Here is a 70,801-nt window from a genome sequence, read left to right as displayed (position 1 = left end):
AAGTTTCTCATGATATGCCCCTCATCTGTCAAAATGCTTTTTTTCTAATAAAAGGGATTTCTTAAGTATTTGTTTTTGTTCAGTGTTCAATTAGACTGTAGCATGCAGCTCAGGTTAAAATCATCATCTAGAAATTTATGGTCATAGCTTAGTTCTTGAAGATTCCAAATAAAGCCTTATTACATATGATGAACCAATTTCAGCAGCATGATTTCTAGTGCATTGTTGATCTCTTATTCTTTAGTCTAACTGGTTGTTTATCAAATAGCGTTTTTATCTCTTAATCCTTTACGTGGTGCGACTACTAAACAAATTACCATTTATCTTGGAGCATTTGTTACATTGATGCTTCGTCTTAATTTTTTTTGTCTTGTAGGAATGGGATGGCCTGATGCTGTCAAATTTTGCATTGGAACAACAATTACATACTGCAAGGCAAGAGCTGAGCCATGCTTTATATCAGGTGAAAGAAGTGGCCTACATACTCTTAAGCATCTGGCAATCTTTATTCTGGGGAGTTTGTCCTAGAAATCATATTTGATAACGTAGATGCAATGATTAGTTTTCTGAAAATTTGAGTGCTTACGTAGACATTATGGACATTAGGGCAGCCTCATATACTACTGATGAAAGAGGAGAGAGGAAGCACAAATTGAAAATTTTGAAACTAGGCGGTGCAAAGTTAGAAGTTCTCTTTTTGTGCTACTTTTCCATTGTAATGTCCTTTATTGTTTCAAGTTTTCTGTTTTGTTTAACGAGAATCTTTTATTTCTATGGTAAAACCCAACATCCTGTAACTCCCTTCCTAGGATCTCAACAGTGTATCTTTGTCACTTTTGCTCCTTTTATGATTTAAAACTCCAACTTTATGTTGGAGATGGGGGATCCTTATTCCTTACTACCAAGCTATCTCTCTTTTGTCATAATGGAAAAAGAATTTTAAGCATAGGAAAGAAATAAGTATTGTCCTATTGCCTGTAACGCGACATGAGTTTTTCTTGTATGACACGAGTTCTCCTTCAAAGAAAAACACAAGCAAGACTGGTGACACATACTGGTGGCTGTTAGTGTCAAAATTGAGTAGGAATAAGCATCCTAATATTTGGTATTGTTGCTTCTTGAGCCAATAATCAGGTTCTAGATTCACTGTACATTTCATTTTTGTCATCTTTTCTGTTTTTTGTCCTGTCTTTCTAATCCAGAGTTCTCTCTTCTCAATATCCAAAATTGACATCTGGACAATTTTCTCCCAGTTCTCTCGTTGTACATTCTTCTAGTGGCTGCTTGTACGTATTACATTGTTCTGCATGCTTCGTCTAGTACATGCCTTGCTAAATTTATGTCTTATCTTGGCAGCATGATGCTGCTTGCAGGGTAATTGCAAGGCTGAAAAAGGAAAGGGATGAGGCAAGGGGGTTGCTTGCCCAGGCTGAAAGACAAATACCCATGGCAGCCACTACAGCAGTTGGTACTACTACTGTAAGCAATGGGAAAAGAGGTAATTGTTTTTTATGCTTTTATGTGTCTTGTACCATCTTCTTTATCCCACACTTATTATTCATGTTATCAACTTGTATCAATAGCTGCTGAGGATGAGGATACGGGCCCTGATGGAAAGAAAATTCGCCCTGGGATATCACACTCTGTCATTGAGACTCTTACTGAATGTAATGCTGGTCTTTCACAACAAAGGAAAAAACGACAGGTAATATCTACTACACATGTTTGGAGGGCTTTATAAGTAGTAATTTTCCCTCATTCTCTTCTGATATTGCATCACTCCTTTCTTTAGACTAATGTAAGTAGGTGTTATATGAGCACTTTCTTGCTGCCGCTTCTCCCAGTTAGATGAAAAATGATTATTTTTCACTTTCTTTTCCCACCTAGATACCGGCAACATTGGCCCCTGTGGATGCTTTGGCGAGATATACCCAACTGAATAGTTTTCCTCTTCACAAAACCAACAAACCGGGCATTTTGTCTTTGGATATTCATTATGCTAAGGTAAGTTCTTTCTTCTGTTTTTCATTATTGTTCACAAGGGAGATACAGCCAAAATCTGTTTCCTGGACTTGACCATGTGTACTTATCCAATGCGGGTGTATGAATTTGGTACCCGTACTTGCACTTTTCCTGCCAAGTATTAGTATAATTTTAAGAAGTCGCGTGAAGTACCGATGCCCACATCACGCTCTTTGACACATATGTTGACTCAAATGAAAGATCCACTTAACAAGACTAAAATATATTCCTATTAGCTAAAATGAGTCATTTGTTTCGAAACTTCTGCTTTTAGGACAGCTGCATAAAGTTAATAGCTATTGCTTAAATAGCCTTGCCTTTGAAAGTTGTCTTTATAGCTACGTATGTATTGAGTGCTTATCGATACACAATACACACGATGAATATTTTTTACTTCTACGTTAAGGCACGAGTGGTTTTACAGGAGTATGTTCCTATGGTATCAACTCGGAATATGAGCTAGCAAGTTAGATCTAGAGCCTGTTCATACATCTGCATTATCACATTAGTGCAAAACAAAGGAATAATTTTGTGTTATTAAAAGATTCTCTTTATGAGATGAAAATTTTTGATTAAGGAGAAAGTTGTTGCGGATATTCAATGATCTGTGCCTCTTGATTCTTATCTTTGCTTGTTTTCTTGATGCATATTTATGGTTTAACTACTTTCAGCATGTCTAGTTCTAATTTATGTTTTGACAGGACATAATTGCTACTGGTGGAGTTGATTCAAATGCTGTGGTCTTTGATCGACCTTCAGGACAGATCATATCAACACTAAGTGGTCATTCAAAGAGGGTCTGTCATCTTATTGATACTTTTCTTACTATCACTTGATAATTCATTAGCTATGTTTTCTTAGCGAGAATTTTTGTTTTAGTATTTAATTTCAAAAAAATCTGTCTCAGTATATTCTGCCTTTATAGGTTACCAGTGTTAAATTTGCGGCTGAGGGTGAACTCGTGGTCTCAGGTTCAGCAGATAAGGTACACCTGATTGTTTCTCTTTAATGCGAGTTGAACATGCACTGCTCATTCAATAATCAAAAGTAGCCTTCATCTTCTTGTCTTGTTAAAGCTTATACTTCCTTTAGTATGTTCTCCCCTTCTATGGCATGTTATGTGCTACTTTTTTGGAATTACTGAAAAGAGTTCACTTGTAAAGAAAACCTAATTATGAACCAGTGATATTGGATGTTTCAGTATGGAGTTTCTTTAAAATTTTGCCACCAAATATACTGCTTGCTATGCTTCCAAGAATAGAACAGATAAAAAAAAGGAAAATCATTATTTTGATTCAACATTTGTGTTTTTAAAAATTACTTTACCTCTTCAGTTCTAGCCTTCTAGGATAAGATCTGGTTAGAAGTAGGATTTGGAAGTTCTTAATATGGCAGCAATTTTAGATTCAAAGGTTATTGTCATTTCAGATGGTTTTGGAACCTCTACTAAGTAGTAGAAGTATAAACAGTAGCATGCTGTTACTTAATACATAGTTGCATTCTTCCTTTGATGTTTTACTAAACTGTGTAGCTGAGTTTTGCAGACAGTTCGTGTGTGGCAAAGTTCTGAAAATGGAAATTATGACTGTAGGCATGTCTTGAAGGATCATACAGCAGAGGTAATTTCATATTTACAACTTGTTGATCAATACTGAAGTACTGATATTGAAATACCTTTTTATTATTGAAAGACACAATGCTGGTAATTGTCCTGCTTGATTGCACAAACTTAATATTGATTCTGGAGCACGAGTTAATGCATTATCTGGTGTTGATCTCTATCTCGGTGCCCCATTTAGCATTCCACTTTTTTGGATATTTCCTTTCTAGTCTTAGATATGGGAATGATAAAATAGATCATTAAGAAGTGAATGGATGGAGATGGAACTAATTCTTATTGATAAGGTAGTTCAAAATAACCTATTTGGGACTAATGCTTCGCTGTACTATAAAAATGTTACCCATGTATTAAAAGAGTAGATCCATATTACAAAAATGTTTTTTGATCCGAAATTGCTAGATCTTTTTATTTTTTGAGAATGGTAAGGTTGACTTGGGAATATATCTACTGCTGTATCAACTATCAAAGAGAAAAAATGTATTTCTTTTGTCGTTGGAGTTGTCTTTACTTCATGTTAGATTTAATTCTTTTGTCCCTGGACTAATTTCTTAGTGAGCTTCCACTTCTTGAATGTATTACCTGCATGCCTCAAAAAGTTTCTCCACATTCTGCTTGAAGGAAAAGAAAACAAAGGGAAAACACTTCGCGGGAAAAAGGGGGCTAGTGGAAATCAATGTTATGTTGTCTCTGCCTTAGAATATTAGTTCTGCAGACTCTAGAAATTGCCTTCACCCTTGACATTTTGACATTACTTCATTTTTAGGTTGTTGCTTTCAACTGAATATAGTTCACTTTCAAACCTTTTAATCAGTGATTTAATAAATACATCTACCAATGATTGCAGGTGCAAGCTGTCACTGTCCATGCAACCAATAATTATTTTGTTACTGCTTCTCTCGATAGCACGTGGTGCTTTTATGATCTTGCTTCTGGTTTATGCCTTACACAGGTTGTTTTTCCCTCTGGGCTCTCATTCTCAAGAAACAATGTGTAGATGGTTGGAGTCATCAATCAACTTTTATAAACTAATTGACTTGTTAAAAAAAAATCATATTGTATTTCAGGTAGCAGATGCTTCAGAATCTGAGGGCTATACTTCTGCAGCTTTCCACCCTGATGGTCTGATCCTTGGAACAGGGACTTCAGGGTCTCTGGTCAAGATATGGGATGTAAAAAGTCAGGTCTGTTTGCTCCAAAGTCCGCATGATTGCTCCTGTCATTCCTCTTCTTCTGTCCTAGTATTCTTACTGTTTGTTTTCTGTGTGTGTTTTTTTTATGGTGCTTCTCTTCAGGCAAATGTTGCAAAATTTGATGGCCATGTTGGGTCTGTAACTGCTATTTCCTTTTCAGAAAATGGTTATTTCTTAGCTGTGAGTATTCCAATACTGAATTAAGCTTTTGATAATCTTTGTTTCACTGGCGTAAAGCTATGTATGATTGAACTTGTGACTGATGTTTCCTTTCTATGTTAATAATCAGACTGCTGCTCATGATGGTGTTAAACTTTGGGATTTACGCAAATTGAAGAACTTTAGAACTTTCGCTCCTTACGATGAAAACACACCAACTCAGTCAGGTATACATTAACTGCATTCTACTGAAGCAAGACACTGAATCCATTCAAAGAAGCTTTGGGAGTTCGTAAATAAAGATATTTTAGTGTCTGCTTGAGTAGTTTCGGAAGGTAAAAAAAATTGTTTCATGGATTACTGTATATTACAGCATTCTAACATATGGCTGTCATTTATGGGAAATTTCCTTTTTAGTCTGGGAAGTGTTCACATTAACGAAGTACTGTATGTTTGAGAATGCTATCTCAAGTTCCACTGTTGTTTATGGGCCATTCCCTTTTGAAAGTCTGGTAGCTTTCTAATTCAGAAGTCTACTTCAGAGCTTCTCATTTTTTACACAGTTTGCATATTGGTTATGACTCAGACTCTTTTCAAGTAGTGTTATAACTACTCTATTGTACCTTCATCTTTCAGGATGTTGATCTAAGCTACTTCTATCATAAATTCATCTTCTTTAGCAATTTTATGTGCATCTAAGATAGTCTAATTCTGCTTCTCCTTTTACTTGCAGTGGAATTTGACCATAGTGGAAGTTATCTTGCCTTAGGAGGCTCAGATATACGGTAAGACATCTACACAAATATATAGACCCTGATACTTCTCATTTTTCTTGAACTTAAAAGTAGTTCCCCTTGATGGGTGTGAAAAGACTTCAGCATAGCTCAATACTCCCTCTGGACCACCTTACTCGTTACATTGTTGGTTTTCACAGCCCTAAAGAAAATCTGTTTTAACCATCATACCCTTATTTATCATCTTTAATGATTTAAAATGTTTAAGAGTAATATAAAGAGAGTGAATCTAGCAATCACAATATTGAAGTATTTGTATGTGCTCTTCACTTGGGTTTTCTATGCTAATTAGTCAATGTTTATTATTTCCAAGAATAATTATTAGTAAGGAAAATGGGAAGGATGCACTCAATCATCTATTTATATTAAGGCCGACTTGGAGGGAGTTAAAAAAGAAAAGAAAAACCAAGAGCCTTGGTGGATTGTTTATCATTGTGATTACGATTATGTATCCCTTAAGTGATCCCTGGAGTTAATCTTTTTGTCAATTAACGTTTATGTCTTATCTTTCTGTGCTGAATCAGAGTTTATCAAGTCGCCAGTGTCAAGGCTGATTGGAATCACATCAAAACCTTCCCCGACTTATCAGGCACAGGTATAGTGTTTCCTCTCATTTTAGACTCTCTGAAAATGTGCTCTTGATGACATATGTTGCATGTCTTTATAAAGGTAATAATAGTTATCGTTATCATCTAATGCAGGCAAAGCAACATGTCTGAAATTTGGTCCAGATGCAACGTACATAGCTGTCGGATCTATGGACCGCAATTTAAGAATATTCGGGCTGCCTGGTGAGGATCAAATGGAGGGTTAGGCTCATTTCCAGCGTTAAAGCAAACAGCTTCTTCCTTTGCATCTGCTGCAAGATCACAGTGCTATCTCGAGGGTAGGAGGTCAATGAGTTCTGTTCTTTAATATGTAGTTCTTCTGGTTTTTGCTAAATTTTGGGGTGGGCAGGCTAATAGACATAACCACAAACTTGGGATAACATCTGAGGTGCAGAGTTTATTCAGTCAATCCCAAAACCAGCCTTGGGTTAGTATTCTGTTGTATCATTCTTGTGTAACCGTATCGTCCTTCCTGGAAGCAAAACTCTGAATGGATAATGATCAAGTTACAGTACATTGAGATGTTATGTTTGTAGCCATAGTAGATATTGCATTAAAGATTTCTATGACATTCATGTTACTATGCGATATTTTTCCATGTTATGTTATTGATCACGACTCTATAAGTTGATTCGAATTCATTGTTGTGTGCAAGCGTAGCAGGTTTTTGAGACGAGAGTCTACTCACAACACGAAAGGCTCAAAGTAAATAGTAAAAATGAACTTGTGGTTTGCTATTACATAAAATCACAAAAATCATACACTATAAAGCCTCCCTTGGCTTGAAGGATTCAGATTATGCTAAATAAATATAAGGCTAAAGAATATATCTACATGCATATCAACTCACAATTGCTAGACTTTTGTCCCTACGCTGCAATCGGCCATGTTCAGCAGGATTATAGAGGAAACTGCTTCATGGACATGAAAGAATAAATAGAAGTATTCAAAAATATAGCTAACAAAAAAATGAACCAAGAAAATCTAGGCTTGGCATGAGGAAAGGTATCGAGACGCATGCGCAAAACCCCATAGCTGCATCAACAACAAGAAGAAATTGTCAAAGATTTGGTGATAGAATGACAAATAAATTTATTCAAATATTTCATCAGTCTGCTACCAAATATACAATGTCCTAGTGACTAGTGAGCCCAAACATTTGAAATAAATTTATAATAATCTGTTCTCCTTACGATATGACCCTTAAAAGTGCAAATAGGAGTAATACATCAGTTAACTCCTTTTTTATTTTTCGCGGTATATGTGCTCTTTTGCATTAGTTGAAAGTTAACCTCCTAGAGTTTTGGTTCTCAAAATTGAAGTAACTAAGAATCTCCAATTAACAATGTCTCAGTCCCGTAACTAAGAAAGCTCATTCACATCAATCCTTTATATCTATACCGTTCTATTTATGATATACCAGGCCTTTTTTAGAGTGCTGATGAATATAACATATTCCCAATTTCAAAATTATTAGGAGTCATGAATGAGGGTCTACTTACATTGACCTTTTTTGGCTAGGTTCCCTCATAAGTATGGTAATCATCGATCTTCAGATAGTTGGAAGTAGAATAATAAATGGGCACAAAGACAAGGGATTAATAAGAAAATTACCTCAACATTCCTCAGTTCAAACTCTTGATCATGTGCCAAAAATGAATTCCCAAATGTTTCACAAGGTCCACTGCTGCCAGATAACCTTCGCAGAAAATTGGAAATAAGAAAAGAAGAAATTTGCAACTTGCAAGCAACAATGTATAGTGCAAGGCAGAGGAACTCACAATTCACCGTCCAAGCTTAAAGCAAAATTTCCACCTCCTCCGAGTGCCAGGATATCATTCAAACACAAGTGAAAATATCTATTGGCACCTATTCCAAAATGGCAACAGTTTAGTTCATGTCTGCATGGGTTACTTCAGATTGGGATTCTTGGGATTTTCTACAACTAATATACACCTTTTGTATTGTTGCATTGCATGTATCATAATGGGTATACAAAGTTCATATTTTATGCTAACTTCCAACACGATGAGACTGAACGATGGACAAGTTTGGATGTGTACTGAGCAAGAAGATTTATCATAAAAAATGCTTAACAAAAACATGACCAACCTCACTAAGACACTGAGATTTATTTTATTTGATTTTGTATTCAGTCCCCACAGAGGTAGGGGAGTACGGTCTTCGTACATCCTAATCCCTACCCGCCCCAGACCCCACTTAGGATGGGATCTCACTGGGTATGTTGTTTATTTTGTATTTGGTGGTCTGCTAGCCGTAACATATGTTAGAACAATTTGGATAGTGGAACAAAGCTAGGTAGCATAATAACTTACTTTGAATAGACTGTAAAGAAACTATTTGAATTAACTCTTGCCACTCCTCTCACCAAACAAAAAGAAGTAAGAAGAGAAAAAAGATCATATGTGGAGATGGAAAGAATCTCATCAAGGGCCACAATAAAGTTGACTTAATTTGCTGATAATTGTCAATTGTCAGAAAGGATTAGACTTTTGAGATATGTTTACCACCTCAAATTGCTGGTGACAGTATTCAGTACCTACTAAGAAGTAAAACCAGCATACGTTTTTCATCAGAGAGACTATGTCGAAAGGTGGAAATAAGGTTTCTTTGTAAGAATGTACTAACACAACATAGTATTAACTTCCAGAAGCCTTTTCTTTTCTTTTGAGAAAAAAAAAACAAACTTCTGAATGTTTTATTGTGAAGCACACTGTTTGAAGCAGGTCATTGGCATACATCTTTGACTCATCTTAACTGTGAGAGCTCATAGTTAATTCATCCATGCAGTTTTTCTCAAATGGAAATTTTCTATTACTGCGTTTACACAAACTGATATTGTAACAAACATCCAGAACAAATTTCTTACCTGTTGGTCTAAATAACCTTGGTTCACCATAAAGAGTTGTGAATACAAATGATTGATTTGTTCCCTGTCACAATAATACAATAATCACACTAGTATTAAAAATAAAACCAATGCTCGGTGAAAATGGAGAAGGAAAACATAGGCTATTGTTTTTTAACTCTTCATTTGAAGTAAAGGGGGTTTGAAACGCTTTACTTGCACCAAGTCGATTACCAAGAGTAAGATTAGACCAGAAACTTGTGGTTTTCTTATTGAACATTACTTCGTCATTAGATTGTTTCAGTTAAAGAAAATTAAATACTGCATGTGTTTGCTTCCTTACTTGGTACTTCCTCTTCGCAGTAGGCTTTAACGGTGCCTCGAGCAACCCACCAAACACAGCACCCTTCTTATCACCAGTAATCTGACACAAACATTATAAAGAAAATTCATCTTCAAAAGAAAGAAGAGATCCTTTAAAAATTGCTATAGAAGTCGGGAATGCATGCACTACAAATATTTGCAGCAATTTAGGTGAACATACCAGCAAGCAAGGACCAGAAATATCAGCACTCTTGCGAATAAGAGTACGGAGTGATATACCGTGTCTGGCCGTACTGCCCTTCATTAGAATGAACAGGATAGATATTAGTATTCAGGATACCGAAGTTATAATAGACATTGCAGCAGAAACTATTTTAAAATCAAGATTACCTATATAACAAGACCCATTGACAACCTTTCACTATATTAGGAAGGGAAGACTGGAAAAAATCATATAAATTTGGAGTAATGAAAACAGAATCAGTGGTGAGATAGGCCAGTGACTGCTCAAAGCTGTGTCTATCAGGAGCATCTTCAAAAGTTTCAGAAGTAGGCTCTCCATTATCATTGTCTGCATTTACTGTCTCCTTCTTCACACAAACTGAACTCCTGATGGAGCCATTTTCACCTTTTTCTGGATGAATATCTGGTATCTCTTTGTAATCGTTGTGAACCTCAAAATCATCCAGAGGTTTATTGCGCAACGAGAAACTTTTACTTCTCCATGTAAAAGAATTTGATTGAAGTGGTTTGACCTCTCTTCGATCTCTTGTATTCACAAAATATGTTGATGGTAGAAGGAAAGATAAAAAAGATGTTACAGATTTTCCCTCCTTAGTATACGGCCTGACCTAAACACAGAGAGAGCTAACAATGTTACAAATAATATGCATTGGATAGTGATAAAGGCAACCCTCTATCAAACAACAAGTCTCCTAATGCAAAATAAGTAAGGGAAAACAATGTAGAGCTTAATTTTTGCTCAAATAAACAAATGTCCTAAATCACAAAAGAATAAAAACAAGAACAATGTAGCATGAGCAGCAGTTCACTCTCCAGCAGGAAATCCAAACTCTATATGAATATAATTCCATCAAATAGTATATCTGAATGTCTGATGAATCCTACTCCATTTAGTGACAAACTTCTATAAACAAACTTGAGCTTAAACAACCGGTGTGGTTTTTTGTAAACTTTTGTTCTCATAAATATATCAACTATTTCATATTTTGCAACCACAAAAGAAACTACCATGAAACAACTAACTAAATCTTTCGACGTTTTTGAAAGTTTTCACCTTTTCTTTTTTCATCTTATTTCCTTTTTTAGTTACTTGATTCACTTCATATACAAATTTCTTAAACATGATATATAGTTTTCATCATTTTGCTTTTTCTTTCACTCACCTATTTCATGCTCATGTTCAAAAGATGAAGGTAGCAGAGATGAGGATGCTCAAATGGATGGGTAGGCATACTACAAGGGATATGAATAGGAACGAAGACCTCCGTAGAGGACAAGGTAAGGAAGCTAGGCTGAGATGGTTCAGGCATGAGCAAAGAAGATGTGTGGATGCACCAATAAAGAGGCGTGGAAGGTTTACCATAAATGGGTGTTAGGACTTAGGAGAGGTTGAAGAATTGGAGGAGTTGATTCGAAAGGGCATGACTCACCTCTACTTGAATGAGGACATGGCCCTAGATAGGAAAGTTTGGTGGTCGAGGATTAGGATAGAAGATTAGTAGGTAGACGAGTGTTGTAGAATCTTTAAGGGGAAGGTCAAAAGGCTAGTCTTCTTTGCTATTTTCCTCTCTATTAGTAGTATTACTATTTAGTACATGAGCAAGTGTTTCCTTACTTTGTTTTATTGTTACCTATCACTTTATTGGTTGTGTCTATCTTGCCTCTTTGGCCTTTGCTACCATTATTTTTTCTAACTACTCTAGTACTGCTATTTTGTCGTCATATCATTCTTGCAATTATGCTTCAATATTTGTTCTTCAGAGCCGAAGGTCTATCAAAAACAACCTCTCTACCTCACAAACGTCTCCTACTCTCCACAAACCCCACTTACGGAATTAGACTAAGTATGTTGTTATCGTAATTACAAACTCATGTATAAAAATTCCTTAAACATCATATAAAGTTTTCATCTTTTTCACTTTTTTTCAGCTACCCAATTCCTTAAACATCATACACAAACTAATCACCCCAACAAACAAATCACCCAAAAGTTAACATTGCTAGCAAAAGCAATTGTAATTACATACACAAAAAAAAAAAACTTTAGCTACACATACAGATCAAAGCCAAAAAACTCAATTCTAACAGAGAAAGAGGAAAAAAAGAACCTGAGATTGTTGATCAACAGATTTAGAAGGAGAAGCTGAAAACAATCGAGAAAGCTTCTCAGAAACTGTATCCTTTACACCATACATATTTATCTACTTGTTTATCTTCGTTTTAACCAATTACCCAATTCAAAATCTTTGAAATTCAGATCAAAAACTGAGATTTCAATGGTTAATTTGAGAAACCAAAATCCAAAAATTTGTTGAAAAAGGCAATGTAAAAGCAAAAGGGGGTATTTTTCTTGAGTTACATTCAGATTTTTGTGATCTGAGAAGCTGAAAAAAAAAAAAAACAGAGGTGAAGATACAGAGCACCGACGAATTATATTAAGAATTTATTAGTAGTAGAATTTATTAGAAAAGGATATTCTGATTTTTGACTTTGCACCAATTCTTTTCTTTTCTTTTTCTTATGACCCGTTGGTTTCGTTTATTTATTTATCGGGTTTTGACTTGATATAAAATATGAGAAGTTGATTGTTTTTATTTATTTGTCTGATTTTAACTTGACGTAAAATTTAAGGAAATAAAGAATAATTATGAATCTTATAATTTTAAGAATATGTGAAAAGGTAGATACATTATTATTGAAACAGATTAGCAAGAAAATAATATGATAAACAAATTGAGACGAAGATAGGAATGACAATGTGATGGGGTGGATGCGGGGTGGGGTGGATTTAAGGCTATGCGAGCGGAGTGCGGGGCATGAGGGAAGGGGGTGGGTTGAAGTGGGTTTTTTAAGTAATGCGGGGCGGGCGGATTGCGGATATATGTGATTTTATGCGAGTTCAAACTTATTTTAACTAGAGCATTATTTATAAAGATAATTTTTTAAAGCTACTAAAAAATAATACAATTTCGTACATGTTTCCCAATTGACCTCTAAAATATAATTTTTTGTGTCATTATCTATTTAATTAATAAAATTTATTGAAAAATGAATTTATTTTTATGATTGTTATTTTTAGTATTAAACTTAATTAGAAAAAGAAAATATTAAAAAAATTATGCGGAGCGGATCTATGCGGGGTTAGTGGAGCATGTTAAAAATGAAAAAAGTTATTAAGCGACACGAAGCGAATTAAAATTTTGCAGGTTAAACTCTACCTGTCCCACCCCATTGCCATCCTTAAACGATTTTTCTGTAACGTGATGACTCTTTATATATATTAATAATCACATACATAAAGGGTGAATATATTGATCACATATTTCTCAGTGTGATAAAATTAGTTCATATCATTTATATATATATAGTGTTTTGATATAAAATTTTAGTTCTTTCGTATTTTAATAACATAGTCTTTCATGAAGTTAAGGTTTAAAATATAAAAGAAATACGTATTTTCACGACTCTACCACCTAGTAAATTTAAACTTTGTTCAACTTAATATTGTTTAACACTTTAATATTCATTACTTTAGATAAAAGATTACGTAAGTTAAAGATAACAAAAATGTCTATAAATATACCATCCAAGACATGCATGACCTTTTAGGTGTAATTTTGTGTGATCCTTGCTATGTTTAGTATTTTGGTGATTATTCATGAGGCATGTATAATTTGGATCAATAAATTAATAATCCCTTTAAATATATTTTTATGTTATTTTGATTTTAAAAATTTATTTAATATGAATATATATTCTTTCACCAAATATTTTAACATACCTTGTCTATTTGTTAGATTTTGAGGAAAATTGTGGAGAAATACAACAAGATATATCAAAAAAATATATTACGGTGCCACATCATCGAATTTATATATTGATTTTAACTCATTCACATAGTTAATTTGATCGTTTTATTTTATTTTGTTTTATCTTGGATTTGTGTTTTGAAGTGTCATTACCACGACAGTGACCATAGTAAAGTACATAAAAATGACAAAACATCTTCTTCTAAACCTTAATTAGTAATCATAGTTTCTGATAATAATATTCTTGTCTTCTACTTCAATTTTTGAACAAAACATTCTTCAAAAAGACAAAATATTATATTTGAAAATTATATTAAGAAGAACCTAAAGACAGTTGCTTAGAGCGTATGGTATAGAATAATTATTGTGATTTAAAACCATCATTATTTAACTTAAATAAGAATAAATAACACTATGAAATCCCTCCATTTTTTATAATTGATTTCGGGTTCAAAATTGAAAATGGAGTAATTTCTAATAAGATATTGAATATATCTCTTATGTTATCCATTTCATGGAATCATTCCGTCTGAATATTAGAACATAAACTAGATGATGAAACATAAAAACTCAAGATGTAAAAAAGCATAAGATGAGTTTGGCCGTAATCATATCATTTAAAAATTTAACATATTAATGAGAACACAACTTTTGTGTTTTTAATCATATCTTCAAAATTCTTTTTGATAATGAATGACGGTAAGATTTAATCTACTCAGTTGCAAAAAAAAAAAGGAACCTAATCAATTTCAATCTCATCTAAAAGTTTAAATAATAAAACCATCATACATTTTATTTTCTTACTTATACTTAATATAAGCTTTACCAATGTTTCGGACGACAAGAAGCGATAAAAGGCGACAAGAGTTTGCCTAGCCACAAGGTGAATCGAGCGGCGAGGCGCTTGCCTTTTTGAAGTACGACCCAATTAATATAAAAAATTAAAATATTTAATTGCATATATAAATAATCAAAATCTCAATAGCAATAACATATAAGAAAATATTTTAATCCAAAAGCTGAAATAGATTATACATACGTAGAACTAGAATGAGAAAAAAACAAAACAAAAGTCAAAATAGTGAGAAAAAAAAAATCATAGGTAGAAGTGACTCTGAAGAAGGAAAAAGAAACAAAGAAAGAAGAAATACATATTGGTTGGACTTTGGAGTTGCCGAAAAAGTCTAACTAGTCGCCTAAGGAGTCTAGTTGAAAATCCTAAAATTACCTTTTAACATTTAAAATCCTAAATTGGTCGCCTTTTTTTAAAAAAGAAAATACAAAAGGTGACATCTTTGTCGCCATGGCACCACCTTTTGACGATCGCCTCACCACAATGTTAAAATTCGATGAATGGTTGACTCGCCTCTCGCCATTGACAATGAGGCGACCGTCTTTCACAACACTGAGCTTTACTAACACGAATTTAAAATAGTCAAATTAATAAATTCTATATACCATATAACTATTTCAGAAAAAAAAAACCAAAAATCTTTATGAGGATACCATTTCTAGTTATATCATTTATTACTAATCTTTCAAATCTTAACAACTTCAAGTAAATATATATATTTTTGCAGTTATCACATGATAAAGATTGGTTGCCATAACTATATCAAGCCAATAAATAGATTCACTATATTTATTCAAACTCCATTAAATAATGTTCAACTAAAGACAATCAGTACAAAACAAATATACCATGAAACTTAGTAAATATTTCAAAATTCAAAATCTTGAAATTTTACAGTATGTTTTTTCTAAAAAAATATTGTACTTTAGTCAAACTTACACAGTTAATCCATGTTTACTCCCACTCTCTTCACCTCTCTGTTACCTAGGGAATATTTTTTACCACTTTATGAGTTGTTTTTTTATAACCATTTTTTTTGTTCTCATTCTCTAAAATACACCCCTCCCCCCCCAACCCCCAACCCCCATTTGGCTTTTGTTAGTAAAAAATTGAGTTGGAGGTTAAAAAATACAGTATCAAATTGTCCTTTGTATACATATATATTATATATATACTGATAAAGATACAGATACCCTATTTTTCTCAGTTCTGCACATCCAAAGATAGACAAATAGTAGGCCATTTATAATAATAAAGTGAATCCAAAAACACCACTACAAAAACCAACACCCCTTTTTTCAGAAAAAAAGTAACAAATTTCAAGAAGAAATAGTACTAGTACTAGTGGTAGAATCTCAACCCTTCAAAATCCCTTACTGATATCTTAAGCAAAAAAAAAAAAAACTTCAAGGTGCAATCTTTTTCCTCTCAAAATCTACAAAACAGCAAAAAAACAACAATGGTATAATATTTCAAGAATCTCCAAAAAATGGTAATGGGGTTGTCCAAGAAACCATTTTTATGCATTTTCTTGGCCATTCTAGCCATTTTCAAGAATCTCCCAAAAATGGGGTTGTCCAAGAAACCATTTTTTTGCATTTTCTCTGTTTACTTGGTCATTCTAGCAATTTTCAAGAATGTAGCACCAGCTGAATCTGCATCTGGAAACACTAATTTAGTGTACAAGGGTTGTGCAAAACAGGCATTATCAGATCCATCTGGTGTTTACTCACAAGCCCTTTCAACCCTTTTTGGCACTCTTGTTTCACAATCTTCAAAATCCAAGTTTTACAAAACTACAACTGGTACTGGCCAAACTACAATAACTGGTCTTTTTCAGTGTAGAGGTGACCTTTCTAATATTGATTGTTATAACTGTGTAAATGGTTTGCCAATACTGATTGACAAGCTCTGTGGCACCCCTGTTGCTGCAAGAATCCAGCTTTTAGGCTGTTACATGCTCTATGAAGTCTCTGGTTTCCCACAAATCTCAGGAATGGAGATGTTGTACAAGACTTGTAGTGGGAAAAATGCACCAGGGAGTGGATTTGAGGAGAAGAGGGATACTGCTTTTTCCACACTGGAAAATGCAATGTCTAGTGCTAATAATGGATTTTACACATCAAATTATGAGTCTGTTTTTGTTTTGGGACAATGTGAAGGGGATGTAGGCTCTTCTGATTGTGGTGAGTGTGTGAAAAGTGCTGTCCAAAGAGCTCAAGTTGAATGTGGTAGCTCAATTTCTGGCCAAATATTTCTTCATAAGTGCTTTGTCAGTTATAATTATTATCCAAATGGGGCTCCCACAAAATCATCATCATCATCATCATCATCATCTTCTTCATACTGGTCTCCATCTCCTTCAGCAGGTACTTTTCCTTGAATTGATTGCTTAGCTAGCGTTTAAATATCTGTTTGACCATATATTTTGGATCAGATTTTGAGAATCCGTCTTCATAAGATTTTCAAAAGTCCCAAAAACTAGTCCAAACCATATATGTTGCTTAGCTAGTGGATAGTCCAAGTAAAATGCATGTTCAAACACGACTTAAGTTTCAAAAACTCAACTTTTCAAGTTTCAACTTCAAAATTTATGATCAAACGAGAGCTAAACATGTTAGACTGTGACAATGGTTTCTGGTTTAATTTGCAAGTGTTAACACTCTAATCAAGATTTTGTCTTTCTTAGAATTTTTGAGCCGTCTACCTCATGAAATTAGCTGTATACTTCAATAAAAAATGGATCTTGGAATAAACAAACAAGAAGCATGATAAAATGTGTGTTTTTTTTTTTAATAATATATCACTGTTAACAAGATGTTTGTCTAACTTAGATTTGTTTGCTCTCATTTCATATTTTTGTTATAAAAAAGTTGTATAGTAATGAGAGTTGTGTATGTTCAATTAATGTGTAGGGACAGGCCAAAACACAGGGAAGACAGTGGCTATAATATTAGGAGGAGCAGCAGGAGTTGGTTTTCTAGTCATTTGCATGCTCTTTGCAAGGAACCAAATGAAGAAACATGATGGTAAGTGTATAGTAAAATTTGGGAAAATAATATTTTCGATCTCTCGATTATTGGTAAATTATGATTTTGATCCTCGTGATATATGGCTCGACTTGTCTATCTAACCTTCACTTAGGACTAAAATTAGAATTTATCAATAACCGAGGGACTAAAAATGTTATGAACTCTAGATTTTTTCTATGGTTTAAAATATTGCCACTTGCTTATGTTATGATTTAAATATTTGTTGCAGATTATTGAAGGGATCAGCTGTGTATTATTATTATTATAAAAGGCTGGCAAAAGCTTTTTGTAAGGTGGATTCTTTCCTTGTTAAGATTTTCTTCCTGGAAGAAAAAAGAAGGAAAATTTATTTTCTTGGAAATTCCTGAAAAAAGTGAAGGAGTTTGTGAGCTGTAATTCTTGGAATTATTAGGTAAAAAGAGAAAAACAAAAATACTATTTTGGGGACATAAATTTTTGCAGAAATTATGTAACAATACATGTTTTTTGTCAACTAAGAAAATTGGAAAGAGCATTATAATGTTTTTTGGCATTTTTCTCCTATGGCCATGTGCATGTTGTCTCTTTTCTCTTTGTCTCTGAATAATTGTTTCTCCCTTTTTTTCTTCTTCTAAAGTTTTTTACTTTTTACAAAGTTCTCTCAGTGAGTGCATTTCCACTTGTATAATATATACAATAACATACTCAGTGTGATCTTATAAAAGAGGTCGGGTAGGGTAGATGCATGCATGCCTTATCCTATCTCATAAAGAGGTTATTCTCGATAGATGCTCGCACTTGTATAATATATGAATTGAAAAATAATTTATGTTACTTAGTTCAATATCCAAGAACAACATTGCCATTTGGTGGGCTTCCCTACAAGTTTATGAATGTATATACAATATGCCATCGCTTCCGAGGCCTAGCTCAAGTGACAAAAGGTGGAGGATTTGTGGCTTAGGTCGCAGGTTCAAGTCCTCACCATGCAAAACGAAGCCCGGTATTTAAGTGGAGAAGGGTAGAGGGGTGAACCCATTATCCACCGAGTTTAGAAGGTTGTGATTGGTCCAAAGGGAAGGTCATTGACGGATTTCTCGGTTATCAAAAAAAAAAATATGTCATGCATATACATTTTGATTATGATACCAACATGAGTCGTGCGCGGTGTAATGGTGGAACTGCTTCACCCTTAATCAAATATCTCGAGTTCGAGCCTTGAGTAAGAAGAAAATCAATGTGGAATGCCACTCGTGTAACTTATATTTTCCTATTTCTACTAGGAAAGTCATTTTCTTCATTTTTAAGGAACTTATTTTCCAAATTTTTGATCAATCAAAGCATATTCTGGAAAATATTTTCCTCCGTATCGAACACACCCTTGATGTCACTCCTTTTCAATAAAAGAATCTTCTTTTTCCCAAAACTGAGCTATCCTTTTCTTGTTTATGACTCCTTCATGTACCTCCCACTCACATTATGTGTATATAATAATAGTACTACTATGTATATTTCTAAATTAATACTCACGTTAAGCACCATACAATAGTTCTGAAAGTCTCCTAGTGATCTAGGGAATTTAACTAAAAGACTTGTGCTCAGCCACAAGCCAGAAAATTTTACTTGCTATCGCCTGCCAGCATATTCATCGCGTTAGAAGATAGAGAGTCGGGTCTGAGTGGAGTGATAATGCTAGAGATTAAGTGGTCGTTGCAAATATAATCCGTTATTTAAACATAATGTTAAAGAAAACCATTTGATATACCATTAACCATGGAAATGGAAGCCTCAGAGAAGTTCTTCTGAATTATCAACTTTTTAATTGACCCGAATCTCCCAAGAACATAGTTGAAATGACAACTTCTTTCGTTTAAACTCTCCAGAAAATCGGTTCAGCAACCCAACTCATCTATCTATCCAAACATTGATTCAACAACAAAACATAATAAGGTATAAAACAATACATTCTGTGAAACAATGAGAAACAACAATCCGAACAGGCGTAAAAGGATAATTACCTCAACTTGCACCAGGTTGTCATTCTTGTATGTAAACTCTTGGGATGTGAGCAATTTTAGGCCAGTCCTCTCCTGCTTCCTCCTGGCACCTTTGCTTCAGGATTGATGAACCTCTTATAACAAATAGCAGTTGCAATGCTGCGAGAGATCGCATGCCTTCTGGCAAGGATGTCAACATTGGGGAACCATGAATCTCCAACCGATTAAGGGAAATGAGGTCGCCTATCCATTCTGGAATTGTTGCAAAGTTAGGACATCTCCAAATGTCTATTGATTTCAAAGTACCTGAGAAATGTTGGAGCCAAACTGGAAGTGTCGTTAGCTTGTCAAGCCTGACAACACTGAAAGTTGACAAGTTCCCCGGGGCTTGAAATTGCATTGCCTCATCGCTGGACAAGTCGAGCTGAGGGCAATTTTCTATACACAAATGCTCAAGGGAACTGAGATGAGTTAGACATGTGGATACAGAGACCAGGTTTCCGCATTCTTGAATGGACAAGGATTGGAGCGACACCAGACTCTTGAACACATCCTCTGGCACAGTTGTAAGGCCATCAACAGAACCTAGAGTCAAATTATTCAAATCACGAAGAGGAGAAGGATGATGCGGTGGGCAAAGAATTTGCTTCATTATCTTCTCATTTATTGCCTGCAATTCAAGTCGTTTTAGGGAAGAGAAGTAGCATTCATCTGATGGTAGCATGAATTTATCATCACCTTCAAGTCCATCGATGTTCTCTACAAAGTTGAGATTCCGTAGTACAAGACTTTGGAGAGATGGCAATTTCCATAGCGGTGGAAGCTTTTGGCATTTAAGGCAATATCTTATATCTAGATAAACAAGCTTGGGTAGCAAAAATCCAAGATTCTCAACCATCAACCAACTTGGAAACCTTGACCTGCTATAATTTACTATTCCCAAGCTTTCAATGTTTTGGTGCGGCTGCAGGGCCTCCAACATTATCAGATCATCTCCAGTATCATCATCCTCATGGTTCCCATATTTGAACTTTACACTCAGCTGTCGAAGATGTTTCATATTTTTCACTACATCTGTCAGTGTTATTTCTCCAATTGCACGGACTCGTCCCATGAACTTAATGGTTAATCTATTTCTGAGATCAACGAGGCCTTTTAGGTCATTCAACCTGTCACTTGCCAGACCAGATATGCAACTTTCTTTGCTTATGATAAAATCTGTCAATGTCCGTAGAGACGTCAATTGGCCAATTCCAGGCATATCTTCCAGGGAACAAGTAAAATCCAAATGCATGAGACTTGCCAACTGCCAAAGTCCTGGTGGAATATGGGTTAATGAGCGGCAGAATCTACATACCAAACGTCGAAGGCTCACCAATCTCCAAATATCTCTTGGCAACTTTTTGAGTTTATAGCAACGGACCAACTTTAAAATTTGTAAATTATGCAATTTTGTGATGGAATTTGGTAAAGTAACAATGCTCTTAGAAGAAATAGTAAGGTATCTTAGATGCTTCAGTCCACCTAAAGATTGAGGTAAAAGTTCTATCTGCAGCTGACATAAATGTAGAATGCGCAAACGTTCAAAACTTGAAATCATTCTCTCCAAGGTTGAATTGCTCATGACATTGTATGGGTAACCATTTAAGTTAATCGTTCTCTTCACTTTTGAATTGCTCATGACACTGTATGGGGAACCATTTAAGTAAATAAATGTCCGCAACTTGATATGCTTCCTATAGAAGTCACTGGGAAATACCAATGAACCATCGATCTGGAATAAACAAGACGCATGGAGAGTTTGTTCTGGTACAACTTCTGTATCTTCAGTTTTAGTGATACTGAAGAATTCCCTATCTGCAACTTCTTTCGCGAGATCATGAATAAGATCGTGCATTTTATAAAAAGGTAGGGATTCATGTTTTTCAATTCCTTGAAAGAGCGGAAACAATTCATGTTCTTCAGTCTCTTGAAAGAATGACCTTCTTAACAAATCCATGAAATATGAATTTGCAACATCCTCCACATTATCTCTGTTGCTAATAGTTGATTGAATAAAGCCTTGAGCAATCCACATATCAATCAAATCAAATCTCTGAATTTCAAAATCCTTTGGAAAGAGGGAACAATATGCGAAGCATATCTTTAAATGCTGAGGAAGGTGATTATAGCTCAATCTCAAAATGGCCATTACATCGTTGCCTCCTCGTGTGATACTTGACAAATCTTGATTCTTGAAATATATCCACTCATTCTCCGTTCTTTTGAGGCGAAGTAGGCTTCCTACTGATTTTATTGCAAGAGGAACTCCTCCACACTTTCTCACAATTTCCTTTCCTATTTCCACCAAATTTGAATTTTCACTCTCTTTGTTACATTCAAATGCCATTTTCTCAAACAATGTCCATGCCTCTTCCTCTGAAAGGTCCCCTAATTTATGTTGGTGAACACTTCCTGAAGCTTCCGCCACCACATCTGAACGAGTAGTCATTAAAATCTTACTTCCCTTGGCTCCACCAATCAACATATTCTTCAGTTTCGACCATTTCAAGGTATTTTCGTTCCACACATCATCGAGCACTAGCAAATACTTCTTCCCATCAAGCATTTTCGTAAGCTCATTTTGCACTGTATTTAGTTGAAGGTAATTAGCCTTCTCCCCTCCTGCAGATTCGACGATTTTTTCTGCAATCATTTTCACTTCAAAAACATCCGAAACACAAACCCACAATCTTTTATCGAAATTCGCCTTAACCATTTCATCATTATACACCCATTGTGCCAGAGTGGTCTTTCCTTGTCCCCCAAGACCAACAATTGATATAACCACAACATGCTCTTCAATCTCAGAATCCAAAAGAAAATCCACAATTTCCTTTTTATCAGCATTCCTTCCAATCACTTCTCCATCAGGCACAAACGAATAAGTCTCTCTATCCAAATTCAATTGGACTGAATTAGGCTCCAGAAGCAAAGGTTGCCTCCTTTCAACTAGATCTAAGGAGGCCTTATCTTTTGCAATTAGATCTAGGTTTTGTCGAATGGCCTTGAGTCGATGACTTATCTTGAGATTATAAAGCACAGGGTTCGATTTTGAGAAGAAGATGCCTACCTTATTCACCAATTTTCGATGTGTAACTTCAGTGGCAAAGTCATCCAAGAGATCATCAGCCTCAAAGAACACTTTTTTAAGCCTCATTATCCAGTCCTGTTAGGATTGAAATAATCAGGTGTCTTGCCGAAGCTAACAAAGCAAACATCAAATGATAAATAGAGATATATCAAAAGAAAGATAATAATTTAGCATGGTCCTATCAATCGATATATCTCCACAGGCGAAGATGAGCAATAGATAAAAAAGGCATAATATATAAATATTCCGACTATTAAAAGAAAATGCTTGCATCAACTTCACCTATTATATAACTGGTCCCATCTCTCTCCAAACCTAACGTGGTAGTTTCCCATCATAGGGCTTTCTATCTATAGATTAAGCCATTACCAAGGAGCTAATTCGTTCAAAACTTAGTTGATTGCTTCTATAAAGAAGACAGAGCGTCCTAGGCTCAACATTATAGCAGATAGGACTTCGGTGTTACTGCAGCGCCTCGCTAAAACTTGACTCATATGGTATCTATGTCCTTCAACTTTCGGTGTGCATATGAAGTTGAAAAAGTAGACACACACATCCTACTGGCATAATACACGTACAATGCCATGTAGGATGTGAATTTAATACACGTACAATGCCCTGTAGGATGTGAATTCTCATGTAAAATGCCAATTAAATTGGTGTGTCTACTTGTTTAACTCTATATAAGTGTATTGCACACCCAAAAATTGGAGTACATATAAGCCAGATAAAACTTTAAAGGACATGTTTATGTATTAGGAGAGTAAGAGGTTTACACAAATGATAGAGTAGCCTCTTGTTTTCACTTAGACAATTTGTCGAACATTTGATGAGCGTATGCCCCAAGATTCTTTAACAATACCATTTATCCACACCCATTCTTCCTCCTAGCTCATACATCACACAAACCTAAAACATCCCCATATCCCTCAACTCATACTAATTGCGGAGCGTATGCTCCAAGATTCTTTAACAATACCATTTATCCACACCCATTCTTCCTCCTAGCTCATACATCACACAAACCTAAAACATCCCCATATCCCTCAACTCATACTAATTGCTTAACTTGGACTCAGCATGACACCTGATTATTTCGATCCTGATAATCATAACAAAATTAAGGCAAACATGTAATATATTCCCTCACCTGATGGCTACTCCCCTGCTGCTTCTCTGCATCAGTAAGTACGACTTGTATAGAAGAAACTGTAGTAGATAGCTTGTGAAGCTCATCGGCTACTCCGTAAATGGATCCTACTTGTTGAGCAGCAAGAGAACTCAAACTTTTCAAGATTTCAGCAGCGAGCTTGTATAGAATTGTTTCAGCCATTGTGTATGCTAGTGGGAACTGATCCTGCAGAATTAGTCGAGATGCTTGAAAACTGCGAGTATATGATTTCGAAAATGAACTATCTTGCAAAATTTTATGAATTAAAAGTTGGTTATACTCAACACAATTCATCAAGAGTTGACGAAGACTTCTTCTTCATTACAAATGGCACATCATCAAGAGTTGACGAAGACTTCTTCCTCATTACAAATGACACATTATGGAAAAAATAGTCAATTATTTAGATTATTAAAATTGCAATTTTTTCTTTTACCATAAGTAATGCAAAAATTCCTTATACAATGATTAATACTACTATTTGATTAAAATAAAAATATATTTTAAAATATTTATTTTGACGCTTTGGCTCTATCTGTCATCTTTTCTTTTATCTTTTTATGTGGTTTCTCATGTATTGAAATTCGATTATTTTGAATTCAATTTGTGTAGACCCCTATTCAAATGAAGTGCTCTTTACTATACAAAATTTCATATTTCATAGCTTGTACTAAGAGACCTCTAGTTAAAGCTGAAATAGTCTGGTACCACATCCTTCACTATTACCTTAGTGCTCTAATTCTTAATTATAATTTGGATTCAACAAATACAATACACATTAGTATTATGCTGAAAAAATCATGAGTAGATGTTAAAAGAGAAAATCAGATCTATATACAAACCAAAATTAAATCTGTACATTATTCCTCATAAACATCAAGATGAGGATTCATAATCTGCCCAAAAAAAAAAAAAAAAGTTTAACAAGCATTATCCATTGTTCCTTCAAGGGCTAACACAATGAACAATCATAGAAATTGAAGCCTCAGAGTAGTAATAATTCTGCAAAATTGGCAACTTTTTAATCTCAAACTTTTCACCAATTAATTCACTTTTTGGATTTAACTCTTTTGGTGAAATTGATTCCCTCTTCAACAACTTTGAAAATTCAGTTGCCCAAATATTTATCAAACCAGACATTTTTCTGCAATTTTCTTCCTTTTTTTTGATGGTTTGAAGTATTATCACAAAGTGACCTGTTTATATAATGGTGAAGTTTTTTTTGCAGCACACAAAATTTAAGTTTGTGTTGTGTGCGGCTTCCTGTTTTCTATTATATTTTTAAAATAGGCAAAATGACAAATATACCTTTGATATATATTTAGAGGCGGAGTCAGAATTTAGTTGTATATTTTAAAAATAGGAAAAATGACAAATATATTTTTGAACTATCATAAATGGTACGCTGATACCATATGTCATATTTTTAGCCATTGATGTCTCTGTCATCCAAAAACTAGAGCATATGTGTCCTTCACTCTAACTGAAGACTAAATAATGACACGTGACGTAATCTTATCTGCTGATCCAATATTTAATAAATGTCAGGTCGGTGGATAAGATTATGACACGTGTATGTCTGTTAGTATAAAGAGTATATATTCTCTAGTTTTTGAATGGCAGGGACACCAATACTCAAAAATATGACGAAAGATATTTACATACCATTTACGATAGTTTAGAGTATATTTATCATTTTTCCCTTTTAAAATTTAGGATGATTTTAATCATTAATAATTAAGTTATAATTTTGATATATATATATATATTTGATAAATTTCTTAATATGAATATATTATTTAAGTAAAAGCTATTAGATTATATAATTCGTATCCGGGCTTCTAGCACCGATCCCAAATATATTATACTGAAAATACTTTATTATGTGTTCTAAAACTGTGACTCCAGAGTAGTATACGTGTGAATTTTGGCACACGTGGCATGCATTATTGGTTATTAAAAAAATAAATAATATTAATTCTTCTTGTTGGCGGTTCAAAATTGCGTGCGCCAACCGTTATTTGTAACCGTGTGTATCGGTTGGTTCGGTTTGATTTTAAGTAGTCTTGATTTAGTTTATCAATTTTTTATTTTTAAATATGTTAAATTGATAATTAAATCAGTAAGATATTTGTTATCGGGTTTCGATTTATCGATTTTTGGCCTTTAACGATTTTAACTAATAAGAAAATGCTTTCAAAATAAATATATGGCTTGTCCAATAATTTAACGTGATACAGACATAACCCAAAAAAGAATGAGTAGGTGCCCAGATGGAAAAATTACGCGAAACAAGCAAATCAGACAAAATTGCAACAATAAAGACTAAAGCAATACTAAAACCTAAAGGATAAATGCAGAGACTAGAGTTAAGTAGCGTTAATTGTGTACGGTCCTTATAATTATAGTCTAATATAGTGATTATATTAATAATTTTTATTTGATATTTATGCATTACTAAAAATTAAAATAGTAAATTATTATATTCTTAATGGGTTATCGATTAACCCAATAATCCAATATTAAAAAACTAATATCGAATTGATAACTCAATAATTTTTTTTTCATAAAACCATGAAATAACCGTTAACCCAATTATCGAATAAAAATAAATCAATAACACTTTTTTGATTCGATTTATCGATCGGTTTGATTTTTTCACACCAACTAAAAGATCTCAGTATGTATGGTAAAAAGTTTAGTTGTTTTTAATGAGAAAATAAAATTTGAATAAAAATATTTGTAATTAAAATGCCAAAGAAATTTAAAGTTATACAAGTTCATATACTCGATAGGGACTGTTTTTTCTTCGAATAGGATATAATATGAATTTAAATTAATTAAATTTTAATGGAAATATCGAATATTAGATGAAAAACTTGGGATATTGTCCTACAAGACAAATGCTTTGGAGTTTGATTTTTATAACTTATAATTTCAGGACATCATAAATAATTGTAACTAAACCTACTTTAGGTTTAATTCATATATAATATTAATATATACTTACTTTAGGTTTGGATATCGATATGAAGTAAAATTAATATGAATTTGAAGTTTTCTTTATCTACTAGATATAGGACCCCGTGCCAGCACGGAGCCCAATATATATATTTTTTATTATTTTAATTTATGTCATATTATGGAATTTGAGAAGTTATTAAAATTTTTATATGATTTTAAAAATATTTTAAATTTTTAGCTATTGTGATTTGTAGTATTTTTTTTAACATAATTTTGAAAAAAATATTTATTACTCTGTTTGTTCTAATTTATGTGGCACACGCATAATTTCAAATACTAAGCATATGTCTCTTTAATATATTAAGTTGTTAATTATTGTATTTTATTGTACATTTTGAACCTAATTTTTTAATAATATATGTTATTTGTCATGTCCCAATTTATGTGGCATTAATTGATAGATTTGTTGGAGTCGAGAGATTTATTTTGTTAATTATTGTAATTTATATTTTTTTTCTGTCAATTTCAAACAATATATGTTGTTAATTGATAGAATATTTTTAATGTAATTTTTTAAAAAAAATATGTGTGACTGTCAATGTCCCAATTTATGTGGCACATGTAAAGTTTTGACAATTAACCAAAATTTTAATACATTTAAAAAAATATTTTTAAGTCGTTAAATTTTAAGTAATTTAAATTGTTGTATTATTTATTACAATTTATAATACTTTTAAAATAGTTGAAATATTGTACTATTTATTATGATTTATAACAAATTTTTTTTTATTTATGTCATATTATGGAATTTGAGAAGTTATTGAAATTTTTATATGATTTTAAAAATATTTTAAATTGTTAGCTATTGTGATTTGTAATACTTTTTTTAAACATAATTTTGGAAATAATATTTATTACCGTATTTGTTCTAATTTATGTGGCAGATGTAGAATTTCAAATATTAACCCTTTTTTATATGTCTCTTTAATATATTAAGTTGTTAATTATTGTATTTTATAGTACATTTTGAACCTAATTTTTTAATAACATATGTTATTTGCCATGTCCCAATTTATGTGGCATTAATTGATAGATTTGTTGGAGTCGAGAGATTTATTTTGTTAATTATTGTAATTTATAGTTTCTTTTTCGTCAATTTCAAACAATATATGTTGTTAATTGATAGATTTTTTGGAGTGGACTATTTTTTTATTAATTATTGTAATTTATTGTTTCTTTTTCGTCAATTTCAAACAATATATGTTTATTATATAATCTATTTTATGTGGTACCAATAGAATTTAGAGAGTCAATTAAATTACTATATATTAGAAGAGTCTAGGATTTAAATAATTAAGCTGTTAATTATCGTAATGTATAGTATTACTTATAGTATTTTTAAATATATTTAAATATTATATGTTAGGTTTTTTATCCTAATTTATATGGCATTGATAGAATTTAAAGTGTCAAATAATTGTTAATTATTGTAATAGATAATATGGAGTATTTAAGTCATTTATACTATAGTAATTAATATATAATATTTAGTATTTAAGTGTTATATTATGGAATTTGAGAGGTTATTGAAATTTTTATATGATTTTAAAAATATTTTAAATTCATAACTATATATTTCAATGTACAAGATTTTGATAAAATAAAATCTTTAAAGTTAAATTATAATGTTTTTGAAATTTAAATTCTTAAAACATATATAATGATTTTATAGAAAAAATAATATCATATAAAATTAAATGAAAAGGATAATAAATTCAACTTTTACCATGATAAGGTTGAAAAATATTATTTAAGTGGAAGGAGGTGGGGCCCACTTATATATTTTATATAGTAAGTATTGGACACTTGTAATGATTTAATTGGAACAATGGTAGTAAATCCTAGACTCTTCTAATATATAGTAATATATAAGTTGAAGTTTTTTTTTTCGTAAATAAGATATTAGAATATCCTAAGATAATGTATCAATAAATCATATATTTTTATTTTTTTTATAAATAAATATTTTTAATTACAAACTTTCAAATTATATACTTTTTTTATAAAAAAAAATCACTACTCAACCGTCAAAATTTAGAGATTGCATAACATAACAGTCAAAAATGTTTTTTAAACAAATTGAATATGTAGATTGTACTACATTTACTTTGTAGTCTAATAAATATTTATTACTATCAAATTGATCTATATTAATTACGTGAGTATAATATAATTTTATCATCAAATTATATTGCTACTTATCTTAAATTTAACCAAAATCTTTTGGTTATAAATAGCAAACATTACTTTCACATGTATCATCCATATATTCAAAAGTCTAAAAAAAACTATATATTTGTATAGGCTAGTGTTATTATCTCTATTTGTATATTTTTGTTTGAATAAGTCAAAATTATTGTAACGATTTAGTAATTTTTTACCAGATGATAAGCAAATGGATAGCTGCTTGAAAGATTGTTCAGCAAAAATTTGCAATTAGTTTAATAGTAAGCTAGAAAAGATTCTTGATTAATCAAATGTAATCAAGATTTATGTTTTTAATGAAGTACAAAATTACTTTTGAATTTTCCATCTTTTTTATTTTTTTAAAAGATTTTTTTAGTTATTTTATTTGAAATTAGCGTTAAGGGTTGTTTAACTCAAGAGCTTACTTTAGTCTAAGAAATTTTATGTGCATATAACATTTAAACAAAAATAATAATTAAAATAGAGTTAAAAGTTTGGATGGTCTTTGAAGGATGTGTGTGGGGTGGTGTGTTTCCAAAAACATATTTGATATCCATACTGAAATTTGACTAAATTTGAATTTGAATATTATGAACTCTATATTTAAGGTGAAGTGTATAATATTTTTTTATTTTTTTTTATGAGTCAATAATATTTTAAGGTATATACTGAAAGTTAAGTGGAAACATAATTTGAACTAGAAAAAGCAAAAGAAAAAAATCTTAATGATTATAAATGTCACACCCTTAATTTTTTACTACACACACATGCGACACTTGACAACTTGCTCACGTTCTTACACAACTTGTTCACCATCTTACTATGTCAAGTCAACATAAAACTCTAGGAATTGCTAAGAGAATAGTACAGAGAACACAAGAGGATTGCTAATTAGAATTGTGTTGTGGAGAACTTTGATTGAATTTTGTTTGATGAATTTAATTTATAAATGGATGTCCCTCTATTTATACTATTAACTTAGGATCTAATAATTAAATAATAATGATTACATAAATCCCTACATATTTACAAATAAGCCTATTTTTTAGAATACTCTATACAACTAGAATATTCTAAGGACTTTTCACGTAAATCTATGATATTCTAAGAGGCTACAAGAAAATAATTCACATAGCCCTAGAATACTCCATTAAATACTATTCCCTCCGTTTCACAAAGAATGACCTCCTTTCCTTTTTAGTCAGTTTAAAAAAGAATGACCTTTTTCGTTTTTTGGTAACATTTTTCTTTTTGCTTTCCACGTGGCATGTTTAAGACCACAAGATTCAAAAGTCTTCTTCATTTACTTAAACTCCGTGTCAAATCAAACCAGGTCATTCTTTGTGGAACGGATGGAGTAGCTTTCTAGTTCTATGTAAGACCCACACGGATAATTTTGTGTCATATAACACTTACGTAACGCTTATATGGTCTGATGACATGACGGGTTGTCACCTAAAACTCCAAAAGGTAAATGTCACAAAATCCAGTCAAATCTTGCTAGCATTTACATTAGTGATCAATTTGTTATCATTTTGTATTGATGATAAATAGTTTAAAATAGTCATTTGTATTAATGATATATAGTTTAAAATCATTACTACTAAGAAATCCAATTTCTCAAGTTTTTTTTCATTAAGATATCAGAATATTCTAAGGTATTAATCACATATTTTTATAATTCTTTTATAAATAAATATTTATGATTCCAATATCTCAAATAAACATAATTTTATAAAAAATCACTATTAGAGAGTGCATATATAATATAACATTCAAAACGTTTTAAACAAATTAAGTATGTAGATTGTACTACATTTACTTTTGTAGTCTAACATATATTATCAAATTCAACTCTATTTAATTATTTGGGTATAATATAATTTTACCATCAAATTATATTTCAACTTGTCTTAAATTCAACTAAAATCTTTGGTTATAAATAGTATGCATTACTTTCACATCTATCATTCATCCATATTCAAAAGTCTAAAAAAAATACATATATCATAAGAAAAAAAAATATGAATTTCACAAAAATTTTAACATTGAAACTTCTTTTTATTATGTTTTATGTAGCAAATAGTAATGTTATTGGTAATAAGTCAATAGCTTCTTGTATGGTTTTTTGTCAACGTGCATGTATGGACAGTCGTCCTTGCCTAGCACAATGCTTGGTGGATTGTAATAAGTGGGTGGTTCAATTGAACGTTGCTCCGAATTTAAAGAAGGTATATTTTTTTTTTATATCTATTTTTATTCGATAATTTCAAGTTTAATGGCATTCGATATATCGGATTTGTATCTAGGTTAATTTTATTATCTCTATCTATATGTTTTTGTTTAAATAAGTTATATTTATGACGATTTTACATTATTTTTAATTTAGATGATGAGCAAATGGACATTTGCAGGAAGGAATGTTTAGCAAAAATTTGTGGTTAGTTAAAAAAAAGAAGATGTACTCTTATGTTATTTCTTGATTAGTAAAAGTAAACTAGAAAAGATTCTTAATGAATCAAATGTAATCAAGATTTGTGTTTTTAATGAAGTACAATATTACCTTTATCATCTTTTTGTTATCTCCTAATAACAATATTACCCAAAAAAAATTTTAAATACCCAATTTCTATTAAGGAATTAGTATATTTTTTTCAAACTAGTTGTCAATGTTTCACTTTTCAAAAGTCGGTTTAATTACTTTTTAGAGCTAAGGTAGATTAGATTAATTCAATAATCTAAAATTAAAATTTTAGAAATTAAAAACTGTATGTACAACAATTACTATAATAACAACCTTCTCATATGATAAAAAATAATACATCTTACTTCCTTTGTTCATTTTTACTTGTCACAATTTGATTTGACATATCCATTGAGAAAATAATTATTGATATAAGTAATTTATCAAGTCATTCTTATTAAATGATGTCTTGGAAAATAAATATTTAATGTTGAGGGTAAAATATGGAAAGAAAACTATTGTCTTTTCTTGATAGGTCAAAAGTGACAAGTAAAATTGAAAATTTGTTTAAAAATGAGCGACAAGTAAAAGTGAACGTATGGAGTAAAATTCATATGATTTGGCTCTTAAAAGGATATAACTGTGAGCCTGTGACACGTTTTTTTGAAACGGAGGGAGTAATGTAACTTCGATTATCAAATTGTAGTGCATTTATTTTGTTTGACTAAATATTTTTAGTTATAAATAGCAGTACCTAAAAGTCTACCATCCAACTACAAAAGTCTAAAAAACTACATACAATGAATTTCACAAAGGTTCTAATAGTGAGACTTTTCATTATTATTATGATTTTTGTAGCAAATAATAATGCTAATGATGGGGAAAAATTGTCTTGTGAATGGAAGTGTAGACTTGCTTGTCTCTTCAATCCTATTTGCTCAGACATTTGTATAAAGAATTGTCCACATTCTATTTCTTCTAAAGAATTCAATTGTAAACTTGTTTGCTTAATTCAACATTGCTACAAGTTTAAACAAGGTATACTTCTTTTCATATTTTTTTTGTTAATTCAACAATCCCCTCCCAATGAGTTAAGTCTAGGGGTGTCAAATGGATCGGTTGGACTGAATTTAAGTTGATCAAAATAGTTGAAAAGCTACTTAAACTGAAATGAGTTTGATTGAAATGGACTAAAATCGAGTTATGGCCTAACCTATCAAATTCTTTCTTAATTTTAATATATTTATTTATTAATTTTTTGTAAGCACCTAATATTGCATATAACATTTAAACAAAAAAAGTACTTTTAAAATATATTGACGAGATTTCTCAACGACAACAAATCAGCAACATACTCAGTATAATTTCATAAGTGGGGTTGAAAAGAATGAATTGGTACCATTTCATAAGTGTTGTTTGAAAAGATAGAATGTATACGCAGATCTTACTTCTACTAAATTGACAAGATTTCCTTAATAATAAATATGTAAGTTGATAACCTACCCAACTTTAAGGCGATTGAACAAGTTATATATTCATGAGTTAATTCTGTCACCCCTATGCCCCCTCTCTCTATGTTTGTCTCAATAAGCCAAGTTTATGACTTATTTTTAACAATTTTGACTTTTTCTAGATAAGGAGCTAATGGGAAGCTGCTTCAATGAATGTTCAACAAGAGAATGCACCTAATTAGAAAGTCATGTACCATTATTCTACTTGTTTATAGTAGAAAAGAATCTTGATTAATCAAATGTAATCAAGATTTATGTTGTCAATGAAGTACTAAGTTTGAATAATCCTTGTTATTTCTAATGTCTCATAAACTCTTGAAATATTTACAAAGAGATCAAGTCATCAAATATTGTCTTTCTCAAAGCGTACCTGGCGGTCAAATATATCGCAAGTAGGTTCATATCATCCTATATTCAAGAAGTACACTATTAACAACAGAGATGTTTTAATCAACTTGTGTACACCTCAACTAATATAATGTCTTTGAAGTGAAGGCAAAACACTTCAATTCATATTAATTCACCAGAGTAAAACCTCTTTTCAGATATTGCATACAAGAAAATGGCAAGTCGAGAATATTCTCAACAACTAGGGATTTAGAGATGATATTCCTCATAACCATATCTCTATTAGATTTCTCTAAACCTCTGCTCACAACAAGAGATGTATTACATACCCAAGGCACAGAAACTACATAAGCCAGACCATTATAGGAACTCTTACTCCCTAACAGAGCTTCTTTATATGATCGGCACACTTTCGAAATATACTTTCCCATTGGCAAAAGGTGAGAACCAGGTGGAATGAAATCATCATCCCTGAAGTCTACATCTGAGTGAAGGTTTACGACAACAGTTCCATGCTCAGGGTGAAGTTGGTCTGCAAGAGCATTGAGGAACGGAGAGTGTGGATCCCATAGCGTGTGAGGAAAGATATCTTCCCCGTCATATGCGTCGATGAAAACAAGATCATAAAGATTTTTGTTCTCGAGGAGAAACTTCTCAGCATCTGATTCGTGTAATTGAATCCTCTCATGAATGCCTTTCCATTGAACTTCTTGGATAGGATCAGGAGTTGAGTGTGCACGGCTACCAGATGGAGTCATAACTGAGTAAGATGGGAACCCCATTGCTTGAACCGAGGCTGAGATTACCACAGGGTCGATTTCAGCAATGTGTACTTCAGCACCTGATACATTGCAGGGGTTAATTCCAAAACAGACATTTTGCAAATTAGTACATCAAATTAAGACAAGCAACAGTTAGTTTCGGAACAAGTGCCAAGTCTGTCAAACTAGAAATTAAAGTTGCAATGCCATTGGAAGGGATTTAAAAGCAGAGAACAAAGTAGTTCCAATTCTAGGTAATCTGATATTCATATCTTTTCTCCAAGAAAGTGTTGGACAGAAGTACTATGACTAAATCTTTACCGAAATTCATAAATATATCCAAGTGGATAGAAAGGAAACACTGAGTGGGAGGTATGCAATGCAAGAACACAATCTATCAAAGGTGTTCATTTTACAACCGTATCCAAAAAGACGAGAGCGCTTCAGTGTAATATTTGGAGTAGCAGTGCTTCAAATTCTAATATCATGAACAAAAGTCTATCCAAATTTACCCCATCTATGTGAACCAAACAAGAACTACAGGCATGAATTTGCGGTCTGATAAACAAGCAACCCTTCATCATTGAAGCCCCTTGTAATTGTGATCCAAGCAAACAGGAATGAATTTTCTGTGTGATACCAGACCACAATCAAGTCTATTCAATTTAAAAGGCACTCATTTTTATCATTTATTCTCCCAGCAGACCTCGCATCCTGTACATATTCTATTAGAAAAATGAAAACTCCTTCAGAAACTTGAAAGAATTCAGTCAATATTGTATTTGAGTCAGTTCAGAGGATATCAACTATAGTAGAAGAAATACATAATCTTGAGTTTCCTGCATCATCTCATGTCAGATTATCTTCCCCAAAACTTATGTTCAAGATGAGATTTTACATCAAAGGGAGAAAGTATGTGTCTTTAATATCACATCCAGTGATAAGAAGGATTGGATAATAATTTCCCGTTCATACTTTGTCAAATGACACAATGCCACCAAAAGAATGCTCAAATTCAGAGACTTAAAGAGCAGCAAAGGCAGGAAAAACAGCATTCAGTTCGAACCTTGGATTTTACTTGCCAAAAATAACGGTATGCTTCCTCCGCCATGCCCAATGCATAAAATTTTCATTGATTTTCTCCCACAAACTGCACTTTCAAGATCGAATTTACAAGATGCAATGGTAGCCAACCCAGAAGAGACCATGCTCTTCACATCTGTAGAGAAAATATGAAAAGATGCAACATTAAAAATGTGAAAGTATGATCATCACTGAGGAGAACTGGCATAAGTACGACACCTTAACTTCCAATAACTAAAATACTGTATAAGCACTATTTACTCTAAGGTCATGACAGAAAGGATCTTGTAAAACAAACTACACTGGACCTTCAACATCCATAAATTCTGTATTAAATTGCCACATCTTTTTCTTATCAAAACAACATTTTAAAGAGAAAATGCTTAGGAAATTTATCATGTGCATCATTTCTTACAGAAGACCTGAGGCTAAAAAAACAATTTTGTCATGATGTACATATTTGAGGTTTGGAGCACAATATTCCTGACATGAACCATTAATATTATATAGAAGTATCCCTTTTCCTCATTTGTGGCATAATCAAATTTAATATGTTTTCTTGCACATGGAATGAAATCATTGTATTTGTAATATGTTCTTCTATTGAAAACCAAAATGCAAGTGAAAGACAAAAGAAGCTTTTTAGTGTTGAAACCTGAAGTCTGCTAGCTGACGGAGATATTATGGAGGTCGAGGAACATGAAAAACTGAAAATCCATTCCTTTGGTAAAATATTTCAGCAAAAAAAACTGAAAACTAAGTGACTAATAATCAGCAGACTGTTAATTAGTATTTCTCTCACCTCCAGTATGGTAATTTATCAGAGAGATCCTTCGAATGTCAGTTTTATCATAAGTAAAGTAAATAATTGCCTTTTAGTGAAGGTTCTTTGCTTTCATCTTTCTTCAGTGTGACAACAAACAAAAATTGCACATGAAGAGAGAAAACCATGAAAAGGAACTGGTTCAAGAAAGAAAAAAGGTAGCTATAAACTGAGCAACTTGTATGTTCCCCTTAATGAATAATTCTTCAAGACCTTGTTCATAGTAATACAGCAAAATTAATACTTGATAACGACGACCAACCAACTCAAGAACCAAATGCAAAACTAGGAACAAAAGTACATATTTAAGAGGATCAACCAGCTGTTGAAAAGAACCAAGGCAACAATAGTACCATTCATCCCATTTTTATTGTTAGAGCATGACTTGTTCATATGTTCTATTTACATGATTATATGACTGCAAAAGAGCTGCAAGACAGATAATAATAACGCGATACATACATGGAACAGCGAGACACTCTGCCTGCTGCATCAAGTAAATAGAACCAGGATTTGAATCCCTATAAGCAGCCATTATTTTAACTGTGCTTTGACGAGTCTCCTCATTAAAGTGAAGATTCCGCCATTGGTAACCAAGAATCCTGAAATCCCCTACCTGTTCATGTTCTGGATACATCTTTTCATACCTCTTCTGAAGCCAATTCTCTGTTTTTCCCCAATAACAATTTTCCTATCATAAAAAAATCATTTTTAGTGGAAATATTCACATCCAATAACAAAAACAAAAACAACATCTCAATCGGAAGAAGGGAGAGAAAGAAAGACTGAACTGGTTTGGAAGAAGGGTAAGCTACGACAGAAACGACGCCATTTCCCTTATCGGAAATTGATCGGAAAACTGTGTCGCCACCACCGGAGGTTGTGCCCCACCATTCCGATGAATAAAACCAGTCGCCTTCATCTTCTACAGTTTGTCGAATCGCCGTTGATAATCGTCTCAGCTGCTGCCATGCCAAATTCCGTTTGGTTAACTTCAACATTTCCACCAGAAACCCTCTCTAAACCCCTCTCTATGGAAGTTTCGGGTCTTTTTTAATGGTCATGTATACCTGAAAAATGTTCAAATGTAATTTAACTGCGTCCTGTAAGAGTTACCTTTATTAAAAAACATTTTATATCATGTAGACTTTTCGATCAATTTAGAGCGTTTTACCTTTAATGTGAAACTTTCTTGCCTAATCAAGATTTAATTGGGCTCTTTAACTATTGTCCTGGTATAGGTACAAAGCTACCTTTATTAGGAAGCATTTTATCCCAATGAGAGACTTCCCGACCAATTTGGTGCGTTTTACCTCAAATGTGGAGCTTTTCGACATAATCTGGATTTAGTCAGACTCCTATATGAGTACCGGACACTAGGTGAACAATCAAAAAAAAAATTAACTCCTTCCTATCAAGTATTTAGCTCGGTGGTAGTATAGAGCATCTTTATTAGGAAGCGCTTTACCCCCAATGTGAGACTTTCCAGCACAATCCGGAGCATGAGACTTTTCGGCGCAAGCCGAAGCGCTTTATCCAATGTAGGACTTTCCAGCGCAATTCGAATTTAGCCAGACTCCTATGTGAGTATTGGTCCAATGTGGGACTTCATGGTGCAATTAGGATTTAGTCAGGCTCCTATATGAGTATTGGTCCTACGTAAGTACTGGACACTAGGTGGAAAACCAAAAAAAATAAAAATTCAACTACAGTCTATCCAAGTATTTAGCTCGGTGGTAGTATAGAGCACCGTATCAGTCGTCAAAGTGTAAATATATGGAATTTATTTAATCAGCTATAAGAAAGGAATTGATAACAGGAAAAAATAGAGCAATTGAAAAGAAGAGAGGCAATAAAGACACTAAAAATGTGTTCATTCATAAAGACGTGAAAACTGCATTAAACCCAAAATGAGACTGGCACCAATGTGTCTCTTATTAGTAAGAAAAAAAAATTACATAGGTGATTTAGCTCATACTTCCCAAGCACACGTATTTCATCTCTAAATATTCATCCATCCCATATTTAGAACCTTCGCGGCCAAGACCTGATTGTTTCACGCCTCCAAATGGAGCTACCTCGGTTGAAACTAGTCCTTCATTAACTCCGACAATTCCATATTCGAGAGCTTCAGTAACACGCCAAGCTCTTTTGATGTTTGTTGAGAATATATAAGCAGCTAAACCAGCATTGGTGTCGTTAGCCATTTGGATTGCTTCTTCGTCAGTTTTGAACTTCAAAAGAGGGGCGACTGGGCCAAATACTTCCTCTTTCGCCAAGAGCATCTCACTGTTAACACCAGTTACGACTGTAGGCTCGTAGAAAGTCATGCCAAGGCTGTGTCTTTTCCCCCCAACGAGGACTTTGGCTCCCTTTGAAGTAGCTTCTTCTACAAAAGATTCAACCTTCTGTACTGCTGCTTCATTGATTAGAGGGCCTTGCTCCACACCTTCAGTGAAACCATCTCCAACTTTCATGTTTTGGACAGCTTTTGCAAAAGCATTTGCGAATTTATCATATATCCCTTCTTGCACAAGTATTCTGTTCGCGCATACACATGTTTGTCCGGTGTTACGGAACTTTGTTGCCAGAGCTCCTTTTAAAGCTACTTCAAGATCTGCGTCATCAAAGATGATGCAAGGTGCATTACCGCCTAGCTCAAGAGACACCTTTTTAACGGTGGCAGCAGCACCTTCCATCAATATTTTCCCAACCTTGGTTGAACCTGTGAATGTAATTTTTCTTACCTGTGGGCTTGCGAGCAGTGCGTCTCCAATAGCAGGTGCATTTCCCATAACAACATTCACTACACCCAGTGGTATTCCAGCTTGAATGGAGAGTTCAGCTGCTGCTAAAGCAGTCAAGGGTGTGAGTTCAGATGGTTTTATCACCACTGTACAACCACAAGCAAGAGCAGGGCCAATTTTTCGGGTAATCATAGCCAGGGGAAAATTCCACGGAGTAATTGCACCAACAACACCAACTGGTTGCTTTAAAACAAATAACCGCCTATCTGCTAATGGTGATGGAATGATGTCACCATATATACGCTTACCCTCTTCAGCGGAGAACTCAATAAAACCAGCCCCATAACTAACTTCACCAATGGCCTCTTTCAGAGGTTTCCCTTGCTCTAGTGTCATAAGCTGTCCAAGTTCTTCTTTATGGGCCATTATCAAATCATACCACTTCCTTAAATATTTGCTCCTTTCAGCTGCAGTAAGTTTGCTCCATGAACTAAATGCATCATAGGCAGAAGAAATTGCATCGTTCGTCTCCCTCCCTCCCATGCATGGCACATCTGTTATTACCTCCCCTGTTGCAGGATTGTGGACCTTTATAGTCTTCCCATCATATGCATCAACCCATTTCCCTCCAATAAGAGCCTGACTCCGCAACAATCCAGAGCTGCTCAGCTTAGCAGCAACACTTTGTGTGTCTGTCGTCATCAGTCGCACAGGACCTGAAATTGAGGAACGATATAACATCGCACAAGCAGAAAGAGCCATTCTGGTACGCACACGAATCATTTGCATCAGGGCACCCGAATTCCAACTTCAAGCATCCAAATGAATAAACTGAGAAAATTAAACGGAAAAAAAGCAAACATGTTTTAACAAATTCATATCACTCATCCCACTTTTATGCTTTTCTTTTTCAAAATTCAAAAAACAACAAGACGTAGATTAATAGAGTTGTAAATTCACCAAACTACTGCAGGTTCCAATCAAAATATCCATTAACATACACAAATCCAGCTCCCCAACCATTCCTCAAAACAAAACAATACACCAATCATATGTAATTTCCCAAGAAATCCAATGCCAAAGGTATATCATACACGAGGGCAAAAACAAATTACTGGAGTTAATTTCACAGTCACTAAACTTTACACATTATATATCAAAAAATCACAATACTATTTCTTGTATAGTTAAAATCACTCAATTAACTATAATTTAGAGCAGTTCAGGAGCCTTTAAGCCAAAATAGCGCGGTTCCTCATAATAATGTCCGCAAATTTGATCAATTACTCTTCGTCCCTTCTCTACATTCTCTACAGACATAGATATACGTTTCACCTAAAGCATATACTTCCAATTTTTTTGCTTCGGTTTTCTCCTAATACTGAATCATAAGCATTTAGATTAACTCATCGGAAAGTCAAATTTCCGACAGTTCAGTGATCCATATGCTAAATTAACCCATAAATTACCTAAACTGAATTTCAAAATGAGACGATGAGTCAAGTTCTCAAGCAAAAATTCAACTTTCACAACAATGAAGATTCAGTTTTGACAAAGATAATACGAATAGAAAGTACTAACCTTTTCCGTCGGAGAATTTGGAGATCTACCGGAGAGTGAAGAGAGTGAGTGTGAGCGATGGAACCCTAAAAGAGATGGATGCTACCTACTACCTCAATATTAGTCAACGCAAACTATACATTATAACGATAAATGGAAATATAAATTAATTTGAGATTGTTATAAATCCTACGTGGAAAATATATTAATGTTTTATATAGAGGATATTTAACCAACATAAAATATAATCGTCAAGTTTAAGGGGGTCCCGATCTATTCTGTTTTATATTTAGAACGAATGGTGAATAGCACATCTATAGTATCATGTTTTTGTGAGTTTCGTATTTGAACTATCAGTTGTACGACTTTCCTATTTAAACTATCAATCAATTTTTTATCTAGACTTTGGGGGTATGTCTCCCAACTTCTAGCCTATCATTAATTTCACAACGCGTCTTGTCGATCAAAACTATGTCATCTACAAATAACATACATCACGACCCCTTTTCTTGAATATGTCGTGTTAATTTCATCTATCACTAAGGTAAAATTTGAACGGCCTAAGGATTGACCTCTGACGCAACCTCATCATGATTGAAAAGTAGTTTGAGTAACCTCCGACTATCCTAACCCGAATACTAACTCCATCATATATATCTTAATTATTGTAAAGTAAGTCATAAGTATATCTTTAGACTGCAAACATCTCCAAATGACCTCCTTATGAACTTTTTAGTACACTTTTTCTAAGTTAATAAACATGTGTAAGTCTCTCTTCTTATACCTACACTACTCCAATAATCTCCTTACGATAAGAATGATTTTTGTAATTGATCACGTCAATATGAATTCGAATTGATCCATCCTTTCCCATCCTCATCTTGACCCCCTGTCCCAAACTTTCATAGTATGACTTAGTAGATTAATGTCTTTATAATTATTACAATTTTGAACATTACACTTGCTCTCGAACAACAGAAATCATTATTTTCCACCTCTTCTCTTTTAGCATCCAAGTCGTCTATATAACATTAAAATAACTCAATCAACCCATCCATACCTACTTCATTTCTTTTCTTTCAAAATTCACCAAAATCTAGTCTGACCTGTTTATTTTTTCCATAGCCTAATCAACATCCGCAATACAACTTTTATGCACCTACAATATTCAAAATCGCTATAACTCTCGAAATGCTCTAACTCTCCCAACACCTCTTCTACCAATACTTTGTCATTCTTATTCTCGATACACTTCACTTGGTCCTACTTTATTGACACCTCTATTTGGCACGTTACATTGCGTAAAGAACCAATAAATAGAGAGAGACACAAAACTGAAAAATGAAACTTGAAAGCAACCTGCAATTAGTTGACCATATGATCTTTCTTCCATTACCTACCGTACATACTTGTAAAAAGCATCAGATTCTGTCAACTTTGCCGAAAGTGCTTCAAAAAAGGACTCTTTCTATATAGTCCCCTCAATTTGCCCCTTTGACCTCTTGTATAATACAAGTATAATAGGAAAAGAAAGCAACCCCTATCAATGATTTGTTTCCATTTTCAAGAATCATTCATAGTGTTTAGTTGAATATTCACAGGTTTCCACTCCTTTTTGTCACTTTCATTACCAAAGATTTCACCTTTTTAAAGATATCTAAAGCCAAACAGCAGCAGGAGGAGAGTTTTGAGCTATTTGTAAAGTTCTGACGCATATTCTAAGTTAGAACTCAGGTGGGTTTTTTGGGTTTTGGGGTTGTTGTGATTTCTTGATCTTTTTTGTATATAGTTATGATTTTGCTGTTTTGATCTTATTTGCTGATAAGGGTTTTCATTTTTTAAGGGACAGAGATAGCTGGTTGACTCTTGATAGCTTCTGCAAGTTAAAAGATAAGTAGGTTCCAATTTTGGTTTTTTATGGTTTGAGTATATTGGATTCTGATTTTGGTGCCTTGCTGAAAAGGGTATTTTGATTTTGTTTATTTTTTGAATTTTGTAAGTGTATCCAAGGGTTAAGGTGAGGGTACAGAAAGAAGAAGATGATCAGTATGCTTATCAGTCTTTGCCATCTTTGAAGGCTTTTGAATCCCTTTCCATAAGTGATTTCTCTTCTTCAGGTACACTTCTGTTTGTGAGGAAACCCATCTTTCATCCTTGTATGATATTTTATTTTTGCTGATATAGTTGAGTATAGTTGTTATCTCATAAAGTTAGTAGCTTTGTCGAAGAAAGGTGATTTTCCGAGATGATAACTATTAGTTGAGTGATCATCTCAGAAATCATCCCAACATAACTTGATATTTTGGTTGGTTCTTTATAATCATGCAATTAACTTGTGTTTTTTTTTTCTTTTTTGTGATTAACTAGTTTTGGGTTGCTCTTTATCATGCTAGATTAGGGGAACTTATTTGTAAACGAGGGATCTTGATAAGAATCATATTTTTCTATGGCTTTAGTCCAATAGCAAGCTTTCCGGATAGTATAATTTTTTGCCATTTAGATTTGTATGTCAGTATAGGGACAAATGCAAGGTTTTGAGAACCTCTAATGATGGAGAAATTTCATTTTCCCTTAAAAGACAAATTATTTGCCAATATTGGGATGAAACTAAGTGAAATGGATGTAGAAGTTTATATAGCCAACATCATCTTTGGGATTTAGGTGTAGTTGAATTGAGCAGGCTTTGATTTTTGAGTTGATATGAATGTAAAGAATCATTTTTGCTTTAAATTTTTCCTTGTAAAGGGATTTCAACATGGCAGCATTGTTTTGGATTTTTTTTAATTCTTGAAATGATGTATAGTATGTTATACACAGTTTGTCTAACTAATTGTAGTTCGCTTAGTTATATTAGTAATATTTTTCTTTTGCTTATCTTCTTGCTTTCCTTAAACAGGACACATTTTATATGTGGATTTTATTGTAATGTACTGATGCAAGCAAAATGAATAGTGCACGACATCATATTCTCTTTCTCCTCCCAAGGATTTGCTACTTGTAAATAATCCTGACATTAGAGCATTTCCATTTTGTGTTTGCTGTTCCTGGACCTCATTTATTTTGAGCAGAATCCCAGCATCGCGCTAGATTGGGAATCCTTCAAGTACTCTCTAGTGTTTGATGATCCTATTCAAATGTTTTAGGCTTACCACCTATAGGGCCGCTTGCTACTATATATAGTTTGATAAGCTAAGTTAGCTTTAGCAGATGCATATCCACTTCTATCTCATTACTACGAGACTGTTTTCTTGACATCTACAAATCCTTGTTGTTCTTTCTTAGTTGTCACATTTGTTGTCTTGCATAGTGCTCGTTGAAGTCTTTGGTTCATTGGTTTTATTCACAGTATGCCATTTTCAAAACCATGACACAGAGTATAGATGGTTGGATTTAAGCAAAAAATGGGAGTTTGCATATTAACATCCAGCAATAATTTCAACCGTACTATTGTAGTATTTAACTTATTCCGTCAATACGTCATTGCCTTTCCATATCCATCATTTTATTTGTTCTCAGTTCTGATAGTGTCTGACTAGTTCCTTGCTGTTTTCTTTTCTCCTTTGTTTCTTTCTGATGGTGTATAAAGATGATTCTCCTACATCAGTTGTGAGGATACCCCGAGCATGTATTTTAAGCCCAGACAGACATGGGCTTCCATCATCGAGAGGTTACATGCTTCTTTAACAACTTTTTGTTACCTCTCACTTTGCAAGTGGATTGACTTTCACTCGGTTGATTGGCAGGGAGAACAAAGGAAAATAACCAAACCATTTTTGGTGGAAGCAAAACAAATACAAGGGCCACTTCAGTCCCTCGACCACGTGCCGTCTTATCAAGCCCTGGTAATCCATAACGAACTTTGCATTGTAGAATTAATTCCTTCGTGGGGTAACACAAACTTGGACTTCTAGATACTGAATGGTGTAGCAAAACCATATTTTTTCATGGAAGAAACCTGAAAATGCACTTGAGGAACAATGATTTAATAGCATTTTTTGTGCTTATTGTTGACATTAACATGTAAATATTGCATGTCCTGTCTTTGCACAGTTTCTTTTCTGATACTTTAATCTTGTTAATGTGGTTGTGTATAAGAGAAGGAAACCCATAATAGGCATGTAGAATAGCTTCGTCTTCATTGTGATTAGTGAGTGACTCTGCAGTCTGCACTGACATGCCAAATCATACCCTCGCGTAGTTTGCTGGTGCATAGGATATATACTTCTGCTATGCACTTAATCCACATTTAGGTACTGGCTGTCAGTGAGACATCATGGGAAGTTTGCTGTATTTGATAAGCACGGGTGATCTGACTATTCTCACATCATAATGGACATACCAACACATCTGACAAATTTGTTTAGACGAGAAATAGGAATGTTGCTGATACATTTTCAAAAGTTACTCTTGATTCTGCACTATTTTGTGAAACTTGTTCATGTGTTTCATCGAATACAGTGCCTCTTGTAAATTTAGAACTGTTGTGCGGGTTACAAAGATAAAACACACTATACATGGTGTATTTCTTGCTGAAAGTATTGTATATTTGTTTACAGTTAATGATCAAATGATAAGCACGAGGAGCAAGACGAAAGCAGAAGTAGTTTCAGACTTGAAGAATCACAATTCATGTCAAAACAGACATCATATCAAGTGCAAAACTTTTCCAAAATCAATTCAAGATTCACATCATACATGTGGAAATAAGGGCTCAAAAGAGACGGATGATGGGAAACTTGATCCTCGAGCAAGAGCAAGGCTAGTGAAAGGTGATCCAAGTCGAAGAACACACCTTCAAGAAGGTGATCAACATCCTGTTCGTTCAAAAGTAAAACAGTAAGCAGGGCTAAGTAGTCAGGCCATTCTAGCCTGCATATACTAATTCGAAAAGTTTGTGAGTGATGCTACTCTACTTGACAAAAGTTATAACTAAACGTGAAACTCTTCAAAGAGAAACCTTGTTGAGTTGATTGACTCATCCTCTGTGCAGAAAATTCTGCATTTTTAAACTCTTGATGTTCTGCCTCTATATGTTATCTAGCTATAAATTTATATATTTGTATCATAATATTCCAGAAGTTATATTGTAAAAGTCATAGCAAAAGTATGTCACATGTCCAAAGAGCATAATATATCTTTTAAATTCTTTTAAAAATAAAATAAAATTGGTGGCTTATGTCTCAAATAGTAAGAAACAAATATACTAATTGTGTTATTCAAATCTCGATTATATTAAAATAGGTATATGTCAGTCCTAAATGAGTTGGGATCCGCAATATGAATCATCATATTTCTCCACTAAAGTTTAAGTCGTTTTAATCTACCACAATACAACAACAAAATGATAAAATAATTGAAGGACAAAAAACTACAAGAATAATGCTAATAGATACCCAGTATGAAAGAAAAAACAAGTACAAATCCCACATGAAACACGATCAACTATTTATACTAACCGTCTAGCAAAAAAAAGTGGTGTTTCAACTATTTATACTAACCGTCTAGCAAAAAAAAAGTGGTGGTTTAATTGGAGCAGCCCATCAGGCGTTACTGAACTTGGAGAGCACCGGCTCGTTATCCTTCCACTGCACAGAGCGGGAGCTGTTCGTTGCTCTGTGAAACCAGCCTCACGCGGTCCACCCCACTTTAGGAATCAAGCAGCCCAATTCTTCAATTGGGCCACGTGATCCAACTCTGAGCTTGGATAGGGCAAGCCAGAAATTAGCCCACTAAGCCCAACCATCTGGGACAGCCCAACATTCCACCACATTAATGCCCCCATTTGGGTTACAAGCCCACATTAATGAGCTCGGCGAACAACAATCTCTCCAATTCTATTAAAAAGTAGTAAATGTTTATATTCTATAACGATGTGGGACAATTCCATTTCAGTCTCAAAAAGTAATGTGTTTTTTGTATTTATGTAAATTCTGATATACTGCATTTATGTGTCTAAACTAGAGTGATAACATTTTCTCTACTAATAACCACTGATGGGGTAACCTGGTGAAAAATGCAAACATTCCACATAATCATAATACTTCCTTCGTTTCACTTTATATGATATTATTTAACTGAATACGAAGTTTGAAAAAGAATTAGTCGAAATATGCACGTGCTTCAAGTACTTGATTGGTGGACGTGTCATTTACAAATTATTTTCTCGGAGACAAACCAATTTCCCAATGATTTTATGGAGCTTAAGAGTCTATCGGAAACAACCTCTATATCCTAAAAAAATAGAGACAAGATCTACGTATACCATCATACTAGTATGTTGTTATTATATTTTCTTGGAGAATGTAGAGGTCAACATTTCTATTGATGTAAATGAACTTTTGCACTATAAAATCACACCCAAAAACAATTCAAGCAACCAAATGCACATTATAGTACTTTTTACGTAAAAAAAATAGTAAATTTAAATTTTCAAACAATATTTGTTACTTCCTCTATCTCAATTTATGCAGCAATGACGTAATTTAGAGTGTCAAATAATATGTTACTTCCATATTCCCAATCAAGTGTACTCTGCATAAAAACGTCTAAGGCGATGTCATCGCTATAGTAGAAAGTGATGACATTCAAGAACAAGCACCTAAATCCAGAAAACAGTGACAGATCAATGATTTGGGATAAAAGCCACAGCATAGAGTGTAGGCCTGAGAAACTAAACAAATGTCTCCCTACTTCCTCTGTTGTGTTACAAGCTCTCATAAGGACAGCAAAAAAGAGAGGACGAAGAAATCGGAGTGTTGCAGGGACCAGGAAGTGCAAACTGGGAAACTAAAGATTATGATGAAACCAAATCAGGAGTTTCAGCTTCCACGGATAACAATGCAGTGTGTACTTTATCCACCCAATTATCTAGCCGATCCCGCAATGACTTGATCTGAGGAATACCCAAAACTCTTGGTTGAACCCAGGACACATGAACAGTTCCTTCCACTTGATCGATTATTCCCTCTATCAGATGTACCTATAGTAACACAACATCAAAACAAAGAAAAACTGTTCACAAACCTAAATTTCGACATGTAACACATCACCATATATCACAGGAAAACTTCGTAGTCTAATAGGAAAAGTTAACATTCAGGGTTTGTGACAAGAAAAAACAGAGAGGGGAACAGAATGAGAAAGGCTGGAACCTAAAACGCACAAGAAAACATACAAAAACTTCTTGGTTGCAACCTACATACTGCTCATGTGGAGGAGCTTTCAGTGGGGGGCATAAAGTAATAACGAGAATTACTTCCTAGTGACAGTTGGGATATATAAACTGCACAGCAAAAAATTCGACTGATGCCACAACTTAAGAGGTAAGATATAGTAGCTTGATCATTCACTTGAATCAAATGATTTTTTATTTTTTTTTGTAAGAGGTTATCCTTCTCGAAGAAGGAGCTGTCCTACTTTTGATGACTTGATAAACTAAGCTATGAAGCTGATCATGGCTATTATACTTCCTCTATCCAAAAGCATTTTGGCAGCCCACTAAAATTATAAGTTGAGAAAACACATAAATTAGGTGTGCAGCATGTGCACGACTTGAGAGCATAAGGGGGAAAATATGTTGCCATACGACATCCCGGTACAATTGTACCATCCAATAAATTATGCATGCCTTGGTGCGTGGAAGGTAGTTACAGAGGAGAGATTTATATCTTAATTAAACAAACAATAATTCACTTACAGAGAGACTCTTCATTAAGAGATGCTCTACATCTTCCACACTAAGCTTAGTGCGCTCTGCAATGGCACTCAATGGAATAGTTCTATCCTCTGCCGGGCGACTGCATGCAAATGCTTTCTCCATAAGTTACAGTTCAACAAAAATAAATTACAGAGGTATCACTATATGCAAAATTTCTGCAAAACCTGAAGATGATTTCCATCAAGCACAGAATGTTGATCTTCTCGAGAAGCTTTTTCTCGTTCTGCAACAATGCTGGTTGAGCACTTAAAGCAGCTTGATGGACACGGCACAATTCTTGATAACGAACTAAATCACCAGTGTTGAATGCTTCAAGGATATGATATAGCCATTCAACTTGTGTCCCTACCAAACTCTTTATCTGTTAAAAAAAAAGGATCAGGTCATAATGAGACCTACATAATGTTGCCAAGAAACCAACATAAGATCACCCTATGGCTCTCTAATATAATCCTCCGATCAATTCCACCACTTATGAACTCTGAAGCCTATTTGATGGTCAAAACTGAATTTATGAGATTTCAGAGAGCTTTGTGCTATGGGTACACTGTAGATACTTTATACTAGTTTATTTTTAGATCTTTTTGATACTTTTTTAGCAAAATCACCTGTTGGATTAGAATGAGACAAGTTCCTTTGGGGAAGCTCAAGTGGTCAACACAAATACCACCTTGTCAAATAGGAAGAACTCATTAAACCAAATCAAATGGGTGGCTTGGATATGAAAGACCTTCATCTACACAACCAAAGCCTGCTGCTGAAACGGTGGTGAAAATACAACTTTGAAGATGATACACTCTGGAAAAGAGTGGCAGATGCTAACATGAAAAATGGATAAGATGGTGTATATAAGCAAACACCTATCCTTATGGGATGGTCCGTGAAAGTTCATGAGGAAGCTGTGGGATAAATTTGGTAAAAGAGAAACCTACACACTAGGAAATGGAGAAAACATATGTTTTTGGCATGACAGATGGTTGGGCCAACTTTCTATAAAAGAGTATCCTCTGATATATACCATATAGCTGCTGCGTCTGATACAAAAAAAGGCTCAATATAGAGATAGAAACTGCTCAAATCTTTCTTCTCTTTTTATGATAAGTGGAACTGCAGGAACATCATCCTTGGAGGAAACTGCAATGACTGGTCACTAGAAAAATGTCACATTGCTGGGCAATTAAAGCAAGCGACAGTGAATACCCAAGTCAAGGACAGCCTGAAATGGAAGGGAATTGGTGGGACCACATCAACAGTAAAAGCTTGCTACTATAAACCTAACAAGATCTCATTCCAACGAAATGACAACACAAGATAAGTCTATACAAATCTAGAAACCAGAACGACAGCAATGCTAATTCCTAGAATGGACAGCTTAGTCATATCACAGCAAAGAAGCTTTACAGTAAGCTTTGGAAGCAATGAAAACAACAACAATTGTATTACAACCTACAATTTTTGAGAATAGTAGAGAGTCCACTGTGGAAATTTTAACCAAACTTTAGTTTCAGTTGTATTTTTTGGTGTAAGGAAACATCCATAGATGGATGGCTTCCATGGAAATTTCTTATATGCATGACATCAACTTCATGTGACATTCAATAGAAGATTTTGACTAATCCAAATAAAAGAAAAATAAAGAACTTACAATAGGATGAGCAAGCAGCTCCCCAAAATTGTATACGTTGTCTCCCAATAATGCTGACAAGGACAAATCAAACGCCAAATCCTAGACAAGATAGAAGAAACAATTACATGGAATAAAAAAACCTCAAATATATTGACACTCAACCAATTTCAGATGCATTTTCTTAAAAAGACTGAAGTTACAGAAAGAATTTCCAGATCTCCAGGTATGAAAAAATCCTACCCAAAAGCGTGAAAAGAATCCTCCATAATCCAGTTTTCTGTATTCAGAGTTTCAGACCAATTTCTCTAATACTAAATAATTTGTCACAATTAAATGCACACAAATTAAAAAAAAATCAACAGCTTATACAGACTTTATGTCAAAGATTCACTTCTCTTTGGGTACAAAGTAGTATAAAATGCAAGGAGCATGAATAAATTTAAAACGTACTCTACAAGTACCTATTTTTATCACGGATATCTACTAGCAACATTTCTTATCAACCTTCTTCATGATGCCAACAGTACACCCCATTTTAGACCTTATTCAATGTTAGGACATTTGTGCAAAGAGATTTTTTACCAACAGTACTAAGGCAAGAGAAACCAACATATAGAGGTCAGAGATCTGCTAGACATAGCCAAGAAATTCCTAGATCGTTCTTTGGATAAAAGGCAGAAAATAAAATGGCAACATACCAGCTTGAATGACTCCGAAAGAGAATCCACTGAAATGTATGCAAGATAGAGGAGAGCACTTTTGTAAAACTCTGCAAACTCCTGCCACGTTTTATGATACTGAGATGAAACCCAATAGTAACTGGCATAAACAGAGGGGTCAACATCGGTCATGCTGTCAATTGTAGCATTCCCCTGTTCTAGAAGCTTCTTGCACTCTTTTTGATCCCCTTGTTCAAGCTTAAATAGGGCAATCTGCAACTTAATATAAAGTATTGGCTCCTCTATCCGTGTCTCTTTAGTATTTTGGAGTTTCTCTGCTACTCCTTCCAGATAACCTATTGCAGCATCTTTCTCAGAATATTGCCGAGAGACGATTACAGCAAAATGTGCAAGCTTCAGAAGATTGATCTTTGTCTCAAAATCAGTAATGAAATTGTGATACAGCTGTATCAACGTGTCACCAGCCTAAGAACAAAATAAGGAAACAAAACGAAAGGCATTAGATCTGCATACAACACAATAAAAGACAACTACTGTAATTATGGTGACTGAGAATCAAGCATATGCAATTTAATAAGGTGCAGTTAGATAATGAGGAACAGAATAAAAACAACCACATTTACTATGCTATATGGACACATATTTCCATGACTACATTGCAAGATTCAAGAACATCTACAGCCCTGAGCATGCACCTACTAGGAGAACTCAATTTATCCTTCAATAACTTGTTTGCAAAGGACAAGTGAAACTGAAAAGATTTGCAGAAAACTTTTCAGAATTATTTGAAGAAGATTCATTCAGATGATTTAAACTTGATGAACTGTATATCTTTTTTTTTACTGTCTATCGGAAACCTCTCTACCTCCCAAGGTAGGGATAAGGCCTGTGCGTACACTCTACTTCAAGCCCCACTTGTGAAATACCACTGGCAAGCAACATAGAAATGCAGACACATAACTCCAGCTGTACATAAAATGAGGTACGCCGCAGGAACCATAATTCCAAAGCAATTCTCATTAGGACTTATAACTAAGCATATTCAACGCTCTTATATTTCAAGTTCAACACATCACGACCTAAAATCATAACACTAAAAGCTACAAATCTCCAACTAAAGCTCTCTTGTTCTTCAATTCACTTCTCTTATCCCCAAGATGACACCTTTTCAACTCCTCTGAAACCCTAGAATATTCATAAACCCCAATTCCCAACACAAAAAACAAAACAACAAATCCCTAACTCAACAACAACAAAAAATCCTTTCTTTTTCAATACAATTCCCATCCGTTCAGAATCAAAATCCCTCCTGTTTAAGGTTCCAGCTTATTAAACCAACTACCCCTAACTTTATCATCAATCACTATATCTCCAATACCAAAATCACGCAAAACCCCTAATTTATCACAAAAAGGCCCTAAAAACAACAAAATAAGTATATAACGGGGAGATATTCGATAAAATACCTGAAAAACAGCGAGAGCAACGAACTGTTCGAGCTTGAGAGAGAGCTGATGCCAGAGCTTGCGTTGGTACAGATCTGCAAGCGTGGTGTACCAATCAGAAAGCTCTGGATGATCATTGCGTAGCGATTCCAAGTACTGTAGAGCCGCCATAGCTGATTCAGTGTTCGAAAAATTCTCTCTCTCGATGAAGACGATGAAGAAAGAAAGGGAGAAGTTTTAAACATAGAAAATAATTTTATATAGGAATTTTTATTTAATTATTTTAATTTATTCGATTAAATTAGTTTAGTTTTGATTTTAACAGAAAATCAATTCATGAACACCTAGGGTTGCCTATCGGTTGGTTCAATTTGATTTTGAAGTTTATCGATTCGACTTATCAATTATCGATTTATAGACACACTAAATAGTTTTTTTTTTCATTCCACCGAGTGTTCAGTACCACATTGGAACCCAACTAAATTCGGAGTATCCACATTGGGGGTAGAGCGCTCCCTAACAAAGGTGATTATGTACCCAATGGGGCTCAAATCCGAGACCTCTTGGTTAAGGATGAATGAGTAATTACCACTCCACCACAACCCTTGTTGGTCATGCTAAATCGTTATAGAACCATTGAGGCATGGACTTATCAGTTATCGACTATTGATCATTATTGGTTCAATTATCAGTTTAACCAAGATTACTTAGAAACAAAGTGACAACTCAACTAAACCAGGCATATCAGTTGACAAATTTCATTTTGCTCAAAAGTCAATGGTGTCTTATTGTAGAATAACCAAACGTTCAACAACCAAAATAAAAGTATGCAACTAAACCCTGAGAGACTGAATGGTATAAATATAATTTATTATCGGGTAATCGGTTATCTCATTAAGAAAAAACTTCAAACTGTTAAAAACAGATACTCAATAATAAAAATAATCAAAATCATCATCAAAATCACTAAATCAATAATTCATTACCGATAAATAAATAACAGAAAAACCTATAATGAAATCAAGAATAATTAAAACTCCATATCTTCACGCCTAACTTCAAATCTTTAGAATAATTTTTAACAAAATTTAAAACTCAATTTAAATATATGATTTCATCTTTAGACTTGTATATCTAAAATTTAATATGAAAATGATCAAATGTTATTATTTTATATATATACATATAAATTTAACTATTCTTTAAATGCGGATAGTAAGAAGTTATATATACATTCGATTAACTGATTTATTAATATGATCAAAATATACACAACATATACACTATATATGTTGGGCCAAAGTTTAAATAGTTGCTATTTATGCAAATAAAACCTACCTAGTCAATGGACCATACAGGCCCAGTCCATATATTGGGTCTTCCAGGCCAATGTATCAAATGTGTTGGGCCTTATACCTCACACAAGTTTCTTATACATCCCTCCCCTCTCGGATATATTTCTAACCCTATTGGATAGATCCCGTAAGTTACATATCCGCAGATTTTCTTATATATTTGAGATACTATAATTTTAATGGACTTTTGTAATTTAGAAAATAATAGTGATGATGTAATTAACTTTAACACTACGGAATTTATGTAATTTTTACTATAAAAAATAAAAGTAAAACATTTCCATTTTCAAGAATAATCGGTCTCTTCTTTTTCTATTTGTTCATAGTCGGGTTGGATTAGCTTTTCATGATAAGTAAATAATATAGTGGTCTTTTGAGATATTTACTCTTTATATAGATTTAAAAATTTTATGACTACCTAAATGACATCAATGTCTCTATCTTCCGAGTTTATAAAGAAACTATAAATTATAAAAAAAATAGTTCTAAATCATTAAGTAAATCCAAATTCAAGAAAACAATTCAAACTATTTCAAAATAAGTATATATAACTTTGGAATCACATAGATAATTATTTATTTTGTTATGATTCATTAGAAGGTATATATAGACTTGAGTCTCACATTGATATAGATATATGTTCATATAAGATTTACATCTTGCGCTCTTCTATTTTTAATAGTTGATTTTTGGGATGAGATTCTCCATCGGTTGTATCAATGATATCAGAGTCACTAATCACCTTCGATGACTACATGCCATGGATGGTGACATTGGTATTGCAACATTCGTCCGGACAGATATGAAGTTTACATAGTCGTGAACTCTCACCTTAATAACTAGCTTTTATAGTGTGCTTCTATCTGAATTGTATCATTTATATACCTAAAACAATCATATTCGCTCATGCTTGCATATACAAACAAATTTCTCAACAGGCCCATAATTTTTTGGGAACAGTTTCTTTAGAATTTAGATAACGTACCATCACCAAATTTGTTACTTTATTCGTTTTAAATTATTTATCTTACTTTTTTTAGTTTGTTTCATAAGAACAATTGCAACTTCTTAATTCTAACTTTTCACATATCATGTGTAAGATCACAATAGCAAATGACATTTTATATTAATTTACGAACATAAAACTTAAAATCAGATAAATAAATTAAAACGGTAGGAATATTTTTTTCTTTTGAACACTTCCAATAGATAGCCATACTTTATAGTTATTATACAGTTCTTTTTATTCATTGGTCTTTTTTTAAATGATTGAAATATTCAACGAAATTATTTCGTCAAAATTATAAAAGTCTTGACTGATAGTAATGTATACCAAACAATATATATCCAATCATTTTCTATGAATATGCTAATGATTTTACTTTATGAATTTAATTTTGAAAACAAAGACAAATATTGTATTAATTATAATATAATACTTAATTAAACTCGACCTATATGCTCATGGTATACGTATGCATTGTCCGATTTAGCCAATCACAAATTTGTCCCTTGGGATATTAATCATCGAGTCCAAAAGTTTGTGTATCTTATGTAGTTATGTTATGACTTATTAGACATTTATTTATTTTCTCTTTTTTGTATTCGTCTATAATATTATATGCACATTTTTTTTCAAGTTTGTCAGTATTTCTCCTTCACACATTCTCGTCGATCTGCCCTCCATCATTAACGTAACACACACATCGTGAACTAATTAATTATTCCCTCCGTTTTAAAAAGAATGATTTTTTCCCCATTTTGTCTATTTCAAAAGAAAATGACGTCTTTTCTTTTTTGGTAAAACTTTAATTTCAACTTTTTACGTAACATGTTTAAGGCCACAAGATTTAAGTCAGATTAGTATAATTAACATAGCTTTAATTTAGAACTACAAAATTGAAAAATCTTTTTTATTTTCTTAAACTCCTTGTCAAATTAAATTAGATCATTCTTTTTTAAACGGACAATTCTTTCCAAAGAAAGTTTTTTTCTTTTTGTCTTTGATAAGATTGCTAATTAGTGTTTATATTTTATTAGTATATATTATATGTATGATGACATAATCCTCACTTCATGTATTGCTGTTAATAAACAATAAGTACCGTTTAGTACTGCTACTAAGTACATAGTTTGTTAAAACAATTTTTGTAATAATAAAATATTGTGGTTGACATTTGAGTTTATTGTTTTTTTTATAACTGTAATTTAAACGTAATGCTCAACAACTAATTAATCAAGTCAAATAATCCACTGAATTTATTCATTATTAAAGAATATTGTTAAACTCCATGATCTTCATCATGCAGATCAGTGAGTAAAGAGAAAAGAAGAATCTAGATTTAGCAGAATTGAAGAACTGATTGTATTGATATTCAACAAAACTAAGCTTCATCATGTACAGAGGTCCTGTATATATACAACACAATTTCTAACTGCCTCAGAATCTTCTAGAACTAACTGTGCAGTTAGTTAAATTAACTAATTGAGCTGTAATCAGCTGCTACTAAGCTTCACACTATCTTTCTTAGCTCAACACCCTCCCTCAAGCTGATGGTTGAAATATATCTTTCAAACTCAGCTTGGACATCAAATGATCATGTTGTTGCCTTCCTAAGCTTTTGGTGAGTAAGTCTGCCTGTTGCTCTTTTGTAGAAACATAATGAGTTTGAATCATTCCTTGCACAATTTTTTCACGCACAAAGTGACAATCAATGTCAATGTGCTTTGTCCTCTCATGAAAAATGGGATTGGCTGCAATTTGAATTGCTGCTTTGCTGTCACAGTAAAGATGTATGGGAACTTCAACTTCTATTCCAAGTTCTTTGTACAGTCCAACCAACCATGTCAATTCTGCTACTACAGATGCCATGCTTCTGAATTCTGCTTCAGCTGAACTTCTTGCAACTGTCTCTTGCTTCTTGGATTTCCATGAAACAACCGCATTCCCAAACTTAACTAAGTAACCTGTGACTGATCTCCTAGTTTGCAAGCATCCACCCCAGTCAGAGTCACAAAATGCCTCAAGCTTGCATGAACTATCTGCTGGCATCAGCAGACCAAGTCCAGGAGTTCCTTTTATATACTTGACCACCCTTAAAGCTGCATCCATGTGAGACTGTTTGGGCTTATGCATGAACTGACTTAGGACTTGTACCACATATGCTATATCAATCCTTGTCATAGTTAAGTAGAGTAATCTGCCTACTAACCTTTGATATTGACCAGGATCAGTGAGAAGCTTATCATCATTTTCAGTAGAAGTACTGTTAATAACTGAATCATACTCAACAGATGTGAGTTTCAGATTTGTTTCTAGTGGTGTAGTGAATGGTTTTGTGCCACTTAGGCCCATCTCTGCCACCAGCTCCAAAGCATACTTTCTTTGACTCATAACTATACCTTTCTTTGATCTGGCAAACTCAATACCTAGGAAGAATTTTAGTTCTCCTAGATCCTTCATCTTAAATTTCAGCTTAAGATCATTCCTTGTTTGTAGAATCAGTTGTGCACTACTGCCAGTTACTAGTAGATCATCCACATATACCAGAACAACCATTATATTTCCTGCAACAACTTTGGTGAATAAAGAGTAGTCAAAGTGACTTTGAGAGAACCCAAGTTGAACTAATGCATCTGTTAGTTTCTTGTTCCATTGTCTAGGAGCCTGTTTAAGGCCATAAAGTGACTTATGGAGTTTGCAGACAGCATTGTGTTTCCCCCCTGGGCCGGCAAAACCAGAAGGAACCTCCATGTAAACCTCCTCCAGTAAATCACCCTGGAGAAAGGCATTATGCACATCCATCTGAAAAATAGGCCAGTCTTTGGCAGCAGCTACAGCAACAACAGACCTGACTGTAACCATCTTGGCTACAGGAGAAAAAGTTTCATTGTAGTCTATCCCTTCTTGTTGGCTGAAGCCTTTGGCAACAAGCCTGGCCTTATATCGTTCCACAGCACCTGAGGCAGTATACTTGACTTTGAAAACCCATTTACAGCCAATGACATGTTTCCCAGGAGGCAGTGATACTATGCTCCATGTGGCATTATCTTCTAAAGCCTGAATTTCAGCTTTCATGGCAGCAACCCAGTTAGGATCCTGAACAGCTTCATGGTAGCTAGTTGGCTCAAGGATAGTAGAATAGGAGGACAATGCTGCACTGAATGATGGTGAGAGGTGATCATAACCTAAGACCTGAGACAGAGGGTAACAACAGTTGGCATTGCCATGACCTTTAAGAATATAGTCACTCAGCCACACAGGTGGTTTGTGAGGTCTGGAAGATCTCCTCACCTCATTGACAGGCACTTGAGGAGGAGATGCTGGAGCCACAGGAGGATCAGAAGAGGTGGGAGAGGAGCAACATTCAAGGTTGGGAGAAGCAATTGCAGGAACTGTATGAGCAGGAGCACAGTCAGAATGTGACAGCAAGTGAGGCTCTAACACAGGGAACAAAGGAGGAACTGATGTAGACATTTGCTGAAATGGAAACACTTCTTCTTTGAACAAAACATCTCTGGCAACACAAAACGACTTGGTGCTGAGAATAAGCATGATGTAGCCCTTTTGAGTTAATGAATACCCAAGAAAAACAGCAGGACTGGCCCTAGGTGAGAACTTGTCTACCTTCCTGACTTGAGTGACATATCCTAAGCAACCAAATACTCTCATGTGATCTAAAGAAGGAGCATGTTTGTGTAGGACCTCAAATGGAGAAACCCCATTGAGGACTGAAGAGGGCAATCTGTTAATGATATAAGCGGCTGTAGTAACACACTCCCCCCAAAACCTCAAAGGAACTCTGGCTTGAAATCTGAGGGCCCTTGCAACCTCCAATATGTGTTTGTGTCTCCTCTCAGCAACACCATTCTGCTGAGGAGTAAATACACAGGAGCTTTGATGGACAATCCCTAAGGATTGTAATAAGGAATGCATGGAAGAATTAAAAAATTCACAGCCATTATCAGTTCTGAAGAACTGTACAGAGGCATTATAGATATTTTTAACCATCGCAAGAAATGAAGACACTGCAGCAATAACATCTGACTTGGTAGGTAACAGAAATAACCACATATATCGTGAATGATCATCAACAAGAGTCAAGAAGTATCTTTTGCCATTATATGTAGGAACTCTATATGGTCCCCAAACATCACCATGTACGAGATGAAAACATGAGTTAGACATAGAAGTACTTAAAGGAAATGGAATTCTTGTCTGTTTAGCTAGAGGACAAACAGTACAATCAGAAACAGAATCACACTGTAAAGAGGTACAAACTCCTATTTTCTTCATGACAGCAGCTGGTACATGTCCAAGCCTCCTATGCCACAAAGAAGCATTTATTGTCCTGGTTTTGATAGCATTGGTTGCAACTACTAGCCCTGATATGTGCTTGGAAATTGGTGCACTAACTTGAGTGGGAACTGACTGAGGAACATATTTAGTCATACCTGCTGCCATAGCTGAGTGTTTGCCCTCATGTTCAGAATCAAGCAGCTGTAGGATCTTGTTGTATTGTTCCTTGGTGAATTGAGGTAGTCCTGAAATCATCTCATTTGGATCCTGGCTGAACTCTTCACTTTGTTGCAACTTGGAGATCCCTGCAAAATTGACAGAGGTACTCGAGGAACCACCACTTACATTGCCAAGTTTATCACCATTGGAACCAGATGTGTCTCTAGCAGACTGACTTTCAGCACCAGATCTCTTCTTCTGCTTGTAGTCTGGAGGATATCCATGAAGCTTGTAGCAAGCATTCCTGGTATGGCCTCGAAGATGACAGAAGTCACACACAATATCTCCTCTCCTAGGTCTGCTGTTATAGGATCCAGATGAAGGGCCTGAGCCACCTCTACCTCCTCCTGGATAATTGTTGCCATTTCTACCAGTGTTAGTGCTGCTGAACAGTACCATTCCCTCTGAGTTCTCAATACTAGGAGACGATGTGAAAGATCTTCTACTCTCTTCAGATAGAATCATAGCATATGCCTTGTTAATGGAAGGCGTGGGAGTCATCATCATAATCTGATTGCTGGACTGAGAATATGATTCATTTAGGCCCATCAAAAACTGGAGAAGCCTCTGATAATCAAAATGTTCCATGTACTTTTTCGATTCAGTGCAGCAGCAACTTGGACAGGGCATTAATGCATCAAATTCAGTCCACAGTTCCCTCATTTTAGAGAAGTAGCTGGAAACTGAGGAAACTCCTTGAGATAAGGTAGCTAGCTGCTTATGAAGATAGAAAATACGAGATCCATTCACTTTATCAAATCTCTCTTGGAGATCAGTCCAGACCTTATAGGCACTGGATGCATACATAATTCCACTGAGCAATTCAGTACTAACGGAATTCATGATCCATGATAGTACTATAGCATTACACTTTTCCCACAAATCATGTAAGGACACATCAAAACTCTCTATAGGATACTTACCAGTCACAAATCCTAATTTACTTTTGCCTAGCAAGCTAATACGCATGGAACTGCTCCACAGAGCATAGTTTTCTGGACCAGTCAACTTAATAGAGATTAAGGAGCTACCTGGTGTGTCACACGATTGAAGAAACAATGGATGATGCTGATCAATTGTCATCACAGTGTTAGTCGCGCCACTTCCAGTAGTGTTATCAACTTCATTGAGAGTAGGCATAGTTCCAATTTGTTGCGATTCAATTTTCTGCCGGAGTTTTGTTGAACCAGAATTACGATCGGAGAAGAAGATGAATTGCAGAGTGAAGATGTAAGGACGGAGTTAAGCAGCGTGATGCTTTGATACCATGTTAAACTCCATGATCTTCATCATGCAGATCAGTGAGTTGAGAGAAAAGAAGAATCTAGATTTAGCAGAATTGAAGAACTGATTGTATTGATATTCAACAAAACTAAGCTTCATCATGTACAGAGGTCCTGTATATATACAGCACAATTTCTAATTGCCTCAGAATCTTCTAGAACTAACTGTGCAGTTAGTTAAATTAACTAACTGAGCTGTAATCAGCTACTACTCAGCTTCACACTATCTTTCTTAGCTCAACAAATATATAGTATAAATTTGTAAAATATATACGTAAGCAAAATGTTCAGTATCTTCCATGTCACATTATTATATAAATATAAATGTCGGCAAAGTAAAGTCCCTAAATGAAAATATTTCCCATATTTATCGAGTTTAACTTTTGTGCATTGATAATATATAAGCTTTTTATGTATTGGATTATATTAAAAATAATGGGTAAAATTTTATAGAAAACTTGATATTTGAGTTTTGAGTGTGAAGGAAAACTTGTTAAGAGCGTCATCCTCGAATGAATTCTGCAGCACGCGATTCAGATTTAATTGAAACTCTGATGTGAGCATCGAATACCAGATGGAAAATAAAAAATAGAAAGAATAAAAATATTACACTATCAACATCAAATGTATTTCGAAAGAATATTATGAACACTTAATTATTGCATAAAAGGCATTCAAGTCCCCTTTATTATAAAGATATGACTTTATTAATTTGCAATTGTCTTCCTTGTGTAATCAGTAAATGCAAAATAGCTTTACAAATTTCACCAAAAAGAAAAAATAGTAATCAATAAATACAAAATAGCTTTACAAATTCCAACAAAAAGAAAAAAAAGTAGTCACATAATTAAAGCCCATTTCCTCAAGGACCATATTATAAAATTTCAATATCTACCTATTATTTCGAAACACAAGAAATTGAGTGAATTGTCGAGATCCATTCAAACTAATCCCACAACGAGATCATCAAAATATTTGAAAGGTTTATTAGAATTGATTTGTTAGTGGATAAGCATTATACGCAATATAAATGCATTACGTACTAATCGAATAAGTATTAGTTTGATAATGATTAGATTTCATTAGTTAATTATTTTATCTGTTTACTTTTACTTATTCACTTTCAATTTTGTATATATTTTAAAAAATACTGATTGATATGAGAATTTTATCATAATGTTCATATTAATTGTTATTTAGTATAAGATTTTTAAAATAAGTAATTAATACTAACTATTAAACAAGAAAAATATTTGATGTATCGAAAATAAAAAAATTAAAAAAAATTATTTTTAAAATAATAGACAAATAAAAATTAAGGGAGCAAGTAGATTCTAGAATAAACCTAATAATCTAAAGAACTTGTACATAACCACAAGAATTTTCTTTTGATTGTCCTAGGAATTGGTCAAAAAGGAGGGGCCAAAAATTAAGCAAGTTTTTTTTTTTTTCTAATAAGTGATGAAGTTGAAAGATATTCTTATGATTTTTTTAAATTATTCTTTTATGGATTTGAATTTCAAAAAATATGTTTTGATAATTAACTTCTAAATTTTGAAAAAAAAACAAAAAAGTATTTTCACCTTTTTTCACTCCAAATTACTCACAAATAGTTTTTTTTTTTTTTAAAATTAACTTCAATATGTATTCATAGCCAACACAACTTAAATACAATATTATTTTTTATTTTTAAAATAAAAATGACTTTAAAAAAAAATCATAATAAAACAACCACAAATATCCCCTTGGGGTGTGATAATTAGATTTTTTTTTTCTCTCTCATCAATTGGAGAAGAAGTTCCTCTTTTTCTTAAATAATCTTATTTTTCCTTCTTTTTTTTTGATGTCCAATTAGAGATGGATATGATACAATATGCTAAAAAAAAATTAATTTTTTTATTTTCGAAAATACTATACTTCTTCCGGTTCATGTTAAATGAATATTGAGATTTGATATTCTTCTTACAAAAAAATACTTAAAGACATAAATAAATAATTATTTTCATTATTATTTTTTAACTATTCTTCTAAAAATTATGAAGTATTTAAAAACCTCATTAAATAAAGGATAGATTGAAAAAAAAAATATACTCCCTTTGTCCAACAATAGTTGTCCACTATTGACTTGTAGTAGGGATTAAGAAGCAATAAATGATAAGAATAATTTACTAAATCACCCTTATTAAATATAAATCATCTAAACATTGAAGAAAAAGAATAATATTTAATAGTAAGGATAAAATAAACATAACATGATAAATTACTCATTGTTTTTGTAAAGTTGACAATTATTGTTAAACAACCCAGAATAATATAGTGAACAAATAAAGATGGATGAAGCGAATAACATTTTTTTAGAATTTTAAATTATTTACTTATTATGAAATGTAAAAAAATTACAATAATTCACGTAATATAGATCAGCAGAGGCGGAGCCACCTTTAGTTCAACTAGTTTGTATATCTACTCTTTAAATTTTAAACTCTTTAATAAAAATCTTAACTCCACCGCTATTTATCGGAGAGAATAATAGTACTCAACATATGCACTTCCACAAAAAGAATGCATAAATCTCGTACACTAATACCATATCCCCACCCAAATTGTCAAAAAGAAAACATGAAAAAGGACAAGTGTTATGTAATGCCCATAATGGTTTTAATTGTCTTGTCATGCGTATGGGTTATTATTAAAGGTAACCCACCCACAAATAGACAAAATATGTACATTAAATTTAATAGGTAAATGAATTGCACCTTTTTCCAATCTTTTTGGGAATTTTCACAAGATTCTCCTCCACACAATAAAGTGTTTGGTCACCCTTAACCCTAGGAGATCCCTTTGAATCTTCTTTTCCCACTCTACCTTTCATTCTTTATCCTTTCAACCTCCTTTTATATCACATTTTCCTCAAACATCACTATTGTGAAATGATATTAAAATGCGTTGTTGTTATTTCTAAAATAAGTGTGCTTGCAACAAATTTAATATATGGAAAACAAATCAACCACAAGTAAAATTTGAAGAAACGTGAATATTTTGTTAATAAGTACATAAGTAGTGTCAATTATGTTCCTCCTTGATTCTTCCTCCGTGATTTGATTTTTGATCTCTTGATCTTTGTAAATATTCCACATAATATTGAAGATGTGTTTTCAAATAAATATAAGTCCTTTTATACAGGTTCCAAAAACCCTTATTCCAATTAAACACATTTTAGAAAGTTTCAATTAGAATTGAATATATCAGAGTTCCACGAATTTTCAAGGTCTGGTACCAAATATCCTTTTCTTTAAAGTCCTTGTCAATGAAATTTCAATAACCAAAAAATAATAGAAAAAAGACAAGTCAAGCTTGACGGTTCCATAATAATAGTAAAGTTAAGTTATATGTACAAAGATAAGTACATAAAAAGTCAAAGATAGAAAACTAGAAAATAATAATAAAAAGAGTCCATGTTCACATTATCTTCATACACAACCACCCATTTTACCCTAAAAAAATCCACTTTTTTTCTTCTTTTTTCCTTTCTCTTTTCACAAACACCCTAATATTAATTTTCTAAAATATAAAATAGAACATTCAAAGGACAAATATATAATAAATTAAAAGATAATTTTTTATTTTTTTTCTAAGTTGAGGTTGTTGGTTCAATTCTCCTCATTTGCATTCCTAATTTTGAATCTTCTTCATGATAATAAGCAAACCCACCATGTCGGGTCAGATCCATACCCGCCATTTCGTCTTCGGATGATATCCGGAGCAACTTGAATTTATGAAGGATATAAAAAAGCGGACCCATTGTCGCGCTGACCCACCCGATTATAACGAGAATCTGGATTATATGCGCCCCGAGTAGTTTCCCTCCTCCACCCATGAATAACCCGTGAGGTCGACCCGGTTTACCCGGGTATACTTGATCCACAAACTCCCCTTTAGCAAATAATGCAGTGAAAATTATCCCCCATGCACCACAACCACCATGTAATTGTGCTGCTTCAAGTGGATCGTCGTATTTAAATTTCTCCGCTAACTTGTTACAACCGATTAAAACTAAAGCCGCCACAAACCCACATATAATCGCGGCCCATGGCTCTACGACCGAGCATCCAGCCGTGATTGCTGCAAATCCGCCTAGTAAACCGTTACATACATCGGTAACGTTCCAATGACCCGAAAGAATCCTTTTACCGAAAAGGGTTGTTAGGGCTGCGGTGCAACCGGCTAGGGTAGTTGTAACCGCAGTACGGCCCACAGCGCTCCATTGACCATAATACCCTCCGGTTGCACCGTCGTAAGTAATTAGGATTTTATTAAATGAACCCGGGTTAAACCCGTACCATCCGAACCATAATAAAAAGGTGCCTAGAACCACGAGTGACGCGCTATGTCCACGGAGTGCAACTGATCGACCCGTATGATCGAACCGCCCGATTCTCGGACCTTCAATTAAAGCTCCATAAAACCCGGCAATTCCACCTACCATGTGAACTACACCCGACCCGGCGAAATCGATAACACCGGATCCGAATAAAAGATTTGAATTACCCGGGCTAGCCCACCCATCTGGGGACCAAAACCAATGAGATACAACCGGGTAAACGAAACCCGTTAGAAAAGAGGAATAAATCAAATACGCCACAAATTGGGTCCGTTCGGCGATTGAACCGCTGGTGATACCGGCGGCGGCGATGGCGAAAGCCCATTGATAGAGGAAATTACTGTAATCGAATGAACTAGACGGGATCTCTTTAAGCCCGAAGAAATGTCGGCCGATGAATCCATTAGACGGACCGCCCCAAGCGAAAGCGAATCCGAATAGATAATAGAAAAGTCCACCGGCGGCAGCATCGAGGACATTTGTAAGCATGATGTTCATTGTATTCTTTGCGCGGACAGAGCCCGCGCAAAGCATAGCGAAACCGAGCTGCATAGAGAAAACGAGGTAAGCGGAGAAGAGGAGATATGTGGTATCGATTGCATATCCGGTATCGACGAATCTGTTCGATACATCGGAAAATTGGTTGCAGATGTATGAGGCGGCGGCGACGGCGTTGGTGGTGTTGGGACCGAGGAACGGAGCGNGGGGGGGGGGGGGGGGGGGGGGGGGGGGGGGGGGGGGGGGGGGGGGGGGGTGTAAGGAAGAGGAAGGGGAGAGATGCAAGGGAATCTCGTTAGAAGTTGAAGGTGGTGAATGTGTGACTGAGAGGATACTGTTATATATAGAGCAAATCAGAGGGACAAAATTGTCTTTTCCTTTTAAAAAAAAATAACTATTATTTTATTTTAGGGGAAAATTTAAATAATTTACTAGAGAAATATTTTTTTGTGTTAGTTTGACCATTTGATATGAAATCATAAAATGAAATCGAATGACAAACATGAAAATGATAATTCATTAATTAAATTTTTTAGGTTTTTTTCATTGTTCAAAATAATCAAATTGTTCAAAGTTTAAGAGGGATGTTTGAATTTTTTTTTTTTTNAAAATATGGTTTAAATTATATCCTTAAATGTTTTTCTTAATAAGTTTAGAGTGCCTCACTAGTTCAATTAATATCATAATATCACACGTCTAAATTTTTCTCTCTGTCCAACAATAGTTATCCAACAATTTGCTTGTGATTTTGAATTGGTTGATTAATATGGCAACGTGTGAATTGCAAACTGTCAGTTTAAAAGAATGATAAATACTAAATATTGTAAATTTCAGAAATCCATAAATGTCATAGTAATATTAACTCAACGTAAATATATTTGCAAATGCTGATTTGTCCATAAGTGGTTTCAAATATTGATATATTTTTGACAAAATATATATAGCTATTTGTTCGTACGAAATTTTAGCTTTGACGTGTATTACTTGTGTGATGCTTTTATAAAAATAGCATCACGAGATTAAAATAAGACTTGCAATATATTTTATTTTTGTGGACTCATTTGCGAGATTATTTTGACATATTGTTGTAATCTTTCACTTTATTTCATGAACAATATTTGGTCGTAAAATATTCCAACCTAGCCTTGGACTTTTTAAATTGCTCCAAATTTGTTTTTCGGTGCTATTTTCATAAATTCTAAATAAAGTGTTTCTCCTTTTAAAAAGAAGTATAAGGATATAAAACTACATTTTTAAAAATTATATTTGTCTATAAATTTTGAAGTTAAAATTTGAAATTTTGAATTCTTAATATTATGTTTGTACATAAATTAATTTAAATATTATTATTGTTGATTCCTTTATATAAGAAATACGTTATATTTATATTTCTTTTAGAAATACAATTTAGTCTCAAATATAAAGTAACAATACAAATTGGATATGAAATTGAATAATTAAATGGTGAAATGAGTTATATACTTTGGGAAATTTGTGATTATTTATAAGCAATGGGATTGAAAATGCACATTTCACGTAATCAAAGAAGTATATTAATTTATAAAATATCACAAAAATAAAAATAAAATTTATGAGTAATTAAGTGATCAAAATGTTGATTTTATTAAATTATTAGTCTGATACGTAAATAAAATTTTTGCAATTAACTTGATAGATAAATATATTTAGAAATGAACATCCGATATTCTCGCCAATGAAATAAAATATAACTTATATTCCTTTTCATTAGAGTAATAGTTAATCTTATCGTTAGACTCAATTAATCAACTCTTAATTACGATATCAAGTGTCAGAATGAAGTTAACCCATACTCTTAAGATTTATTTATGCACAAAGTGACAATGATTTTCTTGAAATTCAAAATTAAATATAGAATACACACTGTACTTCAAATAAAATATTTCAAGTTCCCCATTATTATAAATTAAATAAATAAAAATATGTGGGGAGTATGCACACCAAAGGATACTCCCTCTGTTCCTATTTATAGGTCGTATTTATAAAAAAATACTTCTTAATATTTGTCATTTTCACAAAATTAATGTATAAATGACATTATTATTCATATTTTACTCTTAAAAGTTATTAGTCTTGAAAGTATGAATTTGACCAACATAGGAAAACTAAACCATTAATTCAGGTTCATTTATTGAAAACTTGATTTCAAGACAATACTCCATTTGTCCACTTTTAATTGTCATATTGCACTTTTTGAAAGTCAATTTGACTAATTTTCAAAGTTAAATTAAATTACTTTAATTCGATATTTTAAACAAAAAAATTAGATATTCAAAAATTATACGAAAAGTATTATAAATTCCAATTTTTTGCATATCAATATGATGAAAAAATACATCATAAAATGTTAGTCAAAACAATTATCGTTGACTCTAAAATAAAAAATTATGACAATTAAAAATGGATGGAGATAGTACTAAATAATGATAAACTTACATAATTTATTAAATAACGTAAAATCTAAAATGCTGACATATAAATAAGAACGAAAGGAGTAACAAAATAAAAAATGTATTCTGACATTATAAATTAAAATATTCATTAAAATGTTGCTTAGATTTTAAGGGATTAATTAAATATGAACCTACCAACGTTTACTAGCTGTAGTTTATACTTCCAAGATAATTATTTTTTGGTAGTTATACTTCCAAGATTACTTAGAAAATATCTTAATGTTCTCTATGTCTCATATTAGATGAGCATTTTTTATTTTACATTGTGATTAAGAAATTATTAATAGTTTGATTTACTTTACTATTTGACCTTTGTTCATATTAATTAGCTTTTCGAAAAAAGAAATTATTGGATCTTCAAAATTTGCTTAAAATTCCAAAAGTCATATTAATTTTAAAGGTAAAATGAAAAAAAAATTAATTAATTCTATCTGATTTAGTAAGTGATCAAGTAATATCGAACAAATATTTTTAGTAAGATGTCCATATAATATGAGACACAAGGAGTATCAATAAATTAAAGGATCATTTGATAAGGTGTATATATAAGAAATATAATATAGATCGAGTATGTTAATAATACGTGCATTAGTAATACTTAATAATGGTTGCATTAGTTATATATAGATTAATAATCAATAAGAAAAACACTTCAAAAGTTCATTCATTCGTCGTTATCGATATCGTCGTCTATCATTATCTATTATTACTATTCTATCACCCACAATTACCATGCACCCTCATTTATAACTATCATTATTATCAATCACTATCTGTCTAGAATTAACCGTCACAACTATTACTAGCCAGCATTTGAAATCAACATCAATAACCAGGTCATTAGTATATCAACCATCAATCACGGTACCACTATGTATTTTAATCACTACTATTAGTTTATTATCACTATCATTTACGTACACAACTATCAATCTTTATCATTAATTACCGCTATGAAACATATAATGTCACCAACACTAGCTATTAACAACACCATCCCCTATTTGTTGAAAATCTATTTTTTTAACACTATTAACACCAACAACCATCATCGATACCATCATTATTATAAACGTAAGTTTGTTTTATAGCTAACTTTAATTGTACACCATTGTTAGTGTTTCTTTTGTAGCTCTAATTCCCAAAAGTTTCTTTTTTACCACATATCCAATGGAGCACGTTTAACATGAAATATATAAAGCTAACCCTATCATTTTTTTAATTAATAGTTTATTTAACATGGTTACTTTTTCACCTTTTAACAAGTTAAATTAGTAGAGCTGTAGACTTTAACAAATTTTATTAATATTTTTCTAGGGTCTAGATTCATTGTTCTTCAATTATTATTGATAGAAAAATAAACTAAATTAAAAACGACAAAAGGCTTTATTTTTTCTTCTAAAATTATAGCTAATATAACGATACCTAGGTCAATAATTAGGGTCAATCAATATTGGTATAATATACTTGGTGAAAATAAAACTATGATAAATAAATTCTTGAGTCACATGGGTGCACATGCTATTAGATGTAGAGTTTTATGCTTGATATTGACATTTTCATTTTTTTTTTAAATTTTGAGCTAAGAGACTTGTAATTTGATATCGGTCAGGATTATAGCAGGATGAATAAAATCTCTCCCATCTTAGTTAAGTTTTTTGAATTCGAGCCTTGGATATGAATACATTCTAATAGAGGGCATTTCATTTTTTTTAATAAATCTTACGTGGCAACAATCTCAATCGTAGTTCTAATACACCTATCAAAATAAGGTGGAAATTAAAGACCAAATATCCACATATATAGAATCTTGCATTAGAATTACTGGGAGATTTAATATCCACATAGAATTTTGCATTAGAATTACAATATGTTTGGTTTAACCTTTATCCACATTAAAATGGACCAATCTTGCATTGGTCCATTTTTTTTTTCTTTTTTACATAAATAATATTTGTATACGTTGTGTGAAAATTTATATATTATTATATGTAAAATAAATTATGAATAAGATGACGGGACAAAACATGATCCTCATAATAGTAAACGAACATTTATTTTGTTTGAAAGATAAATCTACCCACAAACCGTACACATGAGAGGTACAATACTGCAGACAGATCCCATGCGACGAGTTCAACTAAGAATACATGTAAAGGATTTTGAACGTGAGACCCTCCATTCGAAAGAGATCATATCTCAACCAACTCAATCACTTTTACATATTTATCTGCATTACTAATCGTTACATATATAACTACTCACCAGGGGCGGACCCATAGTGGTTCAAGTGGTTTCAATTTCACCGTGGGTATCCAAGGTCGAACTCTAGTCAATGCATAAATATTTGTACTCTTTTTGTATTTTCCATATACTTTTCCTTTTTAAAATTAACTAATAAATATAGACTATTATAGTTCTAGACTTCTAAACTTATTAGTTAAGCTTTCTTTTTATGTTTGTATTTGAGAATTATTTAAAATTGTCAATACTTTAGACAATATGCTTATAGTTTTTACATATTCTCTCCGATCCATCTAATTTTATCATTTCCTTTACACGCATATTAAAAAAATCATAAAGAAAAAAAATAATTTTACCAATCCACCCCTTAAAAAACTTCTTACGAATTCTGCAAATAAATGAGACGGGGGAGTAGTACTTAGTTGTATTTTTTATAGTATACAAAATTGTGTATTTATTTTCCTTTTTACTTGGGATATACGAAAGTTAGGTTAGTGTAATTTTCATTTATTTATTTATGGTTTTCAAAGTTGTTATAGTTTTAGTCTTATATATAAGAGTAATAAGTAGTTTGTTAAATTGAAAATATGTGCAAAATTTTCTTGCAAGTAGATAAAAATTTAATAGAGCATATTTTTTGTTAGGAATATCACCTCAAAATAACTTGTTAAGGATATAATGAAAAAATGAAAATTATTATTATTGACCGTCGCCATGGTTATTTGTAACTTGAACCCACTTGAACAAAATCCTAGGTCCGCCACTGTTACTCACGATATAGTTTGTCTCTCAACGAACGCAACTCCAAATTAATATGTAGAAAATATCATAATCAATGTGTTACTATCAAACAAACTCTTAATCACGTATACTCTGAGGATATAAATATATATACTTGATGAGGTATAATTAATTTTGATATTCAAAACTGTAATTCATACGCAAATTAAACAATTTCTTTAATTTTTAATGCAAGCACATATTGTGGTTATAAGATTCCCAAAATGTCAATGGTATCAGACTATTAATATACGTGGTTAATTATAAGATTCCCAAAAATGTCAATGGTATCAAAATAATATATATATATATATATATTTCGTGAGATGAAAGTTAACGCTTTGTTTGGATGGATATTACATATATAGTTTGATAACTAATAGAGGGCATTTCATTTTTTTTAATGAATCTTACGTTGCAACAATCTCAATCGTAGTTCTAATACACCTATCAAAGTAAGGTGGAAATT

The 70,801-nt window shown here is 33.2% G+C and overlaps 9 protein-coding genes across 11 annotated transcripts in view; 3 read left to right on the top strand and 6 right to left on the bottom strand.

The window, feature by feature from the left end:
* LOC125851234 (pre-mRNA-processing factor 19-like) overlaps window positions 1-6,898 on the top strand; it is an 8,452-nt gene extending 1,554 nt beyond the window's left edge. The window contains exons 5-18 of the mRNA XM_049531007.1: window positions 377-463; window positions 1,357-1,498; window positions 1,584-1,705; window positions 1,888-2,004; window positions 2,724-2,819; window positions 2,948-3,007; window positions 3,567-3,641; window positions 4,488-4,592; window positions 4,708-4,824; window positions 4,936-5,013; window positions 5,123-5,219; window positions 5,726-5,777; window positions 6,311-6,381; window positions 6,488-6,898. Of these exons, the coding sequence (XP_049386964.1) occupies window positions 377-463; window positions 1,357-1,498; window positions 1,584-1,705; window positions 1,888-2,004; window positions 2,724-2,819; window positions 2,948-3,007; window positions 3,567-3,641; window positions 4,488-4,592; window positions 4,708-4,824; window positions 4,936-5,013; window positions 5,123-5,219; window positions 5,726-5,777; window positions 6,311-6,381; window positions 6,488-6,600 (1,332 nt within the window). The 3' untranslated portion in view covers window positions 6,601-6,898. The remainder of the gene's footprint in view (window positions 1-376; window positions 464-1,356; window positions 1,499-1,583; window positions 1,706-1,887; window positions 2,005-2,723; window positions 2,820-2,947; window positions 3,008-3,566; window positions 3,642-4,487; window positions 4,593-4,707; window positions 4,825-4,935; window positions 5,014-5,122; window positions 5,220-5,725; window positions 5,778-6,310; window positions 6,382-6,487) is intronic.
* A 237-nt stretch (window positions 6,899-7,135) lies between these two features.
* On the bottom strand, window positions 7,136-12,250 carry LOC125851235 (uncharacterized). The gene is made up of 8 exons (XM_049531008.1): window positions 11,939-12,250; window positions 9,978-10,438; window positions 9,808-9,880; window positions 9,607-9,687; window positions 9,285-9,348; window positions 8,176-8,263; window positions 8,009-8,093; window positions 7,136-7,429 (listed from the first exon to the last, which is right to left on the bottom strand). Exons 1-8 carry the CDS (start codon window positions 12,023-12,025, stop codon window positions 7,379-7,381), a joined length of 990 nt encoding a protein of 329 aa, XP_049386965.1. The 5' UTR covers window positions 12,026-12,250; the 3' UTR covers window positions 7,136-7,378.
* Window positions 12,251-15,702: 3,452 nt separating this feature from the next.
* LOC125851282 (plasmodesmata-located protein 2-like) lies at window positions 15,703-18,128 on the top strand. Its single transcript, XM_049531066.1, has 3 exons — window positions 15,703-16,861; window positions 17,408-17,521; window positions 17,754-18,128. Exons 1-3 carry the CDS (start codon window positions 15,982-15,984, stop codon window positions 17,759-17,761), a joined length of 1,002 nt encoding a protein of 333 aa, XP_049387023.1. The 5' UTR covers window positions 15,703-15,981; the 3' UTR covers window positions 17,762-18,128.
* On the bottom strand, window positions 18,122-24,013 carry LOC125851277 (putative disease resistance protein RGA3). Its single transcript, XM_049531062.1, has 3 exons — window positions 23,784-24,013; window positions 19,522-22,708; window positions 18,122-19,416 (listed from the first exon to the last, which is right to left on the bottom strand). Exons 1-2 carry the CDS (start codon window positions 23,964-23,966, stop codon window positions 19,541-19,543), a joined length of 3,351 nt encoding a protein of 1,116 aa, XP_049387019.1. The 5' UTR covers window positions 23,967-24,013; the 3' UTR covers window positions 18,122-19,416; window positions 19,522-19,540.
* Window positions 24,014-33,480: 9,467 nt separating this feature from the next.
* On the bottom strand, window positions 33,481-37,092 carry LOC125851291 (uncharacterized). The gene is made up of 4 exons (XM_049531078.1): window positions 36,797-37,092; window positions 36,468-36,696; window positions 35,166-35,318; window positions 33,481-34,179 (listed from the first exon to the last, which is right to left on the bottom strand). Exons 1-4 carry the CDS (start codon window positions 37,004-37,006, stop codon window positions 33,506-33,508), a joined length of 1,266 nt encoding a protein of 421 aa, XP_049387035.1. The 5' UTR covers window positions 37,007-37,092; the 3' UTR covers window positions 33,481-33,505.
* A 766-nt stretch (window positions 37,093-37,858) lies between these two features.
* LOC125851233 (succinate-semialdehyde dehydrogenase, mitochondrial) lies at window positions 37,859-40,454 on the bottom strand. 3 transcript variants are annotated; one of them, XM_049531003.1, is made up of 2 exons: window positions 40,334-40,454; window positions 37,859-39,583 (listed from the first exon to the last, which is right to left on the bottom strand). In XM_049531003.1, the coding sequence occupies exon 2, from the start codon at window positions 39,539-39,541 to the stop codon at window positions 37,973-37,975; it is 1,569 nt and encodes a 522-aa protein (XP_049386960.1). In that variant the 5' UTR covers window positions 39,542-39,583; window positions 40,334-40,454; the 3' UTR covers window positions 37,859-37,972. The 3 variants fall into 3 exon arrangements, with proteins under 3 accessions (XP_049386960.1, XP_049386961.1, XP_049386963.1); XM_049531004.1 differs by having other exon boundaries at window positions 37,859-39,560; XM_049531006.1 differs by having other exon boundaries at window positions 37,859-39,468.
* A 1,218-nt stretch (window positions 40,455-41,672) lies between these two features.
* LOC125851288 (uncharacterized) lies at window positions 41,673-45,307 on the top strand. Its single transcript, XM_049531074.1, has 6 exons — window positions 41,673-42,046; window positions 42,156-42,206; window positions 42,313-42,429; window positions 43,899-43,979; window positions 44,056-44,154; window positions 44,869-45,307. Coding segments are annotated over exons 2-6 (582 nt in total). The 5' UTR covers window positions 41,673-42,046; window positions 42,156-42,205; the 3' UTR covers window positions 45,153-45,307.
* Window positions 45,308-46,793: 1,486 nt separating this feature from the next.
* Window positions 46,794-52,027, bottom strand: LOC125851258 (26S proteasome non-ATPase regulatory subunit 13 homolog B). The gene is made up of 6 exons (XM_049531042.1): window positions 51,803-52,027; window positions 50,355-50,801; window positions 49,675-49,755; window positions 48,194-48,390; window positions 48,009-48,108; window positions 46,794-47,291 (listed from the first exon to the last, which is right to left on the bottom strand). Exons 1-6 carry the CDS (start codon window positions 51,950-51,952, stop codon window positions 47,106-47,108), a joined length of 1,161 nt encoding a protein of 386 aa, XP_049386999.1. The 5' UTR covers window positions 51,953-52,027; the 3' UTR covers window positions 46,794-47,105.
* An 11,347-nt stretch (window positions 52,028-63,374) lies between these two features.
* On the bottom strand, window positions 63,375-65,127 carry LOC125851269 (ammonium transporter 1 member 1). Its single transcript, XM_049531054.1, has one exon. It carries the CDS (start codon window positions 64,868-64,870, stop codon window positions 63,569-63,571), a length of 1,302 nt encoding a protein of 433 aa, XP_049387011.1. The 5' UTR covers window positions 64,871-65,127; the 3' UTR covers window positions 63,375-63,568.
* Between the last annotated feature and the right edge of the window lie 5,674 nt (window positions 65,128-70,801).

The sequence above is a fragment of the Solanum stenotomum genome, unplaced genomic scaffold, assembly GCF_019186545.1.
Source record: "Solanum stenotomum isolate F172 unplaced genomic scaffold, ASM1918654v1 scaffold23673, whole genome shotgun sequence".
Lineage (NCBI taxonomy): Eukaryota > Viridiplantae > Streptophyta > Magnoliopsida > Solanales > Solanaceae > Solanum > Solanum stenotomum.
This window is presented reverse-complemented; position numbering and strand designations above follow the sequence as displayed.

Coding starts and splice junctions, on each gene's coding strand:
- LOC125851235 (XM_049531008.1), bottom strand. CDS start 12,025: ATGTATGGTGTAAAGGATACAGTTTCTGAGAAGCTTTCTCGATTGTTT. Junction 9,688..9,807: donor TTTCTGGTCCTTGCTTGCTG/GTATGTTCACCT, acceptor TGTTTGTGTCAG/ATTACTGGTGATAAGAAGGG. Junction 9,349..9,606: donor CTGCGAAGAGGAAGTACCAA/GTAAGGAAGCAA, acceptor TTATTGTGACAG/GGAACAAATCAATCATTTGT.
- LOC125851282 (XM_049531066.1), top strand. CDS start 15,982: ATGGTAATGGGGTTGTCCAAGAAACCATTTTTATGCATTTTCTTGGCC. Junction 16,862..17,407: donor GTCTCCATCTCCTTCAGCAG/GTACTTTTCCTT, acceptor ATTAATGTGTAG/GGACAGGCCAAAACACAGGG.
- LOC125851277 (XM_049531062.1), bottom strand. CDS start 23,966: ATGGCTGAAACAATTCTATACAAGCTCGCTGCTGAAATCTTGAAAAGT. Junction 22,709..23,783: donor AGCAGGGGAGTAGCCATCAG/GTGAGGGAATAT, acceptor CAATCCTAACAG/GACTGGATAATGAGGCTTAA.
- LOC125851291 (XM_049531078.1), bottom strand. CDS start 37,006: ATGTTGAAGTTAACCAAACGGAATTTGGCATGGCAGCAGCTGAGACGA. Junction 36,697..36,796: donor CTTACCCTTCTTCCAAACCA/GTTCAGTCTTTC, acceptor TTTTTATGATAG/GAAAATTGTTATTGGGGAAA. Junction 34,180..35,165: donor TTTGGCAAGTAAAATCCAAG/GTTCGAACTGAA, acceptor GCAATGTATCAG/GTGCTGAAGTACACATTGCT.
- LOC125851233 (XM_049531003.1), bottom strand. CDS start 39,541: ATGCAAATGATTCGTGTGCGTACCAGAATGGCTCTTTCTGCTTGTGCG.
- LOC125851288 (XM_049531074.1), top strand. Junction 43,980..44,055: donor TGGGCTTCCATCATCGAGAG/GTTACATGCTTC, acceptor GTTGATTGGCAG/GGAGAACAAAGGAAAATAAC. Junction 44,155..44,868: donor TGCCGTCTTATCAAGCCCTG/GTAATCCATAAC, acceptor ATTTGTTTACAG/TTAATGATCAAATGATAAGC.
- LOC125851258 (XM_049531042.1), bottom strand. CDS start 51,952: ATGGCGGCTCTACAGTACTTGGAATCGCTACGCAATGATCATCCAGAG. Junction 48,391..49,674: donor AGCTGCTTGCTCATCCTATT/GTAAGTTCTTTA, acceptor TTTTTTTAACAG/ATAAAGAGTTTGGTAGGGAC. Junction 47,292..48,008: donor TCTTAATGAAGAGTCTCTCT/GTAAGTGAATTA, acceptor GTGTTACTATAG/GTACATCTGATAGAGGGAAT.
- LOC125851269 (XM_049531054.1), bottom strand. CDS start 64,870: ATGCAGCTCGGTTTCGCTATGCTTTGCGCGGGCTCTGTCCGCGCAAAG.